This window comes from Nilaparvata lugens, chromosome 1 (assembly GCF_014356525.2).
Source record: "Nilaparvata lugens isolate BPH chromosome 1, ASM1435652v1, whole genome shotgun sequence".
NCBI classification, from domain to species: Eukaryota; Metazoa; Arthropoda; class Insecta; order Hemiptera; family Delphacidae; genus Nilaparvata; species Nilaparvata lugens.
The window spans coordinates 5,934,274-6,006,362 of record NC_052504.1 but is presented as its reverse complement, the minus strand read 5'-3'; the positions used below and the strand labels follow the sequence as shown (position 1 = coordinate 6,006,362).

The window sequence follows — 72,089 nt, the reverse complement described above, 5'->3', positions numbered from 1 at the left end:
CCAACTTAACGCTAAACTAGTTCAACTTAAACTGGATTAGTAAATGCACTGAGAAAACCGATTCAAGTTTAAACTTTCGGATTAACTTAAACTCGATTAACTTAATCGAGTTTAGCAATCTGTACTGTGCAAACGGCCCTAAGAATGATAAACGTTCGTTCGATTGTTCTTGAGTCGTTAATCGAAAAAGTCTTATTCATATTAGAATTGACTTGATATTAGCAAATTATATAGGCTTATGTATGAAATATACGGTACTCACTGTTGTGTAAAATTATTGTTATACCGTATAGTTATAACAATAAATTGATAATCATAATATTGAGAAGAACCATTAATGGAATGCAATTCTGATGCTTGGAATCTGATTTCAATGGTTCATCGAAATAGTTTATAGACTATTCCAGTGACATTTAATTTGTTTCACGTTTGCATAAGGTAGGCTGTTTATGTTTAGAGTTTTCTCTTATTTTTACTTTACTTGCCCTATTACCATAGGTAAGGAAAGTATTGCTTTCCGAAAAAAATTAAGGTACCCCAATTTCTAAATTTCTATACGTTTCAAGGTTCCCTGAGTCCAAAAAAGTGGTTTTTGGGTATTGGTCTGTGTGTGTGTGTGTGTGTGTGTGTGTGTGTGTGTGTGTGTGTGTGTGTGTGTGTGTGTGTGTGTCTGTATACACGATATCTCATCTCCCAATTAACGGAATGACTTGAAGTTTGAAACTTAAGGTCCTTCCCCTATAAGGATATTTCGATCAAATGCAATTCACGATGGCGGCTAAAATGGCGAAAATGATGTCAAAAACAGGGGTTTTCCCTATTTTTTCAAAAACTGCTCCAACTATTTTTATCAAATTTATACCTAAAATAGACATTGATAAGCTCTATTAACTGCCACAAGTCCCATATCTGTAAAAATTTCAGGAGCTCCGGCCCATCTATAGAAAGCTTGATTTTAAATTTCCAATTATCAGGCTTCAGATACAATTCAAACAAAACAAATTCAAGTGGAAACGATTAAGCATGAAAATTTCTACAATTAATGTTCAATAATAACATTTTCACCTAAAATTGAAAATAAGCTCGAAATTCGAGTAAATGTGATTATTTAATTGCAAACTGTTGATTCTATTAAATCATTCACTGTAAAGAGATAGCAGACCTCGTGTGTCTCCAGCGTTTTTGTCACCAGCTGGTTCAGATATTTGAATAGTAGACTTGAGATGCGCGTGAACACTAGCGTCAAGTGATCAATTTTCATAACGGCAAGGAAAGTTGTGTAAGTGTGCCACACCAGATTTTTTTCTAGAATTCTCGTGTTTTCTATTGATTTCTTTTTTTTCAATTCTCAGGCGATCAAATCAGCAGTAGACTGGCAAGTCTGAGAGAAGCTAACGGACTTTTGTGTGTGCCTTCTCGGACGGATTCTATCAAAAGGCTAGAAATCGATTCTATGATGGAGGCCATAGTCATTGGTGAACTGAACCTAGTTTAACCTCTTTAAACCTAGTTTAAACCAGGTTAAACTCATTCAAATTTGTTAAACTTAGTTTCGCACTAGATCTGCTCACCCAGCTCACCTCTAGTTTTTCAAGTTTCTAGATCGAAAATAATTCAAATAAGTATGGTATAGTGAGGTCTACGTTATAATGGCAGAATTTGATTAACATTGGTGTTGCTATCCTTGTCTATCATTCGACAAAACAGATAGTGCTATTCATTCGTAGCTCAACAACGTTACCAGATCGTTCTTCTTCAATGAAGAGATATGATTAACACAATGTTTAATCTCAATAATGAATATGTATTATTAAATCATTGAAAAAAATATTCTCTCACAGTTAAAGTATAATTGATTATTTTAAACAAGAATGAACTATCAACATTATATCAGATATACCGGTTTCAGCTATGTTAATAGAATGTAGTGAATCTAATATTTTACTATATTTTTTACTGACTTTGTAACGTCCACCTTACTATATTAGGTACCATTTGTCATGGGAGTAAAGATATCTTTTGAAATATTGCCTGAGACCTGTGAATTTATACTTTGCTCATTCAATTGTACCTCATGAATTTGTATCTAGCTCATCCATGGAGTGAATGCTAATGATAGATGTTTTGTCATGAGAAACACATTTCTCCTTGATAACTTGTAGAATATAGGTGAAACTTTTGTGGTGAAAAAGATCACTGTCGTAAAATAAGCTTCAAATCTCAATCTTATTAAGTAATGAGAAATTAGCTTATCTTGGTTAGTGTATCATGGTTTATACCTACTCGTACTCCATAAATATAACTCGCAGTACCTTCAAATTTGCTTGATAATCAAAGCCACTCATGTTTTCTTTTCTTGCTAATTTAAATGTTTGTATCTGATGGTCATTGTTTTCTACCTCTTTGAATCTTATTACATAGGTAGTTTTTTTTTTTCAATAATTTTACCTGAAGAGAGATTCATTCTAAACTGTGGACATTGCTTGACTGGGAATTATCTATGTTATTCATAATTAGTGAAATAGTTTAACTATTAAATTTTGTAAAACTTCAAAGTGAAAAAAACACTCACATTCTTTGATGTGGCGACGTCCGTTTCGTGCTGGTATCGCACATTTTCAAGCCAAACAGAAACTGAAGTGTTTAAGGTTATGAGGGTGAAATTTGGTGGGGGTGGAGGGGAGTTTTGGTGGTTAATGGAGGAGGATTTAAATGAGTTTGTCAAACAGGGTGTGGGAGGAAAAGTTGATTTGGTCATTTAGAATATTGTTTGGCTGTTGTTTGGTGTGTTTGTATATTTCAAACTGTTCTAGTACATTTAATTTTCTGTTTTTGTGGGAATAGTGGAGTATTTCGAGGTTGTTGTCTATGTCAGGGTGTGTGTGGTCAGTGGAGATAATGTGTTCTGCAAACCACCAAAACTCCCCTCCACCCCCACCAAATTTCACCCTCATAACCTTAAACACTTCAGTTTCTGTTTGGCTTGAAAATGTGCGATACCAGCACGAAACGAACGTCGCCACATCAAAGAATGTGAGTGTTTTTTCACTTTGAAGTTTCACAAAATTTAATAGTAATAATAATAGCGGAAACAAAATGGATAACCAACAACAAATAGTCTAAAGATAATCTCAATATAGACACTTGTACTAGAAAAAACAAACCTTCAAAGTGAGATTGTTTAAATGACATGTTGAAGTAGTATCAGATTTTCAGGTGGAATGAAACTATAAGCTCGTTCATTCCATGAATATCGTGAGTATTTTCGAAATATGCTATTTATGTGGTCGCATATTATGAAGATCGATTCTACCATAGCCACCTCTAATACAAGACCCCGGCCTACGATATTGCAACGTCGCAGTGTAGGCCTAGAATCTAATACATGATTGGTGAAAGAGATTTTAAAAATTACTAGCTGGTCTTTTTCACCAATCATGTATTAGATTCTAGGCCTACGCTGCAACGTTGCAATATCGTAGGCCCGGGCCTTGTATAAAGGTGGCTATGATTCTACACTAGAATTTGAAGCAAATTGGAGTAGGCCTAGATATAAATAATTTGATATTGAGTAAATACTAAACTTATTGATATCCAAGGCAACTCCTTGGAATCTTGAGCCAAATAAGAGACTAAACCCCGGTTTCAAGGACATTTTATTAAATCTATGAACCATTAAATCTAAAGGTTTAATAGGCCATTAGATTTGATAAATATCCTAAAAACCGGGTCTTAAACATTATTTATTGATAGGAAAGTCAGTGCCTTAGAAATATGTCAGAGCCAAGTCCACTAAGTGCCTTGAAATGTTATTTTAATAATCTTTATCTTCCTATTTCCCTGCAAATAATTATCTATTGTGTCTTTATTGTAGTGCACACATTATTACTTGTTATTTTTCAATATTTGCAAATATATTATATTGTATCACAAATAGTGTAATGCACACAATACTTTTATCGGAGCTCTGTTATTTTGGAACAACACTTGTAGAATGTTTTATTTGTATTTTAAGTTTTTCAGCACCGTACTCTAAGGGTTTTTTATAACACCATTATGGAACACTTGGTGAATAAATTGAGAATAAGTCACGATACTGGAGTCGTGATTATGAATGTGGTCTTTATAAACTTATGGTAAAATGAAATGAAATTTCAAGTCTGAATTTTTCAAGTATCTATAATATCTATAAAGAATATTGCTAAATTTCAATTTGTTTTGTAATTTTTCAAGAATAGTTGTAAATTTGAATTTGTTTTGTTATCTTTATGTATATTGCTAAATTTGAATTTGTCTTGTAATTTTTCAAGAATAGTTGTAAATTTGAATTTGTTTTGTAATCTTAAGAGAATAAAACTGTTTTGTTGAATTACTATCTCTTTTTGTCTTTCAATTCAAATCAGCGCTATCTGCTACTATACTTTGAAATATTTATCTCTTATCTTTCATCTCCCATACTTTGAATCCAGCAATAATCTGCAGAATTTTAGACCAGCAGTTGAGAGGAAAATTTCAGTTAGTATACAAGAAATTGGTCTCCCCATATTGGAAAACTATCATGTTGACTGTAGTAGTTTATTTATTTAGCGTGTGGCAAATACACAACACATACAGGGTGTTAACGAACTGCCTACCAATACTCTAGGCTCTAGGGTAAGAAACATATCTAAATATCGTCATATTAAATTGTCCGGAAGTCTTCAGTTACTCACACAGCGGCCATTTTGCTTTTTTCACTTATCTATACTTATAAAATTCTTATCTCACTGACTCACTGATCACGATTTCTGGAAAACTACTGGATGGATTGCAACAAAACTTAGAATATAGCTTCCTTATACGTCCTAGGTGCTCACAAAGAAATCTTTTGGCGATATTTCAACTCTAAGGTTGGTTTTTAAGGGTTTAAAGTTTGTCTTTTAGCATGTATATTCTTCTTCTTCCAATCTCTTAATTATAATTGAAATATCCATATCATATGTTACTATAGAACTATAATCTAGAGAGAGTACCTATTCGAAACAGTTGATAACTGGCGACCAATTAATAATTTTGCCAGGTTGGCATTAAGTTGAGATTATTTCATTAGGTTGGTACCAAAATGAAGAATTAATTAAAATGCATTTATCGAGAACAAATTTGATTGGGCACTGCTGCTTCAATCAGAGCTATTCCTGGGAGTATAGATAATTTTTATTTTTCATAAAACAAAATTTTATGATGGGAGTTGATGGGATCAATTGATCCTATTCTATCAAGACTAATTTTGTTTCTATATCCGACAGATCGCGAAAACTGCTTAAAGGGGTATTTTAAAAACTTCAGAAGTGTCCGTTGTGGAATCTGTTTGTGAAGAATGAGGAAATTCGGCCAAAATTTAACTTGGGCAAAAGAAAGGGGTTATTTATTAAAATGTTGTTGTTGCTTTTCCTAATATTTTGCATAGAAGTAAGGCGCTTTTTCCCATGAATCAACTATTCCCATACATTGATTGTTTTACCAAAGAAAATATAAGGTAGCTTTCGATAAAATTAAAGGAGAATATGTATAACAGTTCGTTGACTGTCAGTATTCCTCATTAATAGCATCAATGCTCCCCTTTCAAACAATGCTGACACATTGATGTGAATCTTACCATAATCTGGTTACTTTAGATCAGATGAAGAAAATGATGTTGATGATCGCTACTGCTTCAATTTCAATCATGTTTGACATTTCTGCTTTTGATGCCAGCTGTTATTATTATGTGAAAATAAGCTCGAAATGAATGAAATCATTCGAATGATTCGAATGAAATCATCGAATGAAATCATAATCATTGAAGTCAATAATTATACTAAAAAAGAAATTTGAATAATATGTTGGTTTGTGGATATATGTATCTATGTCGGACGGATCTCGAAAACGGCGACCGGATGATAGCAAAAGAATTTTAAAATCGATCTTTCCAAACATATGTTAGTTGAATATAATGTTTATTATGAGGTGATAGAAATGCGACTAATTTCTTCAGCTTCTGTTGTACTGATTCCTCTGTTGCTCTATGTTTGTACGCAGCCATGGCCTTGAGAGAGACCATTGCACTGTCTGTTAATTCATAATCCAGACTAAATACCACAAGAACCAATCAGAGAAGCCTTCTATTAAAAAAAACCCTGCTCTGATTAATTCTCATGAAATTTAATCCTGATTGAAATTGAACATGCTTTTGTGCTACTGGGCCTGATATTTTCATGTTTCAAAATCAGCTTAACTATTATAACAATTTTGGTAGAATTTAGATTATAAATGTTTCACAATAATAATTTCATCTTTTAATTCCCGTAGCGAACCATGGGTGCCCTGCTAGTTATATATATATATTTTTTAAATAATGGTTGAACATAGAAATTATACGGTAATGAAAATTATAATAATTTTTTGTATAAATGATCGTGCAAAGTTTCATTTTCGTATGTTTACCCATTATTTGGAAAAAAAGTGAAAAAAGTAAAATGGCTGCTGTGTGAGTAACTGAAGACTTCCTGACAATTTAAATATGATATTTAGATATGTTTTCCATCCAGGAACAATGCCCCAGAGTAATTGGTAGGGAGTTCGTAAACACTCTGTATAAAGCTCATGAGTCTCAAATGTCTACATATACACTATATTTTTTCAATTTCTGTGGTGTAGTTTTTGGTCAGGAGAACATAAGTTTGTCTGACCGACATCATTTGCTAGTCCATTTAGCGTTACTACTGTAGTAGTTTTATGGGGTAATATCTTTCAATATTTCTACTAGTGTATTCATTAGATTATTCGTAGTGCTCAGAGTTTTCTGAGCACTTATAGTTATAATTTCTCAACTGGGATATTTGTTTAGAGGCTCTTGATGTCGAATGACTCTATAAATTAGTGGAGTTACATGAAACGTGAATGTCTTCAGTTTTGTTTACAACTTTCAAGCTATTTTCCATGTATGCTAGATGCTGGTCAATTGGTATCAGCTTTTTAGTTGTGGTTCCATTTTTTCAACTAAATTGTATGCTGGTGAATCACTTCAAATTGTCAGTATTGATTAAATGTGAAACATGATGCTATGTATAAAGTATATTGATAATATTATTCAGAATCAATTGCACTGAAATCAATATATACAGTATATAACAATCGAAATGTTTCTCTCCACCGACATTAAACTTCTATATTATCTATGAATGAATAAATAAATTTATAAGTTCAAACCCATTCCCCCAGGAAGCACACTTCAATTGTTTTTTTTTCTTTCCCAATCATTCCATGATATAATAATATAATATAATATATTATATTCCATGATGAAATATGTTTGTTATTGGATATGAATAAAGAATGCGGCAAATAAAACAATAAATGATTGCAGGTTTCTAATTACAACTATGCTCTTTAGAAAAATGTTGTCATCTGAAAACTGAATATATTTTGAATTCAAATATTTTAAATACCATACACAGTAATGTTTCAAATCAAATCAAATCAAATCATTTATTTTCGCCATTTAAAAAAAAACAAAAACAATCACAAATAAAGAGCGAATCAAAAAATTATGAATAATAAATTTAAACAAAATACAAGTGTTAACTTAAAAATAAGAAAATAATAATACAAAATCATAAATATCTCTTTACATATGTAAATATAATTTACTTATTATATATGGCATCACCAGCAAAAGAATAAACTTTGCCCGCTGGTGACCGTTGCAAATCGAAAATAGTAATAATATTTAAAATAAAAAAAATCCTCATCATTTAGTCATTTCTGAGAATGAAAAAAAGATAAAAGTAAATAAATTATAAGGGATACAATAAATTTAATTTAAATAAGGTTCTCTATTGAAGTGAAATAGTTTGCGTGATCCAATTTTTTATATCATCACTGGTATCTCTAGTTATATGTGTTAAATTAAAAGGTAATATATTTATAAACTTGCTGCTTAAATATATCAACTGTCTCTTAACTAGTGTAAATTTTGCATAATAAACTTTGTATTTATTGATAGTATTTGGCCTAAAATTGTAATGAGATTCATTATCATAAAAAAATTGTCTTTATACTTAATAATATATTTTGTTAAATTTTTCAAGTAGAGTTGTCTCAAAGTCAAAACGTTAAATTCGTGAAATAATAGATTAGTTGAATAAAGTCTATGTTTATTTAATATTGTTTTAATAATATATTTTTGGGTGATGAATAAATTATTTACATGAGTGTCAAAAGCTCCACCCCAGATTACTATCCCATATTCCAAAATGGATTGCACCAATGCAAAATACACGGTTTTTAATCTTTCAGTTCTAATATTTTATTTATTTGGTAAAATTTATATGAAATATATTTAAGTTTTTTGTTATAAAAGCAGTATGGGGCTGCCACTTCAAGCATTCATCAATAATTATTCCTAAATACTTTAAATTACATACATTTACAATACTTGGACAACTGCAGAGGTCCTTGTTTGTGCACTCTAAGTGAAGTTTTATTTTTAAGTTTCTATCAGGCTTTCCAGCTGCATTTGCTGAAAATGAAATATATTTAGTTTTCTGTACATTCAAGCTCAATGTATTTAGTTCAAGCCATTTTTGAATTTTAGACATTTCACCTTCAGCAACCCTGAAAGCATCTTCCCAGTTTTTTTTGTGAAAATATTATAGCTGTGTCATCGGCAAAAGACACCAGTTTACCACAGTCTAGTTTCAGTTTTAAAAGATGTTGATTGATGAGACTCTTGTACAAATATAACACTCATTCGTGGTTGTGGGTGACACAAGTTTTGTGCACATTGCAGAATGCATTGTGTGTGTCATGATTCAGAGACCCTCTTTGTCATTTTGATACCTCCCTCGCGTTCGCTACCTTTCAGCCTGCCACTCTGCTCTGCTCCCCACGCCACGCATCAACCAAATAAGTGGTTGACCCACCCGCCACCAGGGTGCGCCTCAGTCGCCGCCACCTGTTCCTGCGTTTCTATTGGCCGAGCACCGCCGGCCAATAGCAGCGCAGGTGAACTCGGGGACTGTGAATAAAAGGGGGCTACTCAGCTACCCTCGATAGCACTTGCTCACTAGCGGCCTTCCACTGAAGAGCCAGAAGAGACCACCAGCCGAGACCACTACCAGAGACCACTACCAGCCGAGACCACTACCGAGACCAGGAGCAGAGCAGCGAGCAGGCCAATGAGGGAACCACGGCGAGACTAACCGCAACCTGAGGTGTCTTCCTTGTCTACTACCCAGCCGATGCCTAGGAGGAACCGAGCCGGCCGCCGAATCCAGAAGAGGAGGGCCCTACGTCGGCTTCGCCAGGTGGAGGAGAGGCTGAGGCTGTACACCGCCGCGCCAGCTGCGCCCCAAGACTTAGCGCCCCAGCCTAACAACTGGCGCGCGGTTCTGGATGCGCGGGTTGGGTGCCGAACCGACATCGGAGTGTGTGCAGCGGAAGCCTACGACCCTGCCTGCCCGGGGTTTGACCGAAGGCCCCTTCTAAACGAGGAAGTGGTCGAGGAGGTCCTCCCGGCAGAGATTCGGCACGACCTCTGGCTAGTAGATCACCCGGTCAGCCCTCTCCGTAGCCCGGGTAAACCAGAGTGGAGACTGCGAACCGTTGACTTGAGCCCCTGCCGGCCTGCTCTCGCACCAGACGGACCTGCCCGGGACCCTCGCGCGGCGTGGTATCGCGCCAGTCGACAACTCTAAACATCTAGCCTGCCTTGGTCCCTTTTAGGGCCACCAGCAACAATCTTGGTCCCTTTTCAGGGCCACCAGCAACAATCTTGGTCCCTTTTCAGGGCCACCAGCAACAAACTTGGCCCTTTCAGGGCCACCAAAAGCCATTTTTTTCAGACAGTGGTAACAAACCCCTCGCTCGACCCGACTGACTAGCCCAATTGATGAACGAGCCACACCTTCCGCCATATCAATTATTGGCGCCTGCCAACGTGGGGCCACTCACTGTATGGAGATACAGTAACCCATTACCACTGTCAAAACTTTTTTTTTAAACAAAATGTCAACCTAAATTTTCAACTAAATGTATGTCTTGAATTTTTCACACAAAAAATTCAAACTTATTTTCTTTCAACAAAATGTGTCTCTGAATCTTTCAATTCAGAATACCTGTCTGGGAACAGGCAATTTCCCAGTGGCGCCCATAACACCTGAACATGGTAGCGACTAGAACCGGAGCCGGAGACAGTGGAGATATGACCACCGAAAATTCGATGTAGTCAACCAGCTAGCACACCGAGTCTACATTCGCCGGCTGGCCTGCACAGACCACCGGTCAAACCGACAGCAGCACGACGCAGCCGCGCGCTTCCACCAGCGAAACCGGGGCAACGCAGCCACCCGCCTTCACCAGCGAGCCCGCTCGACCAACCACCCTGCAACCCAGCGCGCTGACCGTCAACCTGCCTGCTCCACCGTCAACCTCTAGTCACGCCACTACCGCAACCAGCAACATGGCCAACTTACTGGCTCCAGCCGTCAGCTACACCGGCAACCTCAGCCAGCTGACCAGCATAGCGACCCTGCTACCGTTCTTCCGCGGCAAGCTCCATGAAGACCCCATCACCTTCATGCGACAGTGCACCGAGCTGCTACAGGGTCACCACATTCCCAGCTATACCTGGGTCATCCTTCTAAAAGCGCAACTACAAGACGATGCCGCCGCCTGGTGGAGAGACTACGGAGAATTCGTCACCACCTGGGAACAGTTCCGTGACCGACTTCAGGCCCGTTTCTCGGGAGCCCATAAAATCGCAGCCGCTCACATGGAATTTTATGGCACCACCCACAAACCGAACCAGCCAGTGGAGCAATTCATCCGTCAGAAGCTCCAACTACAGCAGCGCTTAGGAACCAACCTGGCTGAAGACGAGGTGATCGCCCTGCTCATCGGTCAGCTGAGTTCCGAGCTTCGCACCCTAGTTCGAGCTGCTCGTCCCACGAACTATGAAGAGCTGATCATGATCGCCAACGACCTGGAAACCGACCTCAACAGTCGACCAAAATATAAGCCGCCTCAACCTATGGCACCCGCAGGGCCACCCCATCGAGAGCCGCCGCCGAGGTTCAACTACAACCAGCTTCCTCAGTGTCATTACTGCCCGGCCAAGCATTTTCATCGCGACTGCCCAGAACTCGCGAAAAAACGGCAGGGAAACGGCGATACTGGAGAGAATCAGACTCCACCCCTCCAGCACGGAAAGTAGGAGTCCACTACACTAACGATGAGGTGCAAGACCCGCAGCGCCAGCCTCGCAGGTCACCACCCCAACTACAAGCGATAACCGTCACCGAACTGGCCAGCCAGTCATTCCTTGGTCACGCCACCGTGGATCCTGCCAGCGTCACCAAGCCTCCTTCCAACATCACCAAAGACCCCTCGCTCTTCTCGGCTGACGGAGACTCTCCACGGTACCTAGCAGCTGCACCTCCACGGGCTATCAAGAATGACCCAGTACCAGTCGTCACCCGGGTCACCGTCTCACAACAGCAACCACGTCCGGCACACCCTTGCGCGTCAACCACCCAGCCGTCACTCATGACCATCTCACTCACAACGGATTGATCGCCTACCCATCACGCCACCGTAGACCCTGCTAGCGTCGCTAAGTCTCCTTCCAATGTCACTGAAGACCCCTTGCTCTTCCCGGCTGACAGAGACTCTCCACAGCACCCAGCAGCCGCGCCTCTACTGGCCCGCGAGAGGACAGCATCACCAGCCGACGATGAGCGCGTCATCGACCACCAGCCTGGGGAGGAACATGCAACTGTGACCCACACGCACCTGCCACCTACCGGGGTCGCTGTCATGGACGGAGTCACCAACACTGCCCTCGCCGCAGTCGACGACCAGGTCACCAACGCTGACCCAGCCGCATTCAGCCACCAGGTCACCAACACTGCCCCAGCCGCAGTCAGCCACCAGGTCACCAACACTGACCCAGCCGCCGTCAACCAGCCGGTCACCAACACTGCCCCAGCCGCAGTCAGCCACCAGGTCACCAACACTGCCCTGGCCGCAGTCACCGACAAGGTCACCAACACTGCTGCCCCAGCCCAACAACCACATCACCAGCCCTCCGTCCAGCCAAGCACCGAACCTAGCCGTGATCCAGATAGACGGACAGACTCTACCCCGGATCCCTGTCATCCTCGCAGGTAAACAACTACACGCTCTACTCGATTCAGCCACAACGCACAACTTCGTGAGAGCTGCCCACCTCGACCACGGTACACGGATCCAACCGCTGAAGCTACCTGTACTGCTGGCCAACCGTCCCACTAGCTGCGAAACAGCCATACAAGGACATCTGGAACTCCAGATCCAACAGCACATTTAAAATATTCCCTTCCTAGGTCTACCTGACCTATGTGAAGACATCATCTTGGGACGACCATGGTTTCGGGAGAATAAGGCAGTGCTTGACTTTGAGCAAGACAGGCTAATCTACGGCAAGACGCAGTGAGACACGATCTTCTGGATAGCGCAACCACCAGTCTCAGTAGATATGGACACTCACCTGGTTGACAAGTTACTAGAAGACACACCCAGCGACCAGCACCGATGGTTAACAGTATTACTGCAACAACACACAAAATTGTTCATGGAGCAGATGCCACCCTCCATCACCACGGCCGCCACCATGACAATTCAACTCAACAGCTCAGAAATACGCAGCCAGCGGCCTTACCGATACTCACGGGAGAAACTGCAAATTATCAGGTCCGAAGTTGCCGCCCTCAAGGAATGCAACCTGGTAGAAGCCAGTGATTCGCCTTACAACTCTCCAATCATCGTTGTCCCCAAGAAGGATGGCACATCACGGTTCTGCATCGATTACTGATGGCTGAATTCCATCACCGTTCCAGCCACGGCACCGCAGATGACCCTACAGGACGTCATTCGAAGCCTGGGAACTTCAAAAATATTCAGCTCACTCGACCTACGGATGGGATACTGGCAGGTACCACTCGCACCCCAGTCTCGACCTTACACGGCCTCCACCACTCCCTACGGCGAAAAGCTACAATTTAAGGTCATGCCTTTCGGCCTACGAAATGCACCCAGCTGCTTCCAATCCATGATGAACAAGGTACAGAGTGGATACGTCGACAAGTTCTGCTACGCTTATCTCGACGACATCATTGTGTACTCGGATACCTGGGAAGAACACTTACTCCACTTAGCCAAAGTGTTTGAATGGTTAAATCTATACAATCTCTCTGTCTCAGCAGCAAAATGCCAGATCGGCCGCAAGCAACTTGAATACCTCGGTCACATAATCACCTCCGAGGGCAACCAAGCAAAACCGCAGGCTATCCTAGCTGTGACTTCTGCCCAACCACCCACCACCAGAAAGAAACTGCGAGAATTTCTCGGAGTAGTCGGCTAGCTACGAGAATTTTTACCCAACGCCACTGATGTTTGTGCACCTCTGTCTGAGCTACTTAGCACGAAGACGCGATGGAAATGGTCACCAACAGAAAAGACAGCTTTCTGCCGCCTACAAGCATTGACCGCCAACATCCAACCACTCTGTCGACCAGATTTCTCCAAGACCTTCATCCTACAGACAGACGCCAGCAAGGTCGTTATAGGGGCTGTCCTATACCAAGAAATCAACAATGACCGTAAAGGTGATTGCATACGCCAGTGCCAAGCTGAACCACACGGAACAACAGTATCACAGTAACGAACAAGAGTGCCTTGCGGTTGTCTGGGCAATAAAGTGATATCGCCCTTACCTGGAAGGCAGGCCATTCATACTCTGTACCGACAATAAGGTGATTATCTGGTTACAAACTGCAAAGGACAGCCGCGCCAAACTCACTCGATGGGCCCTGCTCCTACAAGAATTTGACTTCACCCTAGAACACTGCCCGGGTAAAGAGAATCAGTTCGCCGAGGCACTGTCACGGCAACCCGACAATGAAAAAGTTGAGGAGACCAGTCAACAACTAGAACGAATCATGCCTCCCGACATCCTGCCAGTCACCAGTGAACCCGCTACGCTAGCAAGCATCGCAACCGAAACTGAATTGTTAGAAGAGATTCGGAAAGCACAGGCCACAGACGACCAGATCAATGCGCAGGTGCAACGATGGATGGAGATTGAACCCTGACCGTTGGAGGATCAACCGGGAACTGATCAAGTATTCCTCATCAGTTACCGCCTACACAACCGACTCTGGGAGAAGAAGACACGCGACGGTTGGCGAATAGTCATACCGCCCAACTTTTGCACCCAGCTACTGTTCCGCTATCACGATGATGATCTAATGGGACATCCAGGCTACGCCGAAACCTACCAAAACATCGCTACATACTACACTTGGCCCCATATGAAGGCGCAGATAACCGCGTACGTACAAAATTGCCTGCTGTGTAGCTGCTCAAAAGCGTACAACCGGAATCATGAACCTATGCAACGACCGCGACGGTCTACTAGACCATGGGAAACCACATGTCTCGATCTGATGGGCCCCTACCCACTCTCCAAGCGAAGAAATCGATTCATATTGGTCATCACTGATTCTTTCTCCAGGTGGATAGAAGCCTACCCGCTGCCTCACGGCGACGCCAACACGATTGGCCGCACGATGGATATGCACCTGTTTCCCAGATGGGGATACCCAAAAATCCTACTCTCCGACAATGGCACTCAGTTTACGGGGAAACTATGGAACGAACTCTGCCTCAAATGGGGAGTCTTACACTACACCACGCCAATTTATCACCCCTAAGCCAACCCTACCGAGAGAAGGAACCAGGAACTCAAGAAGGGACTACGGATCCGCCTACAAGAACAACACCAAGAATGGGAGAACCAACTACCATCCATGCTATTCACCCTGCGAAATCGACAGAACACGGCAACAAGATACAGCCCCAGTCAAATCCTGTTTGGCCAAACCCTTCCACGGCCAGGGGAATGGAGCCACTGGCCCGAAAATCAACTCGAACCGCACAAAGACCATATTAACCAGCGTCTACACACGCTAACCGCAATCCAACGCAAAGCTGTGTTGAACCAAGAAAATTATCTCAATAGGAAGGGAGACCCGATAGCCGAGACACAGCCTCGTTACCAGATCGGCGACCAGGTGCTCACACGGAATCATCAACTCTCAAACAAGGCTCAGAAATTCCACGCGGGCCTAGCACCCAGATGGAAGGGACCATATATGGTCGCCCACAACCAAGGAGCTGTCTACTGGATCACCCGTGACAACGAGACCATCAAGGGGGGGAGACCCTTCTGGTCTCACTTCTGTAAAATTATCGCCCAATGGCATTTTTGTATATTTTGTAAACATTGTATCTTGTTTTTTTGCAATCAATAAATTCTCGCCATGGCTATCTCAAACGGGGGGGGGGGTGGGGAATTGATACCTCCCTCGCGTTCGCTACCTTTCAGCCTGCCGCTCTGCTCTGCTCCCCACGCCACGCATCAACCAAATGAGTGGTTGACCCACCCGCCACCAGGGTGCGCCTCAGTCGCCGCCACCCATTCCTGTGTTTCTATTGGCCGAGCACCGCCGGCCAATAGCAGCGCAGGTGAACTCGGGGACTGTGGATAAAAGGGGGCTACTCAGCTACCCTCGATAGCACTTGCTTACTAGCGGCCTTCCACTGAAGAGCCAGAAGAGACCACCAGCCAAGACCACTACCAGAGACCACTACCAGCCGAGACCACTACCGAGACCAGGAGCAGAGCAGCAAGCAGGCCAATGAGGGAACCACGGCGAGACTAACCGCTACCTGAGGTGTCTTCCTTGTCTACTACCCAGCCGATGCCTAGGAGGAACCGAGCCGGCCGCCGAATCCAGAAGAGGAGGCCAGGTGGAGGAGAGGCTGAGGCTGTACACCGCCGCGCCAGCTGCGCCCCAAGACTTAGCGCCCCAGCCTAACAACTGGCGCGCGGTTCTGGATGCGCGGGTTGGGTGCCGAACCGACATCGGAGTGTGTGCAGCGGAAGCCTATGACCCTGCCTGCCCGGGGTTTGACCGAAGGCCCCTTCTAAATGAGGAAGTGGTCGAGGAGGTCCTCCCGGCAGAGATTCGGCACGACCTCTGGCTAGTAGATCACCCGGTCAGCCCTCTCCGTAGCCCGGGTAAACCAGAGTGGAGACTGTGAACCGTTGACTTGAGCCCCTGCTGGCCTGCTCTCGCACCAGACGGACCTGCCCGGGACCCTCGCGCGGCGTGGTATCGCGCCAGTCAATGACTACTAAACATCTAGCCTGCCTTGGTCCCTTTTAGGGCCACCAGCAAAAATCTTGGTCCCTTTTCAGGGCCACCAGCAACAAACTTGGCCCTTTCAGGTCCACCAAAAGCCATTTTTTTCAGACAGTGGTAACAAACCCTTCGCTCGACCCGACTGACTAGCCCAATTGATGAACGAGCCACACCTTCTGCCATATCAATTTCAATAATAATAATGTCCACGAATTGTTGCAGGTGCCGTTCGGTCCAGCCAATATAGACATGAAAAAGAAGGTGTGTTTGCATTTTATAGTGTAGTTCTGATTTTTACTTTCCTTGCCCTACTACCATAGGTAAGGAGAGTATTGCTTTCCAAAAAAATTAAGGTACCCCAATTTCAAGTTTTCTATACGTTTCAAGGTCCCCTGAGTCCAAAAACATGATTTTTGGGTATTGTGTGTGTGTGTGTGTGTGTGTGTGTGTGTGTGTGTGTGTGTGTGTGTGTGTGTGTGTGTGTGTGTGTGTGTGTGTGTGTGTGTGTGTGTGTGTGTGTGTGTGTGTGTGTATGTGTGTATGTCTGTGAAATATGTCTAAAATTCAATTCAAGATGGCGGATAATTACTAAAAAACCATGTTTTTCAAGATTTTCTCAAAAATAACTTCACCGATTTTTTTCAAATTCATACCTGTATAGTTATTTATCAGCTCTATCAACTGGCATGAGTCTCCTTTCTGGTCCACCCCATCCTTGAGAAATGGACTTAGTAACCTCCTTCTCGTGCATGAGGTAGGTAGGTAGCGCAGTTCATAAAAAGAACACATAGTCGAGATATTTCATCTGTTTTTACGACTTTAAAAAAATGACGACTAAAAAAATTTATCGAATTTCACAATTCACACAAAGAAAACGTTCTCTGAAAACAATTATATATATATATATATACACATATATACAGAATTCTGAAGTTTCAAATATGAGCAAGGAAAGTTGTGTGAGTGTACCACACCAGACTTTTCAATAAACCGTATATTGTTTGGATGAATAAGAGAAGTCCAGAACCAGTTTTTTCATGCAAAATTTCCTTGTTCTAGATACAGAGTGACCCAAAAACCTCGTATTTTCGGTTCATTTTCCAGTCTTCAGCTATTTCCGCCAATTCCTGTGTCGGACACAGGAATACTTTTGACACAATGATCGTATCTCATCGTACTAATAGCTCATTCTTCTCTGCTCGTCAAGGCGGTTCAAAATCATGCATCATAAGTCGAATTCGGTAAAAAATGGAAAATTCATCCTTGAGTGTAATTTAACCAGTATTTTAATGCACAAAAATAACCAATTTCTATCTAACATTCATTTAAGAATATATTTATATTTAAGAAATGTAAGAAAACATTCTTGGAAATACCATTAATGAAAGTTTATTGATTTTTTTACGTTGATCAGGGTAGGTCTAAGCTTATTTTATTACAAATCATCAAGTGCGGCGTGCCTGGATCCATCAATCATAATAAAAGTAATTGTAGGTGCATTCACTCTGCAAAAATAACACTTATCATTCCTCTATAGTAATTATTTTCTTCGTGTTGATTCAATATACGTGAGATTGAACCCTTTTATTTCACTGCTTGCACGCACAGATCAGAGAGTTCCGAGTTGTTTAACTCTGGAAGGTGCAAAGGTCCTTGTCCTATAGTCGTTTTTCTTTTCTCAGACCAACAAGCTTGCCTGTGTTACCACTTACTTCTTCTGAACCACTACTACGTATTTATTATAACTTCGCTACGCACGAACGCCAGTCTTTTTCCTCTTCTAAATTGTTTTCTGCCTTTGGAAGAGGTGGCAGGACGCAGGGAGAAGGAGGAATCCTTTTGCCTTCTGCAATCTTGCATTCAGTCGAGCGGTCGAGCTTCAACAGTGCGCACTACTCTTTGTTGTTGATCCACAGTCATTGAACTGAGTTCCGAACTTTCAAACTCTGTTCTGATTGGGAGTTGAGAACTCTAGCTGTCAAGTGTTAACAGGTTGATGTGTTTACATGACAATGCTTCTTGTTCTAATCTTACCAAATTATTGATAATTAACTACAGTAAATTTTGCTTACAGCATGATAGTCTTTGTTACTCATAAAAGCAAATAGATTATCGGATAGTTTGATGTTTGTGTACGGATGTCGCCACCGGTAAAAGGGAGTTTGAAAACTTTCAGGTAATTTTTGTACAGTTTCTTTATTAATGTTCATGTCTGTTATTTTATCATGAAATTTTAATTGGCTTAAAAAGTTTTTTTCAGTGAAAACTCTTGCCATCAGCATAGCTTTGTTAGTGAACGACTACTTTGTAAAGTTGTTGACATTGAGGTTAGGAACCACTTTGTATAAAATCTTTCCAATACCTAGAGCTTCTGCAATCTTTCAAAGCTTCATTATGATTTTTGTAATGATGTAATAGCTATACTATTTACAATGATAAAAATATAGTTTTTCAAATTATTCTATTTGTTTAGAATATTGAAAACCAAAGTTTCCGACAAAACTTGGTAAGTGACGGCGGGTCAGCTCAATACTTCTGTATTGTAAAATTATAGGCCTAAACCTGACGTTTTAAAGAATCGGTAAATTTTAAAACGTCAGGTTTAGGCCTATAATTTTACAATACAGAAGTATTGAGCTGACCCGCCGTCACTTACCAAGTTTTGTCGGAAACTTTGGTTTTCAATATTCTAAACAAATAGAATAATTTGAAAAACTATATTTTTATCATTGTAAATAGTATAGCTATTACATCATTACAAAAATCATAATGAAGCTTTGAAAGATTGCAGAAGCTCTAGGTATTGGAAAGATTTTATACAAAGTGGTTCCTAACCTCAATGTCAACAACTTTACAAAGTAGAGTCGTTCACAAACAAAGCTATGCTGATGGCAAGAGTTTTCACTGAAAAAACTTTTTAAGCCAATTTCATGATAAAATAACAGACATGAACATTAATAAAGAAACTGTACAAAAATTACCTGAAAGTTTTCAAACTTCCTTTTACCGGTGGCGACATCCGTACACAAACATCAAACTATCCGATAATCTATTTGCTTTTATGAGTAACAAAGACTATCATGCTGTAAGCAAAATTTACTGTAGTTAATTATCAATAATTTGGTAAGATTAGAACAAGAAGCATTGTCATGTAAACACATCAACCTGTTAACACTTGACAGCTAGAGTTCTCAACTCCCAATCAGAACAGAGTTTGAAAGTTCGGAACTCAGTTCAATGACTGTGGATCAACAACAAAGAGTAGTGCGCACTGTTGAAGCTCGACCGCTCGACTGAATGCAAGATTGCAGAAGGCAAAAGGATTCCTCCTTCTCCCTGCGTCCTGCCACCTCTTCCAAAGGCAGAAAACAATTTAGAAGAGGAAAAAGACTGGCGTTCGTGCGTAGCGAAGTTATAATAAATACGTAGTAGTGGTTCAGAAGAAGTAAGTGGTAACACAGGCAAGCTTGTTGGTCTGAGAAAAGAAAAACGACTATAGGACAAGGACCTTTGCACCTTCCAGAGTTAAACAACTCGGAACTCTCTGATCTGTGCGTGCAAGCAGTGAAATAAAAGGGTTCAATCTCACGTATATTGAATCAACACGAAGAAAATAATTACTATAGAGGAATGATAAGTGTTATTTTTGCAGAGTGAATGCACCTACAATTACTTTTATTATGATTGATGGATCCAGGCACGCCGCACTTGATGATTTGTAATAAAATAAGCTTAGACCTACCCTGATCAACGTAAAAAAATCAATAAACTTTCATTAATGGTATTTCCAAGAATTTTTTCTTACATTTCTTAAATATAAATATATTCTTAAATGAATGTTAGATAGAAATTGGTTATTTTTGTGCATTAAAATACTGGTTAAATTACACTCAAGGATGAATTTTCCATTTTTTACCGAATTCGACTTATGATGCATGATTTTGAACCGCCTTGACGATTAGTACGATGAGATACGATCATTGTGTCAAAAGTTATGAGTGTTAGACATTATACTATGGGGTTACTTCTGTACCTGTAATACCGGATGGGCTCGTTTAACTGTCGTCCCGGCTAATTTGTATAATTCGCCACACTCTCGCCCAGACACTTGCTAAGTCGCTTGCCTAGCGACTCGCTGTATACATCTATACGTGATCCCTGTGGGATCAGGCTGGAGCTTGAGCTCCTAGGAGGTTCTTCAGAGCTACTTTGGAGTTCGTTCCTCGCCTCGTCTCAGGAAATACTGGATCCCCCAGCCGCGAGTGCTGGTTCTCATGGTGAAGGGAAAACCGCCAACCAGTGGAAACCACAGCTCACGTGATCACTGTGTGACTCCATCCCTGGAAGTAGCCTGGCTCATGGGTGTACGGCTGGGTGAAGGCTCCAGAGTATGGGAGGTTCATGGTTCGACCGAGTCACCTGAATTCTCCGTCTCTGGGAGTAGCTGGGCGTAGTGAAGGGCGAGTAGCTGGGCTGTCCGGTGAAGTTTCGGGGTTATCCGTTTTGATAATTAGTTTGTATAATTGTTGGTATTTGTGTATTTTATTATTTACTGAACTGGGCCTAAAAAAGCATATATATAGTGAGAGACCAGACTGTGGGAATCGCGGTACCCCCGTCTCTGGAAGTAGCAGGCATTCAAAGTTCCTGTGCGCCAGACTGTAGGACCCAGACTGTGGGACTCAAGTAGCGCCTCTGTCTCTGGAAGTACCATCATAGTATATCGAAAAAACCCGGTCAATTAAGGTGGATCCACTGCAATGTAGGCTAAAATCCTCTATGTTACTCGCCTACCGACTTGGCAGTGCCGATGGGTAGGTAGCTCGCGAGTCACACCTCATGGGATAACAGCATACTTGACCACTTGGAGGTGTTACATACAGACAGACAAAAGCAAATCGAGTTGAAACATAGACCTCACTACGTTCGGTCAATTAGAGGGTAATCCCTTACGGGAAGGTTCCATCTATCACTCAGGCCGTCAATAGGCCCCATGACTGTTTTGCCGCTTCCACACTCTTGCCAAGTGTATAAAATGAGCGCGAGAGTGTGGATGCCACCGGTCACCTTCACTTCTCCCGTTTAGATGTATGTATACATGATTCTAGCCGCAACGCCACACAATCAACTAGAACAGGTGACATCAGGTACTTGTGAATGAGAAAACTGCGTGAGGTTTACTGTTCACAGAACTGCTAGTATAAAGCTATACAAATTGATTTGGGCGGTCACTATCCACTATCACTATCCGTTTCCGTGCCCAACTTGAGGTTTAATATTCAATATTATATTCGACATCGGACCATGAATTGTGGGTGGGGTGAATGTTGCCAGATGAGTTGGACAAGTCGGGCGGACAGTTCACCCGACTTGAGCGGATCATTCACTATCCGATAATTTTGTCCAACTATGTTGTACCACCATGTTGGTTCTTTCACCACTCACGCTACGGGTAGTTGGTCAATCTTTCCCACTCACGTTCCAAATCTATTAACTAATTATCTAACCTAGCAAGGTTGGATAAGTCGGGACCCATTCACCGTCCGACGTTGAATACAATATTGATTATTGGGCATCAAGTTTGGCAAGCAGACGGATAATGAACGGCCCGCTTTATCCAACCTGTTAAGGTTAGCCGCCTAGTCAAAATCAAGTGGGGAAATTAGACTAGCGTAAGTGGTGAAAGATCCAACATGGTTGTCCAAAGTAGTTGGTCTAAATCTAAATTCTCGGAGAATGAATTGTCCACTTTACTTTTCAATATAAATGTTTGGAAGAAACTTTTCAATGAAATGTTTGAATGTTATTGGAAGAAAAGGAATGCTATTCAATAAAAAGGAAGAAATAATGTGTAGTGCAAATGCAGTTTTTTTATTCTCAAAGCAATAGCATACATTTATATTATGTTATACTAGCAGGTAACCCGTGCTCTGCAATGGTCTATTTTAAAACTTGACAAACTGAAAACTTGACCGAGTGGAATCTTGAAGAGTTTGAAATGCGTCTATAACCATCTTCTGTAAATTAAGAATTTATATGCAAAATTTCAAAGTTAATCAGTCCCGTAGTTCAGACGTGATGATGCGTCAAACATAATTCTCCTATCCCGTACGTGTATAAGCCAGTTCTTTCCTATAGTATAGATCAGGGGTGCTCAAACGGTCGATCGTGATCGACCAGTCGATCGCGAGTGCTTTTTGGGTAGATCTCGAGAAGAAAAAATTTCAATTAGTAGGTACATAAAAGAAGTCATTCGTTATAGCTTGACGCTTGGGATCCCCATGCGGATGGAACAATTATGGTGGGAGAAGGCCCTAATCCTAGTCTCCCTTTCTAGTCAGTGTCTGCATCGATAAGACAAAGAGGGGCTTAGAATGTGACATAGAGAGGACTCGGCTAAGCGAGTCTGCATTTTCTGAAATGAAGTCAAAATATATCAATCGACTAAGTGATGATCATGTCATCATGCTTGCGGTTAGCACTCAGTGGTTACGTACCATCTTATGAAAAGTATGCTGAGGACATAGTGCACAGTGCCACGCTTCAACATCCAAAGCCACTCCACAGTTAAGTTGAGTTTACGTTATAATGGCAGTATTTACTCATAAAGTAAGGATTATTTCAATTATCTTTGATTTCATCAACATTGGTGTTGCTATCCTTGTCTATCATTCGAAAAAGCAGATAGCGCTATCCTTTTCTACCTTTTTAAAGTTTAACATAACTCCTCAGTTATGTAACTCTTTTGTTTTGTAACAAGTAATAAACTCGCAATTTTGAATAAATATGAGTTTTACTTTCCTGATTGTTCCACAGTTTGGGCGGTGTACATCTCCTTCTTTTTACTTTCCTTGCCCTACTACCATAGGTAAGGAAAGTATTGCTTTCCAAAAAAAATTAAGGTACCCCAATTTCAAGTTTTCTATACGTTTCAAGGTCCCCTGAGTCCAAAAACATGATTTTTGGGTATTGGTCTGTGTGTGTGTGTGTGTGTGTGTGTGTGTGTGTGTGTGTGTGTGTGTGTGTGTGTGTATGTCTGTGAACACCATAACTCCATTCCTAATTAACCGATTGACTTGAAATTTTAAACTTAAGGTCCTTATACCATGAGGATCCGACAATAAGAAATTCAATAAAATTCAATTCAAGATGGCGGAAAAAATGGCGGATAATTACTAAAAAACCATGTTTTTCACGGTTTTCTCGAAAATGGCTCTAACGATTTTCTTCATATTTATATCATGGATAGCTATTTATAAGCCCTATCAACTGACATGAGTCTTATTTCTGGGAAAATTGCAGGAGCTCCGTAATATTCTTGAAAAAAAATGGCGGATAATTACTAAAAAACCATATTTTTCACGATTTTCTCAAAAATAACTTTACCGATTTTTTTCAAATTCATACCCTGTATAGTTATTTATCAGCTCTATCAACTGGCATGAGTTTCCTTTCTGGGAAACCAATGGGGGGTCCACCCCATCCTTGAGAAATGGACTTCGTAACCTCCTTCTCGTGCATGAGGTAGGTAATAATAATAATAATATCGAGTGACCTGGCTGGCTCAGGTCTAGTGTCAGAGTTTCAGGTCGCAACTGATCAATTTCAGGGCCTCTGACATGACCTAACGACTACTTTTTAGGCTGCCGGGACCGACGGCTTAACGTGTCCATCCGAAACACGGGAGTGGCCCGAGATAAATATGAGGTAGGTAGGTAGCGCAGTTCATAAAAATAACAAATAGTCGAGATATTTCATCTGTAGAACAGCTGTTTTCACGACTTTAAAAAAATGACGACTAAAAAAAATCATCGAATTTCACAATTCACACAAAGAAAAAGTTCTCTGAAAACAATTATTATATATACACATATACAGAAGTCTGATCGTAGTTTTAAATATGAGCAAGGAAAGTTGTGTGAGTGTACCACACCAGATTTTTTTCATTGATATTGTAGAGAAGAAACTAATTAAACCTAACCCAAACCTTGACTCATAATGTTCCGATATTGAGCAGAAAGCTAAATATCTATCTAATCTACGGTACACCCTACTACGGTACCTAGTTAGGTAGGGTGTATCGTGTATGAGTATCACACACACTTGCAGTCTCTCAGAGTCGATCGTAAGTAGTCTAAAAATATTGAGGTAGATCGCCAGCAGTTCAAGTTTGAGCACCCCTGGTATAGATAGTATGAGTTGATACATTGTTTTTCACTTTTTACAGTATTGTATCATTTTTTCAATTATCATTCATTATTATTATTATTAGCACTACAGCCCATGTAGGGCCTTAGCCTTCACAACCACATCCTTCCATCCCTCTCGACATTCTGCTGTTCTTCTCCATCTTTTTACACCCAGTCTTCGCAAATCCTCCTCCACATCGTCAACCCACCGCTTTCTTGGTCTTCCTTGTAGTCTTCTTCCTCCGGGTTTGCCTTCCAGCACCATTTTTGGCACCCTCCCTTCCGTGCACATGACCAGCCCATCTCAGCCTCATACTTTTCACAACAGATAAAATACTGGTCTCCTCAAACAATCTTCAAAGTTCCTCGTTCGTATCCTCCATATTTCATTTTCCTTGATTGCTCCAAAAATCCTTGTTAAAATCTTTCTTCTCCATCTCTGTAGCAGACCTTCTTCTCTTCTAGTTAATGTCCAAGATTCGGCCCCATATGTCGATATCAGTCTTAAAATGTGTATTTTCAATTGTTATTAGAGTTTCATAACAAAATTGATTTGTATTAATAATCTATTTTCTGTAAATTGGAGCCTTCTGTAAATTGGAGCCTTCTGTAAATTGGAGCATACTTGTTAATTGAAGATTTCTTGATGAGCTTTTCAACGCCTTATTTACAGATGAATGAAATGATGTTTCGGCGATCCTTTCGAAGATGGTGGCCAGGAATCACGTTTTTCGGAATTTGTATCTTTTTGTTTTGGAAAAGCTACAAGCACAACAATCTGCAAGTACCTACAGAAGATGGCTGGATAGCAGTCAGGTAATATCTGTTCTGATAGTTCATTTATATCTTTTAAAAATAATCACAGAGATGAAACCCATCTTGTAAGTTACAAAAAATCTTTGTAACTCATCCACATTATTTCGATCATATATTATGCTACCGTATTCTTTGATAATTGACAACATTAACAAATCAAATCATTTATTTTCACACAACATTAAATAATGTTACAACAATGTCATTAATAACACAGAAAACATCAATTTAAAAATCTATTACAAAGAAATCTTCAACTTTATATAAACATTCATTGACCATTACTTTTTTCAAATATTTACAGTAACTATTAAAGCTCATTCTTTTAATATTTTCAGGCAAAGCGTTATAAATATTTGATGCGATTGAATGTTAAGATACCGTAACATGTCACATCGTGTTAGAAATTTCTGTATTAATTCTTGATGTATAATAATTATATATTCAAGTTATAGGCTATATAATATTAAGTTTGATCCAGTGGTAGTTAGTAGCTTGTCCATAGGGCTTTGAGAGCTGATGAGCCTCAAATTGCATTTTATCAATATGAATTCATATTTATATTTTGGATTCAAAATTGGACAAAACTTTTAAAGTGATAAGCATAACCTATTTTTTGACAATTTCTATCCAAATTGGTGAAAGGAGCAGTTCTGGGCTTCAAGCCTGCTATTCTCTTCTCAATCATTCATAGTTGAGAATGATATTGTATCTATCAATGTATAAATAAATAAATGAAATTAAATCCTGAATAAAATCTCACCAAGTTTCAAGGCTCTGATAATAAATTTTATAATTTAGTAATTTATAAATATGTACTATAGATTTTTCAAATTATAAATTGTAGATTAAAAATGTAAGAAGGAGAACATTGTAAATGTTTCAACTTGGTAAAAAAATATTACCAAGTCAAATATAATACTTATCTGTGTTCATTTATTGATCTAGTTATAGCCCACACAATCCATTTATATGAAGGTCTTTAAATCATTAAAACTAAATACTGTATTGCGTTTGACTAATGAATCTGAATATGCGGAAATATACAAAAAGTATATTTAATTGAAGTCATTGTAGCTTTCTTTGCCACATTACATATCCTTTCCAAAAGAATTCTTCTCCAACTTGTGAATATTCGAAGAAGGGCATCAATGATCCAATGATCTATGAAGATATATAAATCTAAATATACGGAAAGTATATTTACTTGGAGTCATAGTAGCATTTTTTGCCACCGTCCTTTTTAAAATAATTCTTCTACTTTTGAATATTCTAAAAAGGGCATCAATGATCTATGTAGATATGAAAATTCAAATTTCTTCATTATTTTTAAATAATTGCAGTCCATGAAAATTTTATCATGCTGTGTATTTCTGATTTAATTTATCTGATCCAATCTTCCTAAGGCTCAAATGGACAATCTCGGGTGAAACGGAGATTTTGGTTAAACCTGGTTTACAATACATGATAATAAATGCAACCATATATTTATGTAACACTAGATTAGCTTCAAACGTAGTCTAGCAGAAATATGATAACGTCATATGCAATATAAGATCATAAAAATGCAACCAAGTATTTAAACCTATATTAACGTAAATGTAGTTAGATAGTGCATACTGGCCCAAACACGCACAGGAGCCAGTCATTATAACGCTTATCATTAATCAGAGATCAACCTGTGATTTCAGTTTATGCAACCGGGCGGTTAATAGTTTGAATGAATCAAAAAATTGACCGTGATCAGTGACCTAATTAAATAATGCTACCACCTGGATATGATGGAATGTCTGATTTGCATAATTAATTTACATCACCAACTGTTGCAAGGTCTATGTTGTTCCGTTTTGCAAAACTGAAAGAGAAATCTTCTTATCATTACTATATCGCTTAACTCTTCTCTTGTGTAACATGAATTTTTATGGTGGAAATAAAATTCATTATTCATAGTAGTGGGCTTTCTGGGGAATGAGTTTCAACTTATACATTTATTCATTTATTTATTTATTCGTTGATATAATTACAAATCATGAATATGTTCATATTATTATGAATATGATCGGTATAGAACAACAGGCATAGCCCAAAACTATTCTGTTCCCAAATTTTGATAAATAATGAAATGTCCGAAAAAATAGGTTATGTTCTTACTGAGAAAATTTAAAAGTTCAAATTTCTGTCCAAGAATATATATTAGCTAGAAATTTTGAATTTAGAATGATTAAAATACCAAATTATAGTCAAATTTTGCACTTAATATCACCGCTCTTTGAATAAATTGAGATATTTCAGAAAATTTTGAAGCCAAAAATATACACACAACTTTCAACTAGGCACAGCTGTTACAAACTCATTAATAAATAATTAAAATACAAATTGAATGTGGGCGAAGAGAATTCATTTCGATTATTCATTGTAGTGGGCTTCCTGGGGGAACAGGTTTGAACTTATAAATTTATTAATTCATTCATAAATGATAAATAAAACGGAAATTTCGATGGTTATATTGATTTCAGTGCGTTTGATTTCAAATTATCATTATAGCTTATAGATAAAAACATGTTTTTCATTCAATCAATTCTGACAGTTTGAAGTGTATCTCACTAGAGAAAATCAAATTAATAACTCCTATCAAGAATAACAATAATTGAATAAAAACACAAATCTGTGTCAAATTCTACACTGTTTTATTTAGTACACGACCAAGGTTTCGTGACCACACCGGTCACATTTTCAAGTTGACTCAACTTGAAAATGTTGAGTCTACACTTCGAAAAACATGTTTTTATCTATAAGCTATTATGATAATTTGGAATCAAACGCACCAAGTTGAGTCAACTTGAAAATGTGACCGGTGTGGTCACGAAACCTTGGTCGTGTACTAAATAAAACAGTGTAGAATTTGACAACAGATTTGTGTTTTTATTCAATATTGACAATGACTCAGTCGAATTTTTAATAACAATAATGAGTAGTTTGTGGTAGCCTACTTAATTATACAGGTATTATATTGTATATTGGTAGCTTTCCTCCTTCATTTGACGTTCTATTAATATTGGTTTTCCATGCAATTTAATTTGTTTTTTCTTTCTTCATGGCAGGTTATCGCAGAACCAAGAAGAATATGTTAGATCAGATCAAAAACATCATAATATTGGAAAGAAAAATCAGGCGCTAACCCAGATCAGATCAAAGACATCATAAAATTGGAAAGAAAAATCAGGCGCTAACCCAGATCAGATCAAAGACATCATAATATTGGAAAGAAAAATCAGGCGCTAACCCAGATCAGATCAAAGACATCATAATATTGGAAAGAAAAATCAGGCGCTAACCCAGATCAGATCAAAGACATCATAATATTGGAAAGAAAAATCAGGCGCTGACCCAGATCAGATCAAAGACATCATAATATTGGAAAGAAAAATCAGGCGCTAACCCAGATCAGATCAAAGACATCATAATATTGGAAAGAAAAATCAGGCGCTAACCCAGATCAGATCAAAGACATCATAATATTGGAAAGAAAAATCAGGCGCTAACCCAGATCAGATCAAAGACATCATAATATTGGAAAGAAAAATCAGGCGCAAACCCAGATCAGATCAAAGACATCATAATATTGGAAAGAAAAATCAGGCGCTAACCAGATCAGATCAAAGACATCATAATATTGGAAAGAAAAATCAAGCGCTAACCCAGATCAGATCAAAGACATCATAATATTGGAAAGAAAAATCAGGCGCAAACCCAGATCAGATCAAAGACATCATAATATTGGAAAGAAAAATCAGGCGCTAACCCAGATCAGATCAAAGACATCATAATATTGGAAAGAAAAATCAAGCGCTAACCCAAATTCTTTATTATTCATCGGACGAGATACAGTACCATATTCATATGTGTACCGATCATTCTCATAATGATCTATATTCATTTGAATGGACAAGTTCCTATCAAGAATTATAATGCGTAGTTTGTCGTAGCCTACTTAATTATCCATGGAAGCTTTCTTCCTTCATTTGACGTTCTGTTGATATTGTTTTCTCATGCTATTTAATTTGTGTTTTCTTTCTTCATGGCAGGTTATCGCAGAACCAAGAAGAATATGTGGACAGACGAGGGGTCCACGTTGTGGTGGGACATTACACGGGAGACACCAGCAGTGATAGGCATCCACCAAATTTGACTGAAGGTATTCATATAAAATCTCAATATTCCTTATTCCATTGCATTGATTTCAATAGTTTTCAAGTCGTCGAATTGGACTTTCAATTACTCACTTCATAGAAAGTATGATTGGATAATACTAGCAACATAGATCCATGATTCGAGATTTATTCTATTCGCCATATCAGGCTGCAAAAGCAATAGACACGTCATACAAAAATAAAAATACATTATATCAACACATACTACTTTTACTCCATGGCACTACAGCCCATCCAGGGCCTTGGCCTCCTCAAGAATGCCTCTCCACTCCTCTCTGTCGGCAGTCTTGCGTCTCCATCCCCAAACGCCTATTTTCCGGAGATCATCTTCCACATCCTCCAGCCAGCGCTTGCGTGGACGTCCTTTCAACCTTCTTCCTCCTGGGTTTTCTCTGAAAACTTTTTTAACGGCTCTTTCATCGCTCATTCTTTCTACATGACCCAACCAGCTCAAGCGTCTCACTTTGATCTCATGTACAATAGGTGGTTTTCTGTGCAGGTCACGCAGCTCTTAATTCGACCGAAGTCTCCATTCTCCATCAATAGGACCGTATATTCTTCTCAGAATCTTCCGTTCCCATATACTCAGTAGGTCTTCATCATTCTTTTTCAAAACCCAGGTTTCTGCCCCGTATAACACAACTGGCTTTATAACAGTTTCATAGATTTGTTGTTTAATTTTCCTTGACAGTGTTTTGGATCTCAAGTATTGGCTAAGTGCATAATAACATCGATTTCCTGCCGCTATTTTTGCTTTTATATCAACTTCAACATCGTTATCTTCTGTGATAATAGAACCAAGATATTTGAAGCTTTCCACTCTTTCGAATGTGTAATTATTGCACTCTATGAATCTGTCGCCAATCTGCCGGGCTCTGCTGCTTGCCAGATACTTTGTTTTACTCTCATTAATTGAGAGTCCCATTTCTGTTGATCCGTCATCGAGCTGTTTGAAGGCATCTTTTAGAGTTTGGATATTTCTTGCAATCAAGACTACGTCATCCGCATAGGCCATGTACTGCAACATTCTGTTCATTATTGTTCCTTTTGGATTTATTACTATTCCTCTTATTACTTTTTCCAGGCTTAAGTTGAACAGCATAGCTGACAAAACATCACCCTGTCTAAGTCCTACATTTGCTGTAAATTCGTCTGTGAGCACTCCTTGAACTTTCACCTTATACTTTGTTTGGCGCAGTGTCATTCTTTTGAGCCGTGATATCAATACATACAACAATAATAACAAATTAAAAATTGAGTTGAACTTGAAGAAACACAATAAGAACTATAAAAAACTGAAAAAGTAACGAAATAAAAAATATATAATAAATAAATAATATAATAAGATACATAATGAACACAAGAGGTATGGTTCATTCATACAACACCCGCCAAAGACAACAACTTGATACCCAACGTACAAGATTAACCAAAGTACAGAAGTCCCATCACGTCTTGGGAACAAATGTCTACAATGGGTTGCCAGAGTCAATAAAAAATTATCCAGTCTCTTTGTTCGGCAAATCACTATTTGATCTTCTGCGTGCAAACCCGTTCTATTCTTTGGAGGAGTTTTTCACACATTGTTTATAATAAATTAAATGTTGAGTGCTATGAATATTCTATTGACGTTGCTGATGACTGTATGGTCCGATAGCAAAAGAATTAAATCTATCTATCTATAGTAGAAAATCAACTAAAAAATCACAACACTACACAGTACACAGGAAAGCCAGCAGAGCAGATGAGAAAACAGGAAACAACGCGCATTGGTTGACTAGTGTGGATGGGTGGTTTGCCAGTGCTGGCCTTCTTTGGCCTACGCTGGGCTGGCCTTCGCTCGGCAAAACTCGGAGCGGTGGCCAACGGAGACCAGCGCTGACAAACCACCCATCCACACATTGGCGCTCATCAGGCCAACATTACATTACATTTACATTTATTACATTACATATATTACATTCCTTAATCACAACATCAAATTAATGATTGGGAGAGAATCAACAGGATAAACCCAAAACTGTTTCTCTCCCTAATTTTGATAAAAATAGTCCAAATGAGGTTATGAAAACACTTTTATAAAGATCACAAAAATTCACAGTCCAAATATACATTATACTAAAAATGTTGTATCTCGGTTGATCAGAAAGATGAAACGAATTATTATTATTACACTTGAAAATGCATTTATAAATTGAAAAATATTAAAAAACTTGATAAATTTGAAGCCAGAAAAATCACAAAAACATTCACTATCAGCATATGATCATATATGTATAACATGTAGATGTAGATACAGCATTTAGGGTGTGATCACATTGAATTTGTATGTGTGCAAGTGCACGTCGAATCATGCATGAGCCGTAAAACAAAATCTGGAAAGTGCCATTGAAACACGTTGTGACTTGCATGCAGCTGCTCACACTGAACGCAACTAGCAAGTGCACGCTTTCAGTGTGAATCTTCCTATTGCTCTTTCCAAATTTTGTTTCTCATCTGCACGCTTGGTCATGCATGAGCATGCGTGCATATGCACATGTATGCCCATCAAATGTGATCACACCCTAAGGCTGGCCACTAACGACGGAACAAGTTTGTCGAACATGTGTGAACGATATGTCTTCGAACGGAGAAGGCATTAACTTGAAAGGGTTCGAACAAAAACAGCTGTTTGACAGCCGCTTCTAACATAAAATAAACAACCAATCCTATTATATTAAGCGAGCAATTTCTGTATATCTGTTTATATTTTTATATCTGGTTATTTATGTTCATCAGATCTCAAAAACAGTTTTAACGAAATTTGGAACATAGTAGGTTTATGATATAAAAATTCGATTGCACTAGGTCTCATTCTTGGAAAAACTCGCTGAACGACATTAAAAGGATAATTCATCCTTGGCTGAAACAGCTGAGACTTTCGTCGTCTGTGGATAGTAAAAAGTAAGCTAGTGATTCTGTGGAAAATCAAAATATCGCATCCCAGAAATTCATAAGCTGACGTATAGCCAGTTGTAAAATATAAACACAATCATTTTAGAGAATTGTGTTTTGTTTATCAATAAATAAATAAGGAGCGAAGCTCGGTGCCCCGATTTTAACAATAGAATAGACCACTGAAAAATTACAAATTTTAATGATACAACAATAATAATATTTAACTTCCAATATAGGAGCAAAGTGAAAACAACAAGAAAAATCAAAGATACAAAAACCTAACCACTAGTTTTTTGCTTATGCACAACATGAGTGAACACACATGCTCGACACTTTTATTTCTCCTGTTGTTAGTGGCCACCCTTAGTATAGATATTCTTCAAGAGAATTGAATGATTCTTATTCCTCATTCATTACTGATCGAATAGTCTTTGATGTTTCAGTTTGTTGAAATTTAATAGTTCATCCATTAACCTGCGTTTACACCAAAGTTATTAACAAAATGTTGATTACTTAATCCTTATAGATTCTATTAGATTGAATATAGCTTACTATACACATGATGAACATATGTGTTTGTCAAGCTCCATTCAATCCACGGTATATAAAAGAAGACGGTAGGTGTCACGCACATGTTTGTGAAAAAATTTCCGGTGTAGCTGACGTCATTTTATATCTTATCATCTGTTTTTAACAAATAAGTTTCATAAATTGCCAATAGGTGTTAAAAACCTCGGTTGGTGGCGATGACGCAATCTAGCTGGATGGCCACTGCACACACATTTCATGACCACTACCGTTTTCATCTAAATTCCGTGGTTCAATCTAATATAATCTATTAGGATTAAGTTATTAACATTTTGTTAATAACTTTGGTGTAAACCCAGCTTTAGTCTATTGAACACTCTCTTATGTTTCACTTTGTTAAAATATAATAATAGTTTATTCATTTCTGAACACTCTTTGATGCCTGACTTTGTTGTAGAACTGTTGAACACGAACATGTTCGACCCGAAGCCATCGGAAGGCAAGGACGGGACTCCCGTTCTGATGCCACCGCACCTCAACGCCAAAGTACAGCAGCTCTATCACATCAACCGCTTCAACCTGATGGCCAGCGACAGGATACCTCTCAACAGGACACTGCCCGATGTTAGGAAGAAAAGGTAATAAATAAGTAGAGTACTTTTTCAAGATTTTTACAAACCTCAAGATTGAGGTTTAAGAAGATAGATAACATTTTACTGTTTGATTAATGACAAATTGAAAAATCCTTATACCCCTTCTACAGGTGGTCAGTGGATGAAATAATAATAATAATATAATAATAATAATAATAATAATAATAATAATAATAATAATAATAAGGCACTGAATACCTCAAGAGGCATAATGATGTTGCTGGCATACTGCACCAGGAGGCATAATGATGTTGCTGGCATACTGCACCAGGAGGCATAATGATGTTGCTGGCATACTGCACCAGGAGGCATAATGATGTTGCTGGCATACCGCACCAGGAGGCATAATGATGTTGCTGGCATACTGCACCAGGAGGCATAATGATGTAGCTGGAATACTGCACCAGGAGGCATAATGATGTTGCTGGCATACTGCACCAGGAGGCATAATGATGTAGCTGGCATACTGCACCAGGAGGCATAATGATGTTGCTGACATACTGCACCAGGAGGCATAATGATGTTGCTGGCATACTGCACCAGGAGGCATAATGATGTTGCTGGCATACTGCACCAGGAGGCATAATGATGTTGCTGGCATACTGCACCAGGAGGCATAATGATGTAGCTGGCATACTGCACCAGGAGGCATAATGATGTTGCTGGCATACTGCACCAGGAGGCATAATGATGTAGCTGGCATACTGCACCAGGAGGCATAATGATGTTGCTGGCATACTGCACCAGGAGGCATAATGATGTAGCTGGCATACTGCACCAGGAGGCATAATGATGTTGCTGGCATACTGCACCAGTAGGCTTACCTTAAACTTTAGATCTCTGCTGTATTTTCCTATTATTATTGTTGATTGTATTGCATTAAGAAGTGGAATTCGATAATAAAAAAGAAACAATTATTACTCTACCTCACTTTTAAATATTGATACAATTATTGTACTTTGATTTCAAATTCGATTCTTCACTTTTAAAGACTTGCGATACTTACCTTTCTGACAATGGACAATGCAGCCAACATTATATTGTTGAGGCTATGGAGATATCATCGTATTCTATTGTTTGATATCAAAAACACAATAATAAATATTAAATTATGAAACAGTAATTCATAAAATATATTATAGACATGATACTGCGATTCACGATACATAATTATATAGATTATTACAGTCATTATGAGATTATCTCTATGATTTTTGTGAGATCGGACACGATCAGCTGTTATTCAAGGTCATTTTACAGCCCTAGGGCCGTAAAGTTTTACCGGCCTGGTCGGAAAACAATCACTTTCGGCCTCCATATGACGCACGTAAACCAGCTCATTACATCCAAGTGTGGCGAAAAATCATTTTAGAGAATTATGTTTTGTTTATCAATAACAGCTGAGACTTTCGTCGTCTGTGGATAGTAAAACGTAAGCGAGTGATTCTGTGGAAAATCAAAAATATCGCATCCCAGAAATTCATAAGCTGACGTATAGCCAGCTGTAAAATATAAACACAATCATTTTAGATAATTGTGTTTTGTTTATCAATAAATAAATAAGGAGCGAAGCTCGGTGCCCCGATATTAACAATATAATAGACCACTGAAAAATTACAAATTATAATGATACAACAATAATAATATTCAACTTCCAATATAGGAGCAAAGTGAAAACAACAAGAAAAATCAAAGATACAAAAACCCAACCACTATTTTTTTGCTTATGCACAACATGAGTGAACACACATGCTCAACACATTTATTTGTCCTGTTGTTTGTGGCCACCCTTAGTATATATATTCTTCAAGAGAATTGAATGATTCTTATTCCTCATTCATTACTGATCGAATAGTCTTTGATGTTTCAGTTTGTTGAAATTTAATAGTTCATCCATTAAGCTGCGTTTACACCAAAGTTATTAACAAAATGTTGATAACTTGATCCTTATTGATTCTATTAGATTGAATATAGCTTACTATACACATGATGAACATATGTGTTTGTCAAGCTCCATTCAATCCACGGTATATAAAAGAAGACGGTAGGTGTCACGCGCATGTTTGTGAAAAAATTTCCGGTGTAGCTGACGTCATTTTATATCCGATCATCTGTTTTTAACAAATAAGTTTCATAAATTGCCAATAGGTGTTAAAAACCTCGGTTGGTGGCGATGACGCAATCTAGCTGGATGGCCACTGCGCACACATTTCATGACCACTACCGTTTTCATCTAAATACCGTGGTTCAATCTAATATAATCTATTAGGATTGAGTTATATTAACATTTTGTTAATAACTTTGGTGTAATCCCAGCTTTAGTCTATTGAACACTCTTTGATGTTTCACTTTGTTAAAATATAATAATAGTTTATTCATTTCTGAACACTCTTTGATGCTTGACTTTGTTGTAGAACTGTTGAACACGAACATGTTCGACCCGAAGCCATCGGAAGGCAAGGACGGGACTCCGGTTCTGATGCCTCCGCACCTCAACGCCAAAGTACAGCAGCTCTATCACATCAACCGCTTCAACCTGATGGCCAGCGACAGGATACCTCTCAACAGGACACTGCCCGATGTTAGGAAGAAAAGGTAATAAATAAGTAGAGTACTTTTTCAAGATTTTTACAAACCTCAAGATGGAGGTTTATGAAGATAGATAACTTGAATGAAAAAGACTGACAAATTGAAAAATCCTTATACCCCTTTTACAGGTGGTCAGTGCATAAAATAATAATAATAATAATGATAAGTCATGACCTAAGTCATCTGGGTGCCTCAAGAAACAAGATCTACTTGATGCAGAAGGCAGTGATGCTCAACACTCTCAATGAAAGAAAGAAAGAAATATTTATTGCCAAAATCATTAAACAAACTTTACAAATGTGAAAAATATAAAAAATTTCATATACAATACATTACAAAAACTTAAAATTAAAATATTTTCCATTTAAAAATCGATTATAATATTATCATTGGCGTTACCAGCAAAACTAAGTAGTTTGAGCGATGGCAACGAGTAATCAGTCGGCTATAATTAGTGTCTTGAGATTCAGTCGAAAATAGAAAAAATATAACAAAGAAAAAAGAAACATATGGAATGTATGAAAAACTAGAAAAAAAAATTTCAATCCGAAAAGAAGAAGTACTAAGAGAGCAGAAAAACTAGAATGAATTCATAATAATTTAAAAACTCAAAAGAAAAAGAGATGATTCATGTAATTATTAATCTACAATTCACTGTACATATGTAATCCATTTAGTAACATAATGTAATTCATTTGTAGCATATATGCAATTCCTTTTGTAAGCAAAGAGAGAATTAGAAAAACAATACAATACAGTACACATGACACAAAAAATAAAACTTAAACTCAGAGAGAGAAAATTAATCTATGGTTAGGGCATTCTTAAACCTAGCATCAGAATAATTCATCAAAGTCTTTTCATAGACCGATTTTGATGAAAAAATCACATAGTAATTTGATGAAAAATGAAAATAATAATAATGATAATAATAATAATGATGATAATAATAATAATAATCTTCAAATGATCACTGATAGGCTGGTTATTCATAAAAAGCCTGATATCCTAATGTTGAACATGAACCAAAAAGAAGCCTTGATGATTGATGTAGCCATACCAGCAGATGAAAATTGTCAAAGAACAAGAGGAGAGAAATTGAGAAAATACCAAGAGCTAGCATTTGAGCTCAAAGATGTGCATGGGCTCAAGAATGTCAGAATAATCCCAATCGTAATATCTGTGAATGGTCTGATTCTTAATTCAACAGTGGGAAGCTGTAAGGTTATTAAGCTTGATACAGCTCGCATAGTACGCCAAACGCTCCAGCATACTTGGCAAAATACTTTAATCAATAATAGAAAATAATGCCAAGAGGTTGCATAAATTCTGCCCCTCTTCGCATAAACTATCCGCAATTGCGTCACAAAAGGAAATAATAAAAATCTGGTGTGGCACACTCACAAAACTTTCCTTGCCGTTATGAACATTGATCACCTGACGCTAGTTTTCACGCGCATCTCAAGTCTACTTATAAACAAAGATCTGAGCCAGCTGGTGACAGGACAATAACGCTGGAAACATACGAGGTCTGCTATCTCTTCATAGTGAATCATTGAATAGAATCAATCGTTGCCAACAGTTTGCAATTGAAATAATAACATTTTCTCGAATTTCGAGCTTGATTTCAATTTTATGTGAAAATCTTACTGAACATTAATTATAGAAATTTCATGTTCAATCTTCTCCACTCGAAATATTTTGTTTAAATTGTGTCTGAAGCCTGATAATTGGTAATCTAAAATCAAACTTTGCATAGATGAGACGGAGCTCCTGAAATTTTTACAGATATGGGGCTTGTGGCAGTTGATAGAGCTTTTCAATGACTATTTTAGGTATAAATTTAATCAAAATCGTTGGAGCCGCTTTTGAGAAAATCGCGAAAAACCCTGTTTTTTAGAACATTTTCTCCATTTTAGCCGCCATCTTGAATTGCATTTGATCGAAATTGTTCGAGTCGGATCCTTATAGTGTAAGGACCTTAAGTACCAAATTTCAAGTCATTCCGTTAATCGGGAGATGAGATATCGTGTACACAGACGCACATACACTCATAAGGTGCGTACAGACTGTCGCTCTGCTCCGCAACCGAACGTCACTCCAGCAGAGCGATTGATGATCGACCGGCGAGCAACAATGGTTCGACCGGGGAACGCGAGAAGATCTAACATCTTCCGTAACGTTCATGATGGGTGCGTGGGCGGTCCGACTGTGGCTCGATGGTGATACGAGGGAGGAGCGTGCTCGGTGCGGGTTGGAAGCACGAATATGTGTACGCAGCTTTACACACACACACACACACACACACACACACACACACACACACACACACACACACACACCCAAAAACCACTTTTTTGGATTCAGGGGACCTTGAAACGTATAGAAATGTAGAAATTGGAGTACCTAAATTTTTTTCGGAAAGCAATACTTTCCTTACCTATGATAATAGGGCAAGGAAAGTAATAATACAAGAAAGTATGGACCTTAATAATTATACGACTCTGGGTAAAAGTGAATAGAATATCCTTATTAGCCTCAATAGTGAATAAGACAATAGAGAAAAAATAGAATCAGAAGATATCCCATAGTGCAGGTGATTGTTATTATACAGATTGAGTAAGTATTTCACAAATTTGTCATCGTTATGTGTGTATTTGGCCTACTTATGATTGTAATGATTATTTTTCATTCAAGAGAGGAATAGTTTTGCGATGAACCTGTTGTTCTCTCTTGATCATTGTATGTATTGTGTTCTGTATCAAAGATAAATAATAGTATTGTTTACTTTAAAAATGTTTCGGCCATGATGCCATTATCAAGTAAGTGTAAATTTTTCAATTACTTGATAATGGCATCATTGCCGAAACATGTCGTAAAGTAAACAATTTTAACAGAAGGTACTTCAATTTTTATTTGTTATTTCTATTCAAGAGTTACCCTAACGAAAAAAGACAATAATAATAATAATAATTACTTGAAATCGGTTTTGCATATCCATTCTTTTCCACTAGTATTTTCAAACTTAAATTTAGAAAACACTTATGAAGTGAAAAATGCACATACTATTATCAGTGACGTACGTTTTGGCCTGGTTTAGGTCATCATCAGACTGAAGAAACTAACTATAGTTTCAAGGCTATGGTATTTCTCCACCTACATCCCTTGACACTAGAGTTAGTTTTTCAGTATGGTGATGAACTACACCAGGTCGATACGATCGTCACTGCTGTATCATCTTTGATCTTTTTGGCTCAACTCACACTTACGCGACTCAAGTCGAGAAGAGACTGCGACTCTAATCTCTTCTCGACGCAGCATGTGTTTGCAAATGGTGACACTCAGACCAGTCGATTCTAGTCCCCGCGACCTCACGACTGTGAGACTGAGTCGAGCGCCGACTCGACATGTTGGTCGAGCCTCGACTTGAGTTGCGTCGTACCGTGCATTTTAAATGAAAGTGAGGTCATGTTCGATGAAAACTTGCAAACAATAACACAGATAACATTTTCAGTTATGTAGTAGTTTAAGAGTGATAATTAAAACAGAATGAAAGTGATGTTTTACATTTAGATAAGACAATAATAAGAATCACATCAGATAATATATTCATAATATTTATTAACAAATTTGTTACATGCTAAGTAGTGACAAATTAGATCTCATATCTGTAATAAAATAAGGTTAGAACATGGAGTAGCATGGAACAGAAGTAGTGACAATGAGCAAGAAAGTCGTAAGGTCGAGAGACTGGAGTCGTACGATTTGAGTCGAGGTAGTGTAAGTTGAGCCTAACTGTAAACAATGTACCTAGAATACAATGTAATCTAGTAAAACAAAATAAAACTTGTAGCACCCTTTATTTATTAAAAAACTTAAAATAGTTGAACAACTAGTTTCGGTTCTAAAACCATCTTCGGTTTAGAACCGAAACTAGTTGTTCAACTATTTTAAGTTTTTTAATAAATAAAGGGTGCTACAAGTTTTATTTTGTTTTATTAATTTAAAAGCAGCCCATTTCAATAAGAGTGTTTTATAAAATGTAATCTAGATACATTGAATGTAACTTACGAATATTGTATGATTGTATAGATGATTATATGTTAATCAGAATCGATAAATTGGAAATTTGTTTTTATTGAATTCACAATCTTGATACTTTGTTCGATTTTTTCAGGTGTCGACTAAAAACCATCGACATAAGAGGCCTTCCGAAAGCTAGTGTGATAATTGTTTTTCACAATGAGGCCTGGTCCACGTTGCTGAGAACTGTACATAGTGTTATTGATCGATCCCCCTCATCATTACTACAAGAAGTATTACTTGTAGATGATGCAAGTACCAGAAGTGAGTAGAAGCCATCTTATTTTTTTCATAATATAATTCATTGATTTAATAATTCATTAATCTTCAATACAAGCGGTTCTCCTAGTCGACGACGCCAGTACTAGAAGTAAGCACAATAAGGGCCAAACCACATGAGGCGTATTTGCACTGACGGCGGACGAGTCGGCCAACGTAATCAGATGATAATCAGCCAATCGGAGAGCTTCCTGCCCTGCATTGTCCTCCGTCAGTGCAAAAACGCTTCCTGTGGCTTGGCCCTTATTGTGTTTACTTCTAGTACTGGCTTCATCGACTTGAAGTATTTTTAAATATAATTAAATAAACGTAACTAGTAGTTCTGTGAACAGTAGACGTCGCGCTCAGTAAGTTATATTGACCTGTTGTTATGTTTTCTCAAAAATTAATAAATAATTTATCAATTTAAAATGTCTAGAAAAAATCTTTAATAAACATAGAGCTTTCTATCCTATCGTACCGTGACGTGTCGTCCCGGAATGTGAGTGTGAGCGCTGTTATCAGGTCTGGCTGCCGTAGATACGCCAATCCAATCAACCCATCAGAGAACATTCTGTGTTGTCGTGTTGGCGAAAAATCGGAGTGTTGAAATTAACAAAATAAACTACCATAATGCTGATTTCCTACAAACTTCATTTCTCACTTTTCATGATTTTAGAAATCAATTTCTTTTCAATAATATTTGTTGCAATTTTAATCATCAGATTAAAAAATGAAAATGTTTTCTATCAATAACTCCAAACTCCATACTAGAATCATGGCCTCAGCTTATGGAAAGACAAAGTTAGTAGACAACTGTCTACTTACGTTGATGGAAAGATACAACATTTTCAAGATGTTCGATGTTTTTGAACGGGTAGTATTATAGACCGCTGATTTATGATGAATAATTATTCTAAAGTCTGATTTTTACGGTAATATTAGCGTTCAAAGGAGACTCCTTTCCTTTTGTATTATCCTTAAAATGCAAAATTTCAAAAAACCGTATGTATAAGTCGACGAGAAATTCAAAAAGGAACATACCTGTCAAATTTCATGAAATTATTGCTGCGTTTCGCTCTAAATGAGGAACATAAATACAAACAAACATATAAACATAAAGAGAAATGCAAAACCGTCGACTTGAATCTTAGACCTCACATCGCTCGGTCAATTACCCATACATATAATTGAATAAAATAAAATATCATATTGGCTTGATTCAATCATTTTAATTTCATTCATTTATTACAGCATCCATTCATCAATTTATTTATTTTCAATTGTGAAATTCGTGTTATAAAGACAGCATTGGTGAAATCTATTCCTATAGTGAGGTCCACGTTATAATGGCAGTGAAGGAAGATACGAGAACAGCGATGCCGATTCTCTTCCTTTCCAATTATATTTTCACATTGTTAAAGAACGATCTATGCCTAAATGTTAATAAATCTAATCATGATTCTTTTGAGTTTTGAATGTCTTTCTATCTTTTGTATTATTTATGAAAATTGATTAAGCACTGGGATGTGCTCACAACTGAAAATTTCATTTTTTATTGTATTCTTCTTCATTAGTTTGCATTTAGAAGATTTAAATATAGGCTGTATGACTTGTTTTTGGTTATCATCTGTATAATTGGTTTTAACACGAAATTAATCAATTCTTATCATTGTATTATTTATAAGAAGTATTACTATAATATTTATTACATAGATATATATTTTTTTCATTTTTTCAGTATTGCTATAGGCTACTTCGTACTGTTTGCTTTATGAACTCACAGCTAGCGCACAAGTTTAACTTTGCTGGCTGTGCCAAATCATTCATGTTTTTGATCTGAAAACCTTGCACAGCTAGAAAAGAATAGCGATATTTGCTTTGTTGAATGATAGACAAGGATAACATCACCAATGTAAAAATACTGCCATTATAACGTGGGCCGTCACGATAGTATCAAACATCAATATGTTGAATAATTTTCTTTAGTGATATTCATGTTTTAATGGCTGGTCCACACGCAACGATATGATCGCGGCAATCTGATCCCACCAATAATCGTTGCAATAAATTGTACATCGAGGTGCCATCCACATGCAACGATTTTCGCCCCAAACTTCCTTCGCAATTTGTTGGTCTTTCTTCTTTCCTTTCTTTCAGTTGTGATCAACATGGATGAGATACTGTTGTGGTCCCTTTATCAATCAATCAATTCATTTATTTCACAAACAAACATAATACAGAATAGAAAAGAAAGATATAAAAAATGTGAAATAAAAGTAATTTATGTAATTTGTTTGACGAGAGAAGGGAGAAAGAGACAATTCAAACCAAGAAGTAAGTGGTGTCGTTCTTGGCTTCTCAAGATAGACAAGTTTTCGGATGTGAGACTACTGAGAGAGTTGAGGGATGAACCAAATGACTGGCGCAACTATTTGAGAATGTCAGAAGACGTTCATACGTGGAGTTATTGAACTTGGTTTCTCCTCTGATAAAGAAACAGGATACAGTTATGCGAAAATCAATTTCTCCCCATGAACGTCTCACTGCCACTGGATTGAACAGATGATCGGAACAATTTAGTTTGATCAATAAGTTGATCGAAGGCACTGTCTATACGCTAAAACGTGACGCTCCAATCTTGCCAGATTTGTGCAATCGTTTCCTGGTTGATCAAGTTTTCCATCAATTGTTCAACCCCGATATATCGCGACCAATCTCGCTCAATTGCATCAATCTTCCGTCCATATGCTCCAATTATTATTAATAATAATAATAATAATAATAATAATAATAAATTTATTAGCCAAAAAACAGGATGTCACAATTTGACATATAAGCCAGTCAATATAACAGTAAAACACTTAGTCAATACAAATACTGTCAATAAAAAACAATACAAAGTCACATTTACAATAAAAACATATATGGTATATTAATCCTATTCATATAACAGTAATATTAATAAATTCTAAATATTGAAATCTTCTACATTCATTTTCATGTCGATAAACTCTTCAACTGAGTAAAAGGGGTTTTTCAAGAGAAATATTTCTAAAATCTTTTTGAACCTCCTGTGATTAAGTTGCCTCACCTCAATAGGAAGCCTATTCATCAATTTAATTGCAACATTCGAGGGACTTTCATCAGCTTTATGCAGTCTGCTTCGTGTTACATTGAGCGTCTGATTGGATCTTGTATTATAAGAATGAATTGCATTTCTCAACTCCATTTTCTCTGGATTTGCTTTCAGGAATAGTAAGCATTGCAATATATATAATGAATATAGAGTTAGAATTCGAAGACCTTTATAAATATCTCTATAATGTTCCCGATTCCGCGCCCTGGCGATGACTCTGACAGCCCTTTTCTGCATTATGAAAATTTCTTGTGCTTGTGAAGAATATCACCCTATTGTAACAATAGGGTCGGTACCGATCAGATTGGTGCAATATATCGTTGCGTGTGGATCAGGCTTAAAGTCAACTCTACTAGTTTGTACGATATTACAATCTAATTAAATTCTAAATTTTGGTTTGTATATTTCTGGATTTGATTCAAAGTGAAGCAACATAACCTACCTTTTAGACATTGGCTTACTAGTATCAAAATTCGGAAAGGGAACAGTTTTGGGCTAGGCCTGTTGATCCTTTTCTAATCATGTAGCCTATTTGATTTGTGCATTGGTTAATGTAAATGAATAAATGAATCCTCCTTGTTTAATCTATCGGTGAATTTGAATTTTTTAATTTCTTTTATTTTCAATCTTTATTTTTCGTGCAGAATTTCTGGGCAAGGAGCTGGACGACTACGTTGCAAAGCTGCCTGTTCCGACGAGAGTTCTGCGCACAGGGAAACGCGACGGTTTGATCAGAGCTCGCCTCATGGGAGCGCGGGCCGCTCAAGGTCAAATACTCACATTCTTGGATGCGCACTGCGAATGTACTATTGGTGAGTGGATCAATTATGGCTGTTATGATATATTTTTGTAAATCTTTCCTGTCATACTATCATGATTATTTTGTCTTCTTCCAAGTTTAGAGTAATGCTGTTTTTCTTACATATAAGACCTTACATGAGCCAGCTTCCTTTGACGTAAACTATTCGAAGCAATGCTCATACCGTAGTACTGAAATCTTTGTCTCAAGCTTTGAGCTGTATTCAAAAACTATTCCCTTTTAAATTTGTAATCCTATTGCCTTGCTGTTTTAAGAGAAACTTGGTTCAAAAACTATTCCCCTCTAATTTTTTAATTGGTATGCCTTTCTAATTTTTAGAGAATCTTGGTTCTTCTGATTATTAGTACCACTTTCCTTCTATTGATAAAAATATTGTGTTACTGAAGTCTTTAACAAGCTTTGAGCTGTATTCAAAATCTATTCTCTCCTATATATTTATCCACTTGCCTTTCTCATATTAAGAGAAGCTAGGCTTCCCTGAGCTGATACAATGCTAATAATTGTAACAATATGAAAATACTGTAGAAGTCCTGAGCAACCTGTTTTTATAATCATAGTTTTTTTTGGATTCTGTCTATTAGCCAATTCAACCCAATGTCATATTGGGTTGTATATTGACACATATATGTTTTTGTAAATCATTGCTGTCATACAATCTTGATTATTTTGTCTTCTTCCAAGTTTAGAGTAACGCTGTTTTTCTTATCATAATTTTACGCTTCAATTATTGAAGAAGTGAATAGTGGTAAAGGTGTGTAGTCCAACCTGTGTTAACTGTTTGGCCTACCTGCTTCTACAGTGTACTGTATAGATAGTGTACAGTATAATATTTGGTTGATCCATTGTCATATTAACATTTTGGCTAGCACTCTCTTGAAAATGACATTTTCCTCTAGCTACTGTCTAAAGTGCTTACTTTACTCCCTGGAACATAATACTAAAGTGTCACTTTTTCGCTCTCGTGACGAAAAAAGAGAAAAACTCCCTAGAGCGTAAAGTAACTCCATTACATGCTGGGAAGCATCTCTATTATATTAATAACTTACATATTTGAAATATGTTAGAAGGTCTAAGCTCAGATGAGTAAGCATAGATGAATAGAGGCATAGCCAACTCTAATACAAGGCCCCGGCCTACAATATTGCAACGTCGCAGTGTAGGCCTAGAATCTAATACATGATTGGTGAAGAAGATTTTAAAAAATACCAGCTGATCTTTTTCACGATTCGATTCGATTCTAGGCCTACACTGCGACGTTGCAATATCGTAGGCCGGGGCCTTGTATTAGAGGTGGCTATGATAGAGGTATCTGTCATTGAGTCAACTGAATTCAATACCACAATCAGAAATTTGATCAACTCATGAAATATATGTTTGTATGATATTACATACTTAATATTAGTAGACGATAAAAATTTATACATATTTTAAAATATTTTATTCTATTCAAAATACCAGCCAACAAATATTTTTCATCTGCAATTCAAATTTGAAACACGTGATCTGGAGTCAGCAATTTTTGATAGCCGCCCAGCTGATAATTGTTACAACTTTTGCCGATAGATAGCGTAATCGGCAGTGCCAATCAGGCGACCGGTTTTTAGGTTTTAGATTTTAGGTTATGTTGTTAGAAAACATTGTCACGTAAGTTATTAAAATGATTTGATTTGCAGTTTCTATGAAAAAATGTAGATGGAGGAAAAATGTTGTGTACATCACGAGCGAAAAATACTTTTCTCCCTCAGGAAAATTGTTGCCCTCGGCTTTGCCTCGGGCTTCAAACTTTTTTCCACAGGGAGAAAAAGTCGTACTTTTCACTCTAGATATACAAATAGAAATAATTTTGAAAAAGGTAGTGAGTAAAAATTTTTAAAAAGGCTACATATATGATTTTTTTTTATTTCTTGATAGTGTGCAGTAAGGTTGTTGTTATATAGAGATGATATACTGTAGTACCTATATAATAAAAGTGACATTATTTTTGTATCTTCAATGCCCAACTTTCAGGGCTCTTATTAAATGTAATGGATAATTAAATCTACACCCTCCGTATATGAACTAATATAGGATCATTAAATCTAATAAGTGATCTAGAAGCCGGGTCTTATTGTCAACATACGGTACTATTTGAGCTATAATTTATCTGTTGTATATCCTATCAGATATCAAGATTTGTTGGGATAAACAAAAGAGCCCGTTAATTGTTTCTAGTTTAGAACTAGAGTTTTAGAGCTTTATCTGGGCAGGTTAGCTAAAGCTCTACTTTTAGAAGTGGCGTTAGTCTAAGGTAGGAAGAAATCTTGAGATGAACAAGAGCCCGTTAATATTGTTTACAGTAACTTTATCTGTGCAGGTTGGTTAGAGCTCATCTTTGAGAATTGGCGTTGGTCTATGGCATTAAGAACTGTTGTGATGAACAAAAGTGATACCTTAATAGTTGTTTTTGTTGCTTTATTTGGGCAGGTTAGATAAAGCTCTACTTTGAGAATTAGCATTGGTCTAGGGTATGAAGAACTGCTGGGTTCAACAAAAGAGCCTGTTTATTGTTTTTAGTTGCTTCATCTGAGCAGGTTAGCTAAAGTTCTACTTTGAGAATTATCATTGGTCTAGGGTGGGAAGAACTCAAGTGATTAACAAAAGATCCCGTTAATTGTTTTTAGTAATTGTTATCTGGGCAGGTTGGTTGGATCTCTACTTTTAAAAGTCACGTTGGTCCAGAACAGGAAGAACTCTTGTGATGATGAAAAGAGCACGTTAATATTGTTTCTAGTTGTTTTATTCCGGCAGGTTAACTAAAGCTCTACTTTGAGAATTGGCGTTGATCTAGGGTAGGAAGGATACTTGTGGTGAACGAAAGAGGCACTTTGTTTTTAATTGCTTTATGTGGGCAGGTTGGCTAGAGAACCTGATCGAGCGAGTGGCTGAGAACCGGAAACGCGTGGTGTGTCCGGTGATTGACATAATCAGCGATGACACTTTCGCCTACATCCGGAGCTTTGAGCTGCATTGGGGTGCATTCAACTGGGAGATGCACTTCCGCTGGTACACGCTCGACGCCAGAGAACTCGCTAAACGAAGGAAGGATATCACGCAACCTTTCAGGTGAGTTGTTTGTGCATCTTGGGACCTAAACGGAACTTGATAATTCTTTTTTGTACATCTAGGGAATGAAGTGAACATTAATAATGGTTATTTATGCATTAATTATATCTAGTGGTTGAAATACTGAGCAGGAATATTGCACGCACATTGTACCACACAATACCAACAAAAAAACTGTTTAAATAAATAAATACAATTCTATTGTCAGCCAGCCAAAAAAGCACAAGACAAAGTCACACAGATAGAACATGAAATAGACAGTCACTCATTAAGAGACACATTGTTACTATTTAGATTACATTTCCAAATATTACAAATAACAAAGACAATATTACAAAATGAAGCAGCTAGTTCATACGTGCTAACAAATAAGAATTAAGGAATGCTGATTCTGCTCTCGTAAAATTCACTTAATTTATAAAAAGGATTGTTTGCCAGCCAATCGTGCACCTTTAATTTGAACAGTTTTAGGGGTGTTTGTTGGAGGTGTAGCGGTAACTTATTATACACCTTTTGCCCAACTGCTTCAAAACTGTTTAAAGATTTGGACAATCTTTGGTATTGAATATAGATCTGTCTAATGTTTCTAATTAACAGAGTGAACAGTATTGCTTAATTGATAACGATGCAGATTCTCCTTAGTGTATAACAAAACAGAATATATGTATTGATTTATTACTGTCAGAATTTTATTATTACAAATTTATTATTATTAAAAAAATATTATTATTTACAAATTTTATTATTATAAAAAGGCCTACAGTGTTCTAAATAAGGTGATTCCATGATTATTCGCACGGCTTTTTTTGTAGCAGGAGAATATCGTTAATGTGCGCTGAATTTCCCCATAGAAGAATACCATAAGACATAAGACTGTGGAAGAAAGAAAAGTATACTGTCGTTAAATATATTTTTGGTACCGTATTAGCAAGGCTTCTCAGCAGATAGATCACTCTACACAGCTTAGTGCTTACATATTTGACATGAGGCTCCCAAGTGAGTTTTGGATCTAAATGAACACCTAGAAATTTTATACTATATGCGTTGAGAGTAGCTCCGTATTTCAAATTGAAATTGATTCTTTCTGTCTTATCTAAGCTCGCTAACTTCGCCAAGTTTGAAATGCTTATTCAAATTTCAAATTCATTTCATCAAATTGAAAACAATACAATGAATACAATGTATGAATCATAAAAATAATAGATAAGCAAGAAATACATAATAAGATTCCGATCAACACATCGACTCTTGAACTAAAAATAGCTAGTTTTCAATCTGACATTGCCAGCAAAACCTAGGTTTGTGCGCTGGCTTAGGTACATATAGGCCTAGTATTACAGTAATAGAGAGCTTATTCATTTGACTTATAACTATCAGCATTATAATTTATAGCATTAAAGCTGATTTAGCAAATATTTAAAAGAATTCAAACTCCGATATACATTTATAAGTAGCCTACCCTGTAATATAGTGCAATTTTTCAGGTACCACCTACGGTAATGTCATGGATTAACCTACAAAAACATTGTGTACCGTAATAGACAAAAAACATCTATCATTTTTGTTTCAATTTTTAATGAAACTATTCATACATTGATATTCCACTTTTTAAATGTTCGAGATACAGTACTTACTAATTTAAAATTACTTTATCAGTTTTCAAGTATTTTTGTGTTGGTATAATGATTTACCAGTCGTAAGATTAAACATTAAAATTTATGAATTCAGGGCTACTTTCTTGTATATTTTTATAAAATAGAATTATAGTACCCTTTGAAATTAATAAAATAATAGAATAAGAATATAAATTTAATATTTAGGTTAAAAAAAGGTTTTTATAACCTGACGATGGTACAATCACCGAAACTAGTAGTTATAATTTATATTCTTATTCTATTATTTTATTTTGAATTGAATTTATTTCTAGTAGTAACTTTAAAATAGTAACTTTATTTCATTATTTTATTAAATTCAAAGGGTACTATAAATCTGTTTTATGAAGATTCAAACTAAATTTATTGCTTGTCGTAGATTGCACAAAAATACAATAGTTGTCAGAATTATTGTAGTTGAAAAAATAAATATGTGTGTAGAAGAAACACTCAATTTCTGTTCTTTTTAGAAGGTATTTTATTCGTTTTATAGTACACCAGCGATGGCCGGAGGTTTATTTGCAATGGATAAGAACTTTTTCTTTGAATGTAACGTTCTTTGTGATGATGGTACCGAGCACTGTAACTGGAGCCAATCGTCATTCTATTTGATGAAAATATTATTATCCAATGATGATTTATCATTTACTTCAATATAATAATCGATATATTATTATTTTATTTAATAAAAGAAAGAGTACTTTTGAAAAATATAATTAATAAAATATAACAGTTGTTATTTAACTGATGTTAAAAAACACTATAACTAAGTCAGCATATTGTCATTTCAAAACAAAAACTAAACCCTCAACCTCCCCTTTTACATTTAAAACATCAATAAACATAACTATTTGAAAAACCTCTAATCCCTTCCAGCATATTGCAATTTCAAAGCAAAATCCCAACCTATCTTTCCACTTTTGAAAATATATCAAAAAGCATAGTTCTACCTGGACCCTAGCCCTTTCTAGCATATTGCAATTTTAAAGCAAAAACCTAACCTAACCTTATGGAACATTATTAAATATAATCCAAAAAAAACCTAACCACTAACCCTAACCCTTCACATTTAATAATTTAGATTTCAGTGCAAAATCCTAACCCCCTAACCTATCCTTTCACATTTGAAACATCAAAAAACATGACTCTAACTGCACCCTAACCCCTTCTAGCATATTGCAATTTCAAAGCAAAAACCTAACCTATCCTAATAACACATTATTAAATATAACCTGAATAAAACCTAACCTCTAACCCTTTCACATTTAATACTTTGGATTTGTTCGTCATCTTTAGAACAAAACATAAACATTTGGTTCATTTCATGAACATGTTCACAAAAATGTGGTTCATTTCATGAACATATTCACAAACATGTAGTTCAGAGCAAAATCCTAACCCCCTAACCTATCCTTTTACCTTTAAAACATCAAAAAACATAACTCTACCTGGACCTTAGCCCCTTCTAGCATATTGCAATTTTTAAGCAAAAACCTAACCTATCCTGAAAAAACATTATTAAATATAACCTAAATAAAACCTAACCCCTAACTCTTTCACATTTGCAAATCGTACACTACCATTATAACGTGGACCTCACTATAGATACTCAAAGAATACTTTTGAATAACTATGTTATAACTGTGACTGTTGGTGGCCGTTACTCTGTTTCTGAGACAAAGAGAAGCTCCTGAACCGCGTGATCTGGAGTCAGCCATTTTTGATAGCCGCTCAGCTGATAATTGTTATAACTTTTGCCGATAGATAGCGCAATCGGCAGTGCCAATCAGACGACCGGTTTTCAGGTTTTAGATTTAGGTTATGTTGTTAGGAATCATTGTCACCAATACGTAAGTTATTAGAATGATTTTATTTGCAGTTTCTATAAAAAAATGTCTATGGAGGAAAAATGTTGTGTACATCACGAGCGAAAAATACTTTTTCTCCCTCAGGAAAATTGTAACCCTCGGCTTCGCCTCGGGCTTCAAACTTTTTCCCACAGGGAGAAAAAGTCGTACTTTTCACTCCAGATATACAAATAATTAACTTCAAATGGTACTATAATTATGTTTTATGAAGATTCAAATTAAATTTAAAGCTTGTCGTAGATTGCACAAAAATACAATAGTTGTCAGAATTATTGTAGTTGAAAAAATAAATATGTGTGTAGAAAAAAACACTCAATTTCTGTTCTTTTTAGAAATTTTTTTATTCCTTTTACAGTACACCAGCGATGGCCGGAGGTTTATTTGCAATGGATAAGAACTTTTTCTTCGAATTGGGCTCCTATGATGATCGCATGGAAGTTTGGGGAGGTGAAAACTTGGAGATGTCATTCAGGGTAAGTCCGAATTAATTATAGATTTTTAAAAATTTCAATAAAGATAACTGGATAATTTTTGAAAATGTTCTATAATTATAATCGGATACTGAGAACTCATTAGCATAACCAGTGAAGTTTAAAACGGCGATTTTTGGAAAATCCTGATACTCCCGATGCAAACAATTTCTAGACCTTAGTCGAACCTCAGTACCAGATTTAACCATTTCATGTTAATTTATTCTCGAAATCTGAGATAAAGCAAATAATGAGGTTCAAGTTATAATGGCAGTGGAGAACAACGTTGTCGATCTTCGGTCTTGTCAATGCCTTCTATAAACGGTAGCTACTGATACACGTTTATTAATGTAATATTAACTGTTTATTCTCGTTTAAAATAATCAATTATATTTTTCAATAATTTAATAATGAATTTTCATAATTAAGATTAAATATTTTGTTAATTAATTATTAATTCTACATTGTTGAAAGACGATCTGGCAACAGAGCAAAGCGAGAGAGAGATAGCGCTATCCGCTTTGTTGAATGATGAACAAGGATAGCAATATCATTGCTAATCAAACACTGCCATTATAACGTGGACCTCACTATAGAAAAACTAGCTCGATTTTGGGCGTATTCCGAGCAATATCATTGCTAATCAAACACTGCCATTATAACGTGGACCTCACTATAGAAAAACTAGCTCGATTTTGGGCGTATTCCGAGCAATATCATTGCTAATCAAACAGTGCCATTATAACGTGGACCTCACTATAGAAAAACTAGCTCGATTTTGGGCGTATTCCGAGTATGCTGCACACGCGGACAATAGTAGCTTCAGGGTAACAACAGTAGTATTAGGGGAATACGGAATTGGAAATGACATCTAGGCTCCATTTGAGTTCCAAAAATCTTCAATTCCGTCTTCCCGTGACAGCTAGTGTAAGCTGCTACTGTCCCTGTGTGCAGGCTACTTCTGGAAATTTTCTCATATTCCTCAAAACCTCAACCTGTTTTGGTAGAGAGTTAGTGGGGAGGATATTTTTAATATTCTTTCCGAAGAATGGACATTGATATGTCCAAAGCTCCGCCAATTTATGTAGATGCATAACAATATAATATCTATAGTTATTATATTACAAATTACTTTTTCATATCATATACAGTTCAATAATTATTTTCTTAGTCTATATTATGTAAATTCATCTATAATTTTGCTGTATTGTAAGCCATTGTATATAAGTGTATAAGCCAGTATATTGTAATCTACATAAATAAAGTACTCAATCAATCAATCAAATTAATGGAATACCCCATAGATTTTGCCATATCTCAATAAGCAATGGCTAAATAATATTTTGGTGACACCGAGATGTTTTGAAATGGTCAAATATTATGTAAAATTCAACTTGGAGCTCAATGCAACCAGACTCAAGTTCATATCTTCACTTTTTTAAATAGAACGATGGCGGACCTTCCGAAAGATCTCGTCACATTAAGTGAATAAATTCATTTATTGAAGAAATTTGACTGCCAGTCGTTTTATTTAGTAACAAAAAAGTGATTCAATAGTATGTAAAATTCAACTTGGAGCTCAATGCAACCAGTCTCAAGTTCATATCTTCACTTTTTTAAATAGAACGATGGCGGACCTTCCGAAAGATCTCGTCACATTAAGTGAATAAATTCATTTATTGAAGAAATTTGACTGCCAGTCGTTCTATTTAGTAACAAAAAAGTGATTCAATAGTAAAGTTTTTGAGATATTTCAAAAAATGTGCACAATTCAGTTCAAATTCTATGGAATATTCAATAAGAAATTGGTGTTGAATGTTGCAGGTTTGGCAGTGCGGTGGCTCAGTGGAAATCGCTCCATGTTCCCATGTCGGTCACCTGTTTCGGAAGTCGTCGCCCTACAGCTTCCCGGGAGGAGTGTCTGAGACTCTGTTCGCAAATCTTGCCAGAGTCGCTCTTGTCTGGATGGACGAGTGGAAAGAGTTCTATTTCAAGTTCACGCCAGGTTTGTCACACGTTTTCACAAATATACCAAATCAAATTTATTGTCAAATCAGTAAACAGCATTCACAAACTAGTTGTCTTTAAAACAAAGTGGTGCAGAGGAAACGCATGTTTCTCTCTCCAATATTATTCGGCGTCGGGAGGGGGTATTGACCTTGAAAGAATGTTGGAGATGGCCCATACTATGCCGTTTCCGTCGCTATGGAGCGTTGGAACGTACAACATCGTGTGTTCGCTGTCGAACAGTTTTTTTTAGAAACAATGAATCAGTGCAACGCTTTTCCGTCAATATTTTAGAGTTGGACGTCGAGTTGCAGTGCCTGATCAAAGTACTGTACTCCGATGGGTTGCAGCGTTTAGAAGTACTGGTTCTGTTATGAAAAGGAAACCACCTGTTCAGTTCAGTTCGTACTACGGAAAATGTAGACAAAGTCGGAACGGCAGTTGTTACTAGTCCTAGACGATCGACTAGATGACATAGTCTCAGGACTAGACGACACTTGCTCGGTCTGTAATTTTTGTATTGTATAATATTACAATATCGGGGGGGACCGAGCTTTGCTCTGGATTGTAAAAGCATAGAAAATTTGTAACGAAAGATTGAATTTATAGTTTATATTTATTTATTCATTTTCTCAGTCGTACAATTATTTTTACAGTTATATGAGGAGGATCAACAGGCTTATGCCCAAAACTGTCCCTTTTCAAATTTATACTACAGTCCAAATCAAAATCTAGGTCAAGCTACAATCACTCATCAAAATAACAATTCATTCACACTTCAAAAAACACACATCATCAATTACAAATAGATAATTATACTATGAATTCCATTTAGAATTATTTACTATGTTTGCTACATTATTTGTTAATATACCATGTACTATTCCATACTAACAGCATATAGTTACTATTTTGGACTTTCTGAAGTAAACATTTTTTTCTAAAAAAAGAGAAATAAACAAAAATAAGTTTTTCTTGCTGCATTATTGTTCTTGTGAGATCAGCTGAGGAATAACCCACACATGCACTCGCTCACTCACTTCCATTACGGTACCGACAGACGAAAAAAATTTCAGCTGTTTTTCCAATGACGTATTTATCCTTTTAATGTCCTTCAGCGAGTTATCCCAGGGTTGAGACCTAGTGCAATCGAATTTTCATATCATAAACCTACTTTCTTCCAAATTTCGTGAGAATCGTTAGAGCCGTTTTTGAGATCCGGTCACATACAGATATATAAACATACTAGCCGGCAGGCTCGCTTCGCTCGCAATATCCGTCTAGCCAGGGGCTCCGCCCCCTGGACCCCGCATTTTCATTTGAGCTTTTTATCATATGTTAGGACAATCCAGTCGGGGGTCCAGACTAAACGTCTGGCTAAACGGATATGGCGAGCGAAGCGAGCCTGACGGCTAGTAATATTCCCAGGATTGAAGTAGCAGTGCCCAATCAATTTTTCCGCGATAAATGCATTTCAATCTTCAACTTGGTGCCAACCTAACAAAGTCAACTCAACTTAATGCCAACCTGACAAAATTATTAATTTAGTTGCCAGTTAACAACTGTTTCGAAGAGGTACTCTGTCTAGATTATAGTTCTATAGTAACATATGATATGGAAATTTCAATTATATTGGGAGAAGAAGAATATACATGCTAAAAGACGAACTTTAAACCCTTAGAGTTAAAATATTGCCAAAAGATTTCTTAGTGCGCCTCTAAAGGGCCAACTGAACATACCTACCAAATTTGAACGTTTTTGGTCCGGTAGTGAGTGAGTGATTGAGTCAGTCAGTCAGTGAGTGCCATTTCGCTTTTATATAATTATATCGATAAACATCTAAATAGAAATTGCTCGTTTAATAGTATAGGATTTATATAGGATCCAGGATCCTTATATAGGTATAGGATCTGTAATTTTAACATAAAATTTTACTTGTGATAGCAGTTGCTATGACGTTGACAAATTTGCTATGACAAAATTTGTTTTGTTCAAAGTGTTAAATTTGTGAGTAGAAGCTACTATTTGTGTTCACTAACACTTGATTATACTCAATTTAGGTATTCATTCATTCCATTTTTTTATCATTTATTAGTATCTTCAAAATGTTGAGATAATTGAAATGGTTTGAGATATCGATGTGCGGGTTCCACCATTATTTCTCTTTTGAAATTCTGTATCGAAATCATGTATCACATGACCACGTTCACATTTGAAAAAATAAGTTGGATTTAAAATGAAGCTGTCCAGACAGTACGTGAGGTTGGACTAAACTAGGCTTTTATGTATTGTATTCTGTTTACTTGTGAATAAAATTTGATTTGAATGATACTAATCAAATAAAAGTTGAGCATTAGAATTAAGTTGGAGATTGTTGATAATTTCAGAAGCTGAAAAAGTTCGAGACCGTCAAGCAATCAGAGATCGCCTCCAGTTGAGAAGTCAGCTGCAGTGCCACAGCTTCCAATGGTACTTGGATAATGTTTGGCCTCAGCACTTCTTCCCTACAGACAAACGATTCTTCGGAAGGGTAAGCCAATGCAATGCAATCAAACAGTTACTGATTATAATGATTAATAATAATATTTATTGATTCTTCTTCACTTTCACAACAATTGTAAGAACAAGTTACTCTACAACAAAAAAATACAAGTGACTCTATTCATAACTAATGATCTGTTTAATCGAATCGTCCAAGTTCAAATTCATTAGCCATAAAAATCCAAAACAACAAATTCCCTAACAGGTAATATACCTTTGGGCTGTATTGTTTCTGAAGGATAATATAATAATTATTTTGTAAATTTTTCAACTTATGGGAGAATAAGATGTTTCAAAAACATATTAATTTACTAAATTCAGAGTATCTATCAAAGTTTATCATTCCTGACAGCTTGACTGATTTTGAAATTTTATCATTTTTTACAAAATTCATTTCGTTTAATTGGCAGAAGAATGTAAATCTCACTTATTTTCTTGATTTTTGAGCTATGAATACAGGTTGACCTAACAAGTGATGTGGCATAATATGACACTTTTTGCTACAATACAGGATGAGTTATTTCCTAAAACAAAAAATTCCCTCCTCTCTGATGAGAAAAATAATAACTTATTTTGGAATGCTGATATTTCTTCAGCTAGAGTGAATTTCGCCAATTCGATTACATATTTTTGTTTCTCTTGTCAAGTATTATCATTCCCGACAGTTTCGGTGTTGAAATTCTATCATTTTTTGCAGAAATTCATGATGTCAAAAGTATCATAAATTATGCCACATCACTTGTTAGGTCAACCTCGATTCATGCGTATTGGCAGAAAATCTCTCTGATTTGCTTGTCAAATCATATCTTGTAGTCCAATGTATTAAAATATATTGTAGAATTTTTCAATGATGAACACAATTACCCGGTTGCACAATGGTATGTTAAGTTTTAACGATGATTAAATGAAGGGCAAATGCCACGAGAACCAATAAGAGAATCGGAAGACGTTTTTAAGTTAAATCACAGTTAAAATCAAACAGCCTTTAGTGCAATCGGGCCAATGTGTTGTCTCTTCTACTGAATTAGAGATCAAACTGAAGACATACCTTGAAAAGGCCATTAAAATCATCGCTTTGGGAAAAAAACTAATAATAAAACATTTCCAGTATAAAATAGGCCTACAACATTTATTGTGTTTTTATTCATCCAATGTACTGATTAGGGTGGCCACTAACGGCAGGACAAGTGACAAACAACCTATTTACAATTACTGTATAAATTAATTCAAACTATATCAGGTAACCCGTGTTCCGCAAGGGTCTAATTAAACACTTGACAAACCGAAAACTCGACCTACTGAAATCATGAACAATGGCCTATATCCATCCTCGGTAAATCAAGTATCTTTATGCCAAATTTCAAGTTAATCAGTCCAGTAGTTTAGACGTGATGATGCGTCATTTGTGAATTTCCTATCCCATACATGTATAAGCCAATTCTTTCCTTTATTGTACGAGTATTATAGATATCCAATAAAAGTCAAGTTTTAGAATTAAGGACTTCTGCAGCTGCAAATATTGGCCAAATAACTAAATAGTAGAAGGAAATCATCATACATAATATTCATAATATATATATATATAATTATATATATTCCAGCGGTTGGTTAACTGCAATCTATCTATGTAATAAGAGAGAGTAGGGTTGTGCTTGTTCTTATGAAAACATGTTAACTTGTGGATTGCATTCCGGAAAAACGGAAATAATAATTTATTTGCCAAAAACAAAATTACATTATAAAACTTACTATAATTTAAATTATACAATACAATTCGAATAATTTAAGTTTTTTACAATAGAACAAAATAAATATTACTTGTTGGCACAGCCGGCAAGGAAAACCTGAGCGCCTGCTGCGAGTTCAAAAGCTGAAAATTAACTATTACATTCGTGGAGACAAATAAAGAATAAAAAATATAATACGAATTTCGGTTTTAAATGATTTAGATCTCTAAAACGGAAATGATTTAGATCTCCAAATTTTGCACATGCATTCTAAAAATATCAATCTCGTGCACCTCGAAGCCCAAATTCCAATTTTCCTTCTAGATTTTTCAGAATTAATGTTCAAATTTCATTCATGGAACATGATGTACATACCTATATGTTTATATAGAACCAAAGACCTTAAAGATGCATAGACTGACATGCAGCGCTAGTGTCGTACTTGGAATTGAAATCGGCCATTGAGGGGGCAACCTATGAGATTATAAAGCTGCGTACACATATTCGCGCTTCCAACCCGCACCGAGCACGCTCCTCCCTCGTACCGCCCTCGTACCACCATCGAACCACAGACGCTCCGCCCACGCACCCATCATGAACGTTACGAAAGATGTTAGATCTTCTCGCGTTCCCCGGTCGAACCACTGTTGCTCGCCGGTCGATCATCAATCGCTCTGCTGGAGTGACGTTCGGTTGCGGAGCAGAGCGAAAGTCTGTACACACTTTACATACCAATGCCTTTGTAATCTATAGTATTACAAATATATAGATATAATATCTCGTGCTAAAATACCCCAATGGCGGCCTTCAATTTCAAGTAAGAGCTATCATTGGGAAGGCATAGGCATTGTGGGTCTATATCTCTTTAAGGTCTTTGTATAGAACTATAATCTAAAGAGAAACAGATGGTTACCTCTTCGAAACAGATGGTTAAAATTGGCAACTAATTAATTAGTAATTAATTACCAGTCAAATTTTGTCAGGTTGGCATTAAGTTCATGAAGGTTTCTAAACAAGATTTGAGTTCTGACACTATTTTAGGTTAGCACCAAGTTGAAGAACTTAACTATAATAAAGGAAAGAGTAGGCTCATACACACGTACGGGATAGGAAAATTATGTTTGACGCATCATCACGTCTGAACTACTGGACTGATCAACTTGAAATTTTGCATATAGATTCTTAATTAACAGAGGATGGTTGTAGGCCTATTTCAAACTCTACAAGATTCCACTCGGTCAAGTTTTCAGTTTGTCAAGTTTCAAAATAGACCCTTGCGGAGCACGGGTTACCTGCTAGTAATTTAATAAAGTAAAGAATTGGCTTATACACGTACGGGATAGAAAATTCACGAATGACGTATCATCACGTCTGAACTAGTGGACTGATTAACTTGAAATTTTTCATATATAGATTCTTAATTTACCAAGGATTGTTATAGGCCTATTTCAAACTCTACAAAATTCCACTCGGTCAAGTTTTCAGTTTGTCAAGTGTTTAATTAAACCCTTGCAAAGCACGGGTTACCTGCTAGTTTCTAATAAAATCTTCCATCTATTCACAACTGTTTGGTTGTTGATTGTGTGCAGATCAAGCACCGAATACGCGGCGAATGCCTGGAGAAGCCGAACCGCAAGGGCAGTCTCAACCAACCGATGGGTCCGGCGCGGCTGGGCCACTGTGTGGAGCCGGCCGCACTGCGCCAGATGTTCGTCATGGATCGGACGGCGATCACTGACACTGATACTGGAACTGGAACTGATACCGGCGCACCACTGATGACTGACGAGTCGGTGTGCTTGGATGCGCCGCCCAAAGAGGGCGCCTCCACAGCTGTGCTCAAGGTCAAGGTCATTGCGTGCACTGGGCATGCGCGACAGGCGTGGACCTACAACCAACAGGTGAGTAGATATTCACAATAAAGGGCCCCATACACTAGGGAACTTGGATCGAGGAACCAAGTTCGTGTAGGATTTGCCCACACACTGTAGTGGGGAGAGCGAACAACCGTTCGTTACTTCAGTGTATTTCGGGGTCTAGAGATGAGAGTTTCAAAGTTTGCAGCTGCTGTGGGAAGAAAATATATTGAATATATATAGATAGAATATATCGCCCTGGCGGACGAACCGAACAAAGTTTTTTATCCAGATTGAAGACCAAGTTTGTCACGAATTTGGTTCGCGGTTCGCCAATTTTCCCCATACACCGATCCGAGTTCCCTAGTGTATGGGGCCCTTAAGGCTTGTGCACCACGCTTTCGATGTTCAAAGAAGTATTTTGATTAGGATATTATAAAGTTAGTTACTCATAGTGATGCCCACGTTATAATGGCAGTATTTGCATAACATTGCAATCCAGTTGTTATCCTTGTCTATCATTCGAGAAATCAGATAGCGCTATCCTTTTCTAGCTCCGCAATGTTGCCAGATCGTTTTTTATCAATCAAGAAATATAACTAATTAACAATATATTCAATCCTAATTAGAGAAGTTTATTATTTAATCATAAAAATATTTTTCTTTAGAAATAAAATATAATTGATCATTTAATGTTAATAGAATGAACAGTAAATATTAACATCAGATATTCTGGTATCATCCATCTTCTATAAGAGGCAGTGGCAAGGAAGATAATCGGCAACGATTCTGTTCACCGATCTTTCCCAACTGTCATTATAACGTGTACCCTACTATAGCGACTGAGTGCCGGTACACAATAGTATATTTCGCACCTAGAGCAGAAAAACATTTTTGCCCGTGGTGCGAACGATATTTTTCGCCACACTACAGTATTGCTGACAAAATAAATAAAAAAAAAAATAAATTCGTATGGCTTTTGTTGGTGGGGAGTTCCTTGCGGGAATGTTCCACCGCCTGAATATATAATTTAAGCCGTCAATGGGCCTTACGACTGTCATACTTCAGCCGGGACCGACAGTTTAACGTGCCCATCCGATAACACGGGAGTGATCTGTTTAAAAAACTTTTGGCTCTCAGTGGGGTTTGAACCCGGGATCTCTATGCTGCTACGCAAGCACTCTATCCACTAGACCACGGATCACTCCACAAAATAAATAAAGAATACAAAATAAAGAATACTCGTTAAGCTATCGTACCTATCTCTTGATTTTAGTGGTAGAAGATTTGCAGTCAGGATTTCAGATTCTTTCAAAATTTCACTTGGAATACCACAGTCATCTTCAAGCATTTTTGAAAATTCGGAATGCACTAATCAACAATAAATAATTGAATAAAACTGGTTGCGAAGCGAATTAGTTTGATTCGAAACTGGAACTGAAATCATGGCGACTTCAGCTGATGATGAAAGTGGACACTCGCCCGATCTAGCGGATGACTTATTAACTACTTCCATGAGCGGCTGGAAAGAGACAACTTTCTGGCCTAGACCGGAAAAGAAACCCTTTTCTGACGTCGTCTGCAAACAAGGTCTTTCAGATCTACGTAGGGACTGGAAAACAGCTGCTTTCTGTGCAGTGTGGCGAAAAGCTTTTTCTTCTCGAAAAACCCTTCTCTGAAATTAATCACGATTAAAAATTAACCTGCTTTCGTGCAACCGGGCCTGAGAATGTATCAAACGTCTTCTACGTGATAACCAAATCCATTTAACTTGATCGTTGATTAATCCATTCACTTTTAAGTTAGATAGGATTGACGATGGAATGAATCAGTTAATAGAACTCAGCTTGCATACCCTTTCGCACTGAAAATAGGACTATATCAAACGCATCCTGCTTGATGTTAGATTTAATTCATCCTTACAGTTTTGTATTAATTTATCCATTCAATTTTAAAAGTAGATGGAATGAATCAGAAAGTTCCACAACTTTCAGGAATGAAAAATACCAAACGCTCCATTCTTGCAGGTTGATTTCTGGATTCCCACACAACAGTGCCAGTGAAAAAATAATTCCCATACGTTGTTATGGGACTATTCATACTTGCTCGGCCGGGCTGAATGGAATTAGAACTTTAGGAATTATATTTTCCTACAGTTACGTTGAAAAGTGGCCATTGCTGCACTGATTACAGAACGCAAAGAATCACTTTTCCGCTCTAGTGCGGGAAAAATTTTTCTGCACTCCAGATTTGCAACATGGCAACGCAAAATACTTAGTAGGTTATATGGAGCAACAGTGCAGCAAAATCAAAATGAAGTTGGTAACAGTGACTGCTGTGGCTGCTATAGTGAGCAGAGGTGCAACGAAGCACAACGCGCTAATTATTACATTATATATTATAACCAAGGACAACGAGGACTTTAGGATTTTAGGATTAAGGTTTTTATCAATAATAAAATTACACAGAAAAACATTTGATGCATTCCAGGCAATTTTACCCATAATTACCCACTTTTCATATTCAATGGTAACTGTAGGAAAAACTTAATGTGAAATACGTGCGCAAAGTTCCTCTGCTGCACTCAACAAACCATTCCGCCCTCGCCTACGGCTCGGGCGTAAACGTTTCTTTCGGTGCAGCAAACTGTCACTTTGCGCACTAGTTGCACAAATAACTATTTCACTGTTCATTGTTGTATGAGAATCCAGCTTTAATGTACTTATCCAGTCATCAAAAATATTAATCAATACCTACATGTCATGTTTACATACATGATGTAGCGTAAATTTAAGGCTCAAGTTACATTCGGCCACCAGCTTCAGCAACCAGTGGGTCACCAAGTTTTCGAACGAGTCTTGGGGTATTAGTTCTTATTGCCTTCATTACAATAAGTCCCTGGGTTATTGCATGAGGAAATTCGAATTTAGGGGGTCAGAATACAAGGGGTCAAGTGACATTTTTCATTTTTTTGAGTTAGCTACAGTAATCGATAGCTGAAAGTGATACAAATCTAGTATACAAGTGGTATAAGCGCAAAGTTAGTAGACAGAACACTGATTATTGTATAAAATTTACTTTATTGTTTGATACCTCAAAATTGTTATTGTATTATAATTAAGTTGACTCAACTAGAGAGCGAGACACCCTCAACACAGGTTAGCCTAAAGAGGGATGCACTGTGGTTTTTTCTGTTACATGCTTAATATTATTATCTATGTTCAATAATTCTTAAGGTATGTATTTGTATTACCAATTGTAAGTTCAACCATTATGTTTAATGTATGTATTTGTATTACGAATTATTGTAAAAATGCAGTGAAATAAACGAATTATTATTATTATATTATTATATTAGAAGGTTGGTCACTCATCTATAGTATTTTCGTTGAAATGCAATTGGAGTGGGGGAACTGCAGCCGTGACGTAGACTGTAGTACAGAGTAGGCAGAATATCGCATTCTTGAAAATCATATGGTGTCGTATAGTCAAATTATATAACACAAACATTTTCTGACATGCTAGCTTTCTGTTTCTGCTTTACAATAATTATTAAAACATTTGAATAATACAAGCATTTTGCCATATAAAAGCAAAAACCCCACCTCCTAACCTTCCCTTTCAAACCCTTAAGGTTTCTTCATCTTCTAGGTCGTGTTTATATTTTGTAGTTTGGGTTTGGCTGTACATCAGCTTGTGAATTCCGGGGATGAGATATTTTGATTCTCGTAGAACATGTGCTCGATACCAGCATGTGTTCAGTGCATTTACAATGAATGAAATTCATCGGATTTATCGGGATCGGTTTATTGCGATGCATTGGTTTATCAAGATTTTTTAAGGGTTAATCTGAAATTATAATAGTATAACATTGTCTACTAACGCTTTTCCAGCTTATTAACTTTTTCGTGTCACGTTTTTACATTCATGAAAAACTTTCAACTTCATTTTATTCATAAAAGTTGAATGAACTTGAAATATTTAACAACATCATTAGAATCGGTGATTCATTCGCTATAAGTATGGAGAATTTTAAAGTTCTAGGTCAATCTTGAGGAGATTAAACGAAAATATATTTGAAGATACAGTGAATAAACTGTATGCTCAGTGTGGTTACTCTAGAACATTTTTACTACACGTGACGTCACGCTGGCGTTCCCCCCACCACTTTGAATCATACACCTGTGAGTGATCAACCTTTTGTCTACTAACGTTGGTATAAGCGTAAGTCTAATCAGTGCTGACATCTGGTGTAAAATTTTCCTGTTTATTTGATTAAACAAGGGGTTCAAGTGACTTGGATCCCTTGTTTACAGGACACCGGTTGCTCGTATCCATCAAATTAAATTTACCCTTGATTAAGCCATGTCACCAAGCAAAAAATACCTCAAGAACCAATTAGCGAATCAGATAATATTGCAATGAGGTCATTAATCATTGTTCAATTGCTGGTAAATTTGATAGATTTATGTGTAGCTAGACAATAGAGTTTTGTTTGGTAAACAAGGGGTACAAGTGATACTTCTTATCACTATTTAGCTGATAATTGAGAAAGGGAAGCATAATTTGAGACATGAAACTGTACGTTTGATTTGGTAAAAGTATACTGAATAGTTATATGAATAAGTGAATATCATTTCTATATTCATTTCATGAATGAAGAATTAATTAATGTAAGTAAACTTTAGACTCAATTTTCTCGAAACTAACAATATGTCACTTGGACCCCTTGTATTATAACCCCTTAAATTAATAATATTAGTAGTCGGCTTGTTATTAGAATGGGGAATTACTAAAATATTAGCTTGTATTTTCTCATGAAACAGGGCCTAGATTGCTTATTGCAATTACCAGATTTTGGCGACCTGACTGGTGTTTCATTCGAGGCGCCAGCGCGCAACCAATCCTGGTGTCTCACTGGTGTCCTAGCGTGCTTTATACCCTCGGTCATCAATGACTGATCTCTGGCGACCCAATTGTGGCTGAATTTAATCTGTAATCTATCTATCTGAATGTATAATCTAGTCTAAGCATGATATAAATCATCGTACTCATCTATTTCATTATCTATGACGAACTGCAAGAAATAATCGGTTTTTGAACTAAAGTGTTGAGAATGGATTCTAAAAATCCGAAAGCGCTCCACAGTGATTACTAGTTTTAATAACTAATTGACCGAGCGAAGTGAGGTCTAAGATTCAAGTCGACGGTTTGGCATTTCTCTTAATGTTTTTATGTTGCGCATTTACGGCGAAACGCGGTAATAGATTTTCATGAAATTTGACAGGTATGTTCCAATTTTAAATTGCGCGTCGATGTATATACAAGGTTTTTGGAAATTTTGCATTTCAAGGATAATATTAAAGGAAAAAGGAGCCTCCTTCATACGCCAATATTAGAGTAAAAATCAGACTATAGAATTATTCATCATAAATCAGCTGACAAGTGATTACACAGATGTGTGGAGAAGCCAGTCTATTGCTGTATTTCCATAAGGTCTATAGTTTCAATCAGGTACTTGTGGATGAGAATACTGCGTGAGGTCTACTGTTCACAGAACTACTAGTATTCAAAGATAGACTGTAGTGTCGTTAAAAATAGTTCAAAAACGGATATAAATTGTGTTCATTTAAACTGATAAATTGTATTTAATTGTGTTCAATATGGCATACGGGCTTGGGGGGGGAGCTTTGAATGCGCATTTCACAAAACTTTTCATTATTCAAAAACATCTTTTAAAAACTATTCTAGGCAAACCCAGACTTTTTCCAACAAAAGATTTATTCAGGGAGTTCAAGGTTTTAACAGTTCGACAACTTTTCATAAAAAATTTGGTACTATATATTATTATTATTGTCATTTGTTACGTGAAGCCACAAATCTGAGCAGAGCTCAAGTGGCATGTAACATGTCATGAACATTCCTTCTATGCAAAGTGTATCCATCTGTATCAACTCAAAGTATGAAGGCACCACAACATTCCTCCATTGTATAGGGACACGCTTCCACAAGTACATTAGTAATTGAAGACAAGAAAAGCCTATGACTACCACATAACCGTATTCTTTCAGGTAGACAATTGAAGAGCTTCAGTCCCGAATAATATGGTCCTTTTTCCAAAAGTGTCAGTCTGTGAGCGGGGTACTGATATACAGCTGAACTCTTTGCTCTTGTGCTATAGCCATGGCAAACTACATTTCCCTCAAATCTCTCTGAATTTCTGAAGACAAAATTTACAGTCTTCATTACAGTCTATATTATAAAAAATAAAAATTTATTTGAACCTCGAGAATCTCTTTTGGGCTTGCGCCCCGCGCGAGACATTTTCCAATTTGTCAGAATGGACTTGAATGTGTGTAGGAGACAGTTTTCTTATATTTCCAATAAATTAATAAACCACATTCCCTTAAATATTCTTGAAAAAACAAACATAAACCAAAGGCTTAGATCAGACATAGATAAATGGATAATAGCAAATAAAATCGAGGAAAAATTGTTTTAAATAAACTAATTTTCGTCTACTCCATGGTTGCAGTTGACTTACCTACCTCTTACCGTTCCCTCCTTCTTCTTCGTCTTCTTCTTTCTTCTTGGCCTTTTCCGTCTTTTCTCCTTCCGTTCCTTTATTTTCAGTATCCTCTTTATTATTAAGTACTAGTTTTTATTCTGTATTTTTTCAAGAAATTTGTTTTGGATCATTTTTGTTAAATATTTTTGAAAAACATTTATATTGCAACTCACACCTGCGCACAGGGTTTCCTTGCAGGTGTAGATTCTTATATATATATTTTTTTGTCTTGAAAGTGTTTTATATTTTTTGAGAATCAATAAATTTGAATTTGAATTTTTTCAGAGCGGAGCCCTCCGTCACGTGAGTTCGGGTCTCTGCCTGGATCTGCCTCAGGAAGGCGACGAAGGTCTAGCCCTAGCTGCCTGCAACACCTATCCCAGTCAACAGTGGACTCTAGAGTCTGTGCCTTGGAAGTAAATCACCAAATAGTGATCCGAATTTCGCTACTGCACATCTATATGCACCAACTACATTTAACGTGAAACCACGTTTATTTGCATCTATCACAATGTGTTTTCATACGGACCTTAGGCGGGATGCACACCGGAGAAACGCGTTTCGTGAAAAAAGTTTCAGGAAACGTGAAACGAAAGTTGCTCGCAATCGACTGATAAGCAGGGAACGTTTCTTTTGTATGCATGCGCGAGTGAAACGGATTGCATGAAACTAGTTTCATGAAAGAGGGCTTCACGAAATGCGTTTCTCCGGTGTGCATCCCGCCTTAGTTGATCTTAATTTGATCTCTTTTGATTAATGTCTGAGTTTCGGCTGGAGCCCTCTACTATAATGAGGTCCACGTTATAATGGCAGTATTCGATTAACAATGTTGATGCTATTCTGGTCTATCATTCGACAAAGCAGATAGAGCTATCTCTCTTTCGCTTCGCAACGTTGCCAGACCGTTTTTCAACAATGTAGATATACAATTGATCAACAAAATATTTAAACTAAATCATGAATTGTTGCTAGAAAGAGAGGCGAATAAGATTGGCATGATAGTGAATGAAAGAAAAACGAGGTACATGAAAATATCAAGTAGTCAAGCAAGAAGTGTTCCACAAAACCTCCGAATTGGAAATAAAAACTTTCAAGGTGTAAGGAACTTCAGCTACTTGGGGGTTGAACTAAATAACGAGAACAAGATGGGTTACAGCATAAAGCAAAGAGTATTGGCTGGAAATAGAGCATACTTCAGTAACATGAAACTTTTGAAGAACAGGCTCATATGTAGAAACACGAAACTTAAAATATATGAGAGCCTAATTCGACCTGTTGTAACGTACGGCTGTGAATCTTGGACGTTAACAAAAGAAGACAAAAACCATTTAGGCGTTTTTGAAAGGAAAATCCTAAGAAAGATTTATGGTCCAGTTAAAGAAGGAGAGGAGTGGAGGAGAAGAACTAATTCAGAGCTCGAGGCATTGATAAAAGGCCGAAATATTGTAAAATTTATTAAGGCACAGCGGCTTAGATGGTTTGGACATATCTGTAGAATGAACGAAAACAGAATGCCTAAAATAATATTCAAGGAGAGGCTACATTCAAGAAGAAAGATAGGAAGGCCGAGAATAAGATGGAAGATGAAGTGAGAGACGTCTCCAAAAAATGGGATATAGAGGATGGAGACAATTAACAGAGGACCGAGAAGCGTGGAGAGCTGTAGTGGAGGCGGCCAAAGCTCATATTGGGCTGTAGTGCTAAAAAAAATCATGAAAAATCATCATTGATGTAATTCTGATTAATTTATTCAATATTATAATCATTAATCATAGATTGACTCATTTATATAATCTTTGAAAACTATATTCCTGTTTCGAATAGAATATAATTGATTATTTTCAACAAGAATGGACAGTTAATATTATATCAAATTACCGGTATTAGCTATCCTCTATAGAAGCCAGTGGCAAGGCAGAGAATCGGCAACGCTATCTTCCTATCTTTCTCTACTGCCATTGTAGCGTGGACCACACTTCAGAACAATTGAGGCTCTGTTTTCATTGCCAAACTGAGATCAAATTTTAATGTCCGAGTATCGAAGCTCAAGTGTTATCTTGGTGGAAATTCATTTCTCACATAATTGTGGGTACCTTACTTATTGCTTTAGAGCGCTCTTAAAGAGCAATCAGGGCTCTTAATTTCATTACTAGATTAGGATCAAATGTCGGAATATCAAAACTAAATGTCGTCTTGGTAAATTATCCTCCTGTTCCTTTATTTTATAGGGCTACATATTATTGAAATTGAGTGAGAATCATCAAGTTCCATTTTTATATTTTATCAATTCACAACATGTTTTGTTTCACTCAGAGCCATTTTCAAGTGCAAATATTAATTAGGTACTAAAATATTTAAAAGGTACTTGATGATCTTTATTTAATTTCGACAATATTTCTTCTTGGTTATCTATTTTTCAACAAAACGGAAATATTTTATGAAATACTTCATGATAAAAAAAAGTAAATTCGTATGGCTTTTGTTGGTGGGGAGTCCCTTGCGGGAAGGTCCCACCGCCTAAATATATCATTTAAGCCGTCAATGGGCCTTACGACTGTCATACTTCAGCCGGGACCGACAGTTTAACGTGCCCATCCGATAACACCGGAGTGATCTGGTTAAAAAACTTTTGGTATTGAGAGGGTTTGAACCCGGGATCTCTATGCTGCTACGCAGGCACTCTATCCACTACACCACGGATCATGATAAAATACTTAAATACATGATACATGTATATACGTAAATACTAAATACATGATACTTTATGATGTAGCATGTAAGTTATAGAGAGCTCCCTATTTAAAATCTTCCTATTCTCTTAGATCCGATTAAGAATTGATATAATCGTAATGCATCGATGAACATAAAAGTATTAATTTTATTATAACTTGTAAGCTTTTACATAATATACTAATTATAATAAGTTTTTATTAATTTACATTTCTGTAAAATTTACAATCTGTTACACAATATAAACCAATCTGATTTTTTTAGCCATGCTTTAATTGAACAAAGTTCAGGGTATTAGAATATAGTATTTCATGAGTTTCTATCAATTTTTGTAAAAACATTTATATTTTTTAGGATTTTTAAGTTTCTATGATTTTGTATTAAAAATTAGCTTATAGTATTTTTTATTTCAAGAGTTTCTATCAATATTTGTATATACATTTATATTTTTGGAAGTTTCTATCAATGTTTGTAACAGTTAGTTTATAGTATTTTAAATACTGCATTTAGTATTACATTATAGTTTATAGTATTTCTTATAAGTTTCTATTAGTGTCTGTACGATTTTTTGTCTGTATCAATTTAGTTTGATTAGTGTAGAATAACAATTAGTTTCTATTAGATTTTATGATTTAGTATATGTATCTATTTCTCAGTCACAAAATTTATCTGGGTTAAGTTGAAATACTATTAATTTGTTTTGTATATGATTTTCTTATCGATTTAGTTAGACTACTAAATTTATCTAGGTTAAATTGAAATACTATCAATTTGTTTTGTATATTGTTTTTCTTATCGATTTAGTTACTAATTGAGCTCAGCTCTTTTTAGTTTAATAATTCTTTGTGCAATCTGGAATAATGTAATATTCCATTCGTTTTGTTTATCTCACTATTTTTTTAGTCGGATAAGTTTTGTACTTTAGATAATTTTGTATTTCATAAGCTGGAACATAAATTGCTTGTTTGTGTCCTGGAATTGTGTGATTGAAATATTAAAAAGATTCGTATGAATACGGTAACGTTTTATAGTGATGTAATAAATTAGAACTGCAAACATTAATTACAACAATATATTTTTATAATACACTTTATACATTTAGAAATCATAGATTTAATCTTTTGTACAATAAAACCAGTTTTACAATTCTATAGTAATATTCGTTATTATTGTTGTGCATCTATTCTCTTTTAGTTACAAAGTTATAAATAGTTACAATCTTTTGGCGCTTAGTGATATAGCTTAAGTATTCTATAGTCTATCTCCACTGAACCATCTAGTAGCTTGTGCTGATTTCATTTAGGTGGTATGTAGAGTGGATCTTCACATACCGAAGTGAAAACTTATCCACTTAGTTATTGGAAGCTACCACTTACTAAGCTACCAATTGGTTATTTATCAATTAGTTCAAGCTACCAATTGTTTTCTCTCTGTTTCACTCACTCCTAACCTAAGGAATTATTTTTTGGGGAAATTCTAGTGGTGGAAGTGTTCAGATTACAGAAGTGGACCTTGAGGATGATGATTGGGGAATCAATTCGATCAAGATGTCGGCCCTACTTCAGAGATCTTCCACTCCCAATATATTTTTTCCTATAGTTACCTTGAAAAGTGGCCATTGCTGCACTGATTACAGAACGCAAAGAATCACTTTTCCGCTCTAGTGCGGGAAAAATTTTTCCTGCACTCCAGATTTGCAACATGGCAACGCAAAATACTTAGTAGGTTGTATGGAGCAACAGTGCAGCAAAATCAAAATGAAGTTGGTAAGAGTGACTGGGCTGCTAAAGTGAGCAGAGGTGCAACGAAGCACAACGCGCTAATTATTAATTATATATTATAACCAAGGACAACGAGGACTTTAGGATTAAGGTTTTCATCAATAATAAAATTACACAGAAAAACATTGATGGATTTCAAGCAATTTCACCCATAATTACCCACTTCTCATATTCAATGGTAACTGTAGGAAAAATTAATGTGAATACGTGCGCAAAGTTCCTCTGCTGCACTCAACAAACCATTCCGCCCTCGCCTACGGCTCGGGCGTAAACGTTTCTTTCGGGCAGCAAACTGTTACTTTGCGCACTAGTTGCACAAATAACTATTGAAATAATCTGCTTCATAAAAAACATATACAAGAATTCAATACAGGTGAAGCATTTCATAGATACTCGACCAGGTACAGAAGTAACTTGAGAGAGGAAGCGCACCGCAGTACCATGTATGAAAGAGGTGTACGGAGCTCAGGTATTCAAATGTACAACCCGTTGCCATCCCACTTTATCAGGAAGGAAATTTAGAATTCAACTGAGAAAGGAGCTGCTGTCAATTTGTGCATATTCAGTGGAGGAGTTCAATGAGCATTACAAACCTCAAGTAGGGGGTTTAAGAGGATAGCACACATTTTCTTGTGGTATAAATTTTACAAATCCATATACCCCTTTTGTAGGAGGTGGATAAAATGAAATAGATCAAAAATAAAAAGTATTTGTTACAGATCAGCTATGAGTGTAATAATTTAATAATATTCCTGGCATAAGATCTATTAGGATTGATATTAGTTCGTCAATCATCGATCTTCACAGAAACAAGTGGAATTATGTGATAGTGTTACATTGATATCAGGAAACCAGAAGGATTTTTGACCGAGCGAAGTGAAGGTCTAAGATTCAAGTAGACGGTTTGGCATTTCTCTTAATGTTTATATGTTGCGCATTTACGGCGAAACGCGGTAATAGATTTTCATGAAATTTTACAGGTATGTTCCTTTTTTAATTGAGCGTCGACGTATATACAAGGTTTTTGGGTATTTTGCATTTTAAGGATAATACAAAAGGAAAAGGAGTCTCCTTTGAACGCCAATATTACCGTAAAAATCAGACTAGAATAATCCATCATAAATCAGCTGTCAAGTGGACTATAATACTACCCGTTTAAAAACATCGAACATCTTGAAAATGTATCTTTCCATCAACGTTAGTAGACAGTTGACTATAATACTACCCGTTCGATAACATCGAACATCTTGAAAATGTATCTTTCCATCAACGTTGTAGACATCAGATACTTGTGGATGA

At 36.9% G+C, this 72,089-nt stretch overlaps 2 protein-coding genes across 3 annotated transcripts in view; both read left to right on the top strand.

The window, feature by feature from the left end:
- Positions 1-2,557, top strand: part of LOC111044617 (gephyrin) — a 45,668-nt gene extending 43,111 nt beyond the window's left edge. The window contains exon 13 of the mRNA XM_039428876.1: positions 1,353-2,557. Coding sequence (XP_039284810.1) covers positions 1,353-1,495 — 143 coding nt within the window. The 3' untranslated portion in view covers positions 1,496-2,557. The remainder of the gene's footprint in view (positions 1-1,352) is intronic.
- Positions 2,558-18,106: 15,549 nt separating this feature from the next.
- On the top strand, positions 18,107-70,166 carry LOC111059895 (polypeptide N-acetylgalactosaminyltransferase 13). 2 transcript variants are annotated; one of them, XM_039428865.1, is made up of 12 exons: positions 18,107-18,441; positions 25,128-25,270; positions 29,356-29,465; positions 33,404-33,584; positions 40,366-40,535; positions 44,313-44,480; positions 47,380-47,590; positions 51,466-51,583; positions 53,405-53,585; positions 55,975-56,117; positions 59,445-59,756; positions 66,565-70,166. In XM_039428865.1, the coding sequence occupies exons 2-12, from the start codon at positions 25,128-25,130 to the stop codon at positions 66,697-66,699; spliced, it is 1,872 nt and encodes a 623-aa protein (XP_039284799.1). In that variant the 5' UTR covers positions 18,107-18,441; the 3' UTR covers positions 66,700-70,166. The 2 variants fall into 2 exon arrangements, with proteins under 2 accessions (XP_039284799.1, XP_039284794.1); XM_039428860.1 differs by lacking the exon at positions 33,404-33,584 and adding an exon at positions 36,014-36,194 and having other exon boundaries at positions 18,112-18,441.
- The last annotated feature ends 1,923 nt before the right edge of the window (positions 70,167-72,089 follow it).

Excerpts from the sequence above, each read along its gene's own strand:
- LOC111059895 (XM_039428865.1), top strand. The coding sequence starts at position 25,128 with ATGAATGAAATGATGTTTCGGCGATCCTTTCGAAGATGGTGGCCAGGA. Across the intron at positions 47,591-51,465 it reads GATATCACGCAACCTTTCAG|TACACCAGCGATGGCCGGAG; the intron begins GTGAGTTGTTTG and ends TTCCTTTTACAG. Across the intron at positions 51,584-53,404 it reads ACTTGGAGATGTCATTCAGG|GTTTGGCAGTGCGGTGGCTC; the intron begins GTAAGTCCGAAT and ends TGAATGTTGCAG.